The 72,089-nt window shown below is 37.0% G+C and overlaps 3 protein-coding genes across 5 annotated transcripts; 2 read left to right on the top strand and 1 right to left on the bottom strand.

The window, feature by feature from the left end:
* Positions 1-5,638: 5,638 nt before the first annotated feature.
* nyap2b (neuronal tyrosine-phosphorylated phosphoinositide-3-kinase adaptor 2b) lies at positions 5,639-21,745 on the top strand. Of its 2 annotated transcripts, XM_051095890.1 has the most exons (7): positions 5,639-6,297; positions 7,743-7,948; positions 11,445-11,740; positions 13,641-14,732; positions 18,023-18,883; positions 19,356-19,468; positions 19,552-21,745. In XM_051095890.1, the coding sequence occupies exons 2-7, from the start codon at positions 7,770-7,772 to the stop codon at positions 19,780-19,782; spliced, it is 2,772 nt and encodes a 923-aa protein (XP_050951847.1). In that variant the 5' UTR covers positions 5,639-6,297; positions 7,743-7,769; the 3' UTR covers positions 19,783-21,745. The 2 variants fall into 2 exon arrangements, with proteins under 2 accessions (XP_050951847.1, XP_050951854.1); XM_051095897.1 differs by lacking the exons at positions 19,356-19,468; positions 19,552-21,745 and adding an exon at positions 19,181-19,349.
* Positions 21,746-55,046: 33,301 nt separating this feature from the next.
* Positions 55,047-55,845, top strand: sst2 (somatostatin 2). The gene is made up of 2 exons (XM_051092665.1): positions 55,047-55,276; positions 55,421-55,845. Exons 1-2 carry the CDS (start codon positions 55,139-55,141, stop codon positions 55,613-55,615), a joined length of 333 nt encoding a protein of 110 aa, XP_050948622.1. The 5' UTR covers positions 55,047-55,138; the 3' UTR covers positions 55,616-55,845.
* A 1,219-nt stretch (positions 55,846-57,064) lies between these two features.
* Positions 57,065-70,042, bottom strand: cwc25 (CWC25 spliceosome associated protein homolog). 2 transcript variants are annotated; one of them, XM_051125654.1, is made up of 9 exons: positions 69,713-70,032; positions 69,072-69,244; positions 65,405-65,641; positions 62,020-62,089; positions 61,425-61,552; positions 61,175-61,241; positions 58,940-59,145; positions 58,577-58,741; positions 57,065-58,332 (listed from the first exon to the last, which is right to left on the bottom strand). In XM_051125654.1, the coding sequence occupies exons 1-9, from the start codon at positions 69,728-69,730 to the stop codon at positions 58,218-58,220; spliced, it is 1,179 nt and encodes a 392-aa protein (XP_050981611.1). In that variant the 5' UTR covers positions 69,731-70,032; the 3' UTR covers positions 57,065-58,217. The 2 variants fall into 2 exon arrangements, with proteins under 2 accessions (XP_050981611.1, XP_050981619.1); XM_051125662.1 differs by lacking the exon at positions 69,072-69,244 and having other exon boundaries at positions 69,713-70,042.
* Positions 70,043-72,089: the final 2,047 nt, after the last annotated feature.

The raw sequence follows: 72,089 nt of genomic DNA, 5'->3' as shown, positions 1-72,089 counted from the left end.
TTTTCTACAAGATGATGTGAAAATCATCTCATTCACTCGTTTACAGAAAACAATATATTGATTTAAATTTTCTAAGACATGTTTTGTGATTGAAAGGGAATATGCGAGGGAGTGACAACGGCCATGAATATTAAGTGATTCACATCTGAGAGACAAAAGGCCCTCCTCTAATGGCCCATCAATGTGACTGTCAGGTAGAAACAATGGGAGATCAAAGTATGGAGTTTTAGATTATTTGTATTTTATTTACAACACAGTATCATCAAAACATACATAATGAAGGTCAAAAGCACATTATTGACTACATTGATGTTACACGTACAGAGACGTGAACAGACTTTGTGTCATTCCTGAAAACTGTTTTCTAGATTCTGTTCAACAAGTGAAACAAGTAAATTATACCTGATATTTAAGTGATTGCTGCTTCTTTCCATGGATTTAAGAAACAAAACTCATCATCAGTAGTCCAGGTGGCAGTCTTCATGTGGCATTAACATAGCATTCATCTGTGGTGCAGGTATCAGATCACTAGAAAAAAACAACAACAACAAAAAAAAAACATCTGTGAGCATGTTAATATCAGGAGCATCTGTAATATATACATATAGTATGATTTTGTAGTCATAGACTCACACATGCTTTATACTATCATAAAAAAATTACAATTTATATCTGAGAAACTAATTATTATTGTTTAGCATGTTAAACACCTACTCACAAACAGAGTATTAAAAATAAACTAATACTACTTTTATATCCTGTTGTTATACAATAAATAAATACGATTTTGTAGTCATAAACACAAGCATGCTTTGTATGTATTATACAATACAAAGCCATTTTATGTCTGGGAAACTAATTTAATATTGTTAAGCACGTCATAAACATCTATTCATGAACAGAGTATATAACAGTAGTTTTGTCTAAACAATCTTAGACTCTATCATTCAGTGTTACAGCATAAACACTATTACTTTTATATTGTGTCATTTTTATTTTATAGAACATTAAAAACATCCTGACGTCGTGAAACATTTCGATGCAATGAAATGAAACATACTTCATAAAGTTTCACTTGACTGCACATATAGTCAGGAATTATAATTTGGAAAAAAAATCTAACTACTATAATGTCGACAAATTATGTCACAGTAACACAACAACTAAGTAGGCTAATAAAAGAAAGACTTACTCCTTCGGTGGATCTCGCCGTGCGTCGCATCGCATTCTTCCTCTGAGGGAAATACTGTATAAATCTTACTCCTCACAGCGCGTCTTCTTCCAGTAACAAGATGCAAGTAGCCGAGATAAACAATGGAGCCAAGTCTCGCTGCTTTGTTTACGTTGATGTGGGCGGTACGCCGCTTGCACCTCCACTTATTTTATTCGATAAGACTTACTTCAATTAAAAGTAGACATATCAGGCTTTCTATAGATATATCTCTCATGTCTCTGTGTGGAGTATTCTGAGTTTTAGTTCATTTTAGTGATGCATTTCTTAATGACGATCACAGAGAACAACGCAGCAGACTACATACCCTGTTTGTTTGTTTTATTTCACAAAACCACAGAGTGTTGTTGTTGTTATGAGTGTACACAAATAAAAGTAGATTCCTTACAGATTCGATTGATGTATTGCTTTTATCTGTACGATCAAAAATGACGGAGTAATTAAAGTTCTTTTTGGCGTTATCAGAAAAACGGCCACAAACCTTGCCGGCGCGTTTTTCGACCCCAGAGGGTTAATGTGATGTCCCATGACGATCTAATGAAGAGGCAACAGGAAGACATTGTTTTGAGCAGAGTGATTTGCTTTGTCGAGAGAGGACGGAGACCTAACAGGAGGGAAGAGACGAATGAACCAGCCACTGTCTTGAAACTTCTGAAACACTGGGGAAAGCTACTAATGAAGAATGGTGTGTTATACAGAGTTTCGAAGAATAGTGTCACTAAAAGGAAGACCTACCTGAATGTCATACCTGATGCAGTGAAAAACATGGTTTTGAAAGGTGTTCATGACCAAGCAGGACATCAAGGTCAGCAGTGGACTCTGTATCTCGCTCGGCAAAGGTTTTTTGGCATGGCCTGGAGAAGGATGTGAGGGAGTATGTGAAGTGCTGTCGTCGATGCGTGATCAGACACCAGAACCAGAGGGTAGTGCTCCGTTGATGAACATCATTACGACGGAGCCCCTTGAACTTGTCTGCATAGACTTTCTGGTCAATCCCGATGTTGTGAACTATGACAGTTATGTCCAAGCTCTTAGGAGAGATATGAAGGAGGCAATGCACGTTGCACAGGCATCTGCTTTGAAACAGCTGAAGAGACATGCTGACTTGTACAATAGGAAGGTCAGGGGTGGACCTATTGATGTCGGTGATCGAGTTTTACTTGCCAACAAGGGAGCACGCGGAAAACGGAAGCTTGCTGACCTTTGGGAGGATACAACGTACACTGTTGTTGGACTTAACAAAGACAGTCATACCTACAGAATTCAGCACAGTCGTACTGGTGTTGTGAAAACTGTACATCGTAACCTTATAATGCCAGTCAACTTTCTTCCACTTACTGATGATGATTTGGAAGGTGATGCAACCGAAAATCACCTGAGTGACTCAGAGAGTGTTGATTCTGTGGTTGCTGATGTGTCTGAGGATGCTACTAACTACAGAACACAAGAGTGGGTATCACAGCTACCTTCTGATGGCATGAATGACCCAGACACAGATGATGTGGAAGAACCTACAGATGTTCTTGAGCCTATACAGGCTGTGGATATGGCTCAGTCTAATGAATTGGAGCATGATGTGATTAACAGCTCTGAAACAACCCAGCTGGGACCTGAGGGTCTTGATGATGTTGCGTGTATGGACAAAAGTGTACCTGAATCGGCTACAGAGCAGGTTGAAATATCTGTACCTGTCCCCTTGAATGCTGTGATGCCTAATGGTGGTCACTTTGCTGAAGCCAATTCAGTGTCTAATATTAGTGTTCACAACTTTCCTGCTGAAAGTTCACTAAGCCGTGTAAGATCCAGAGCTGGTAGACTGTTCAAACCAGTTACAAGGTTTATTGAGATAATGAACCAGCAAAAAGTTCTGGGGTAAACATGAATATGTTGCTTAAGTGTTACGTGAAAAAACTCATTTTTCTGTATTCTTGCTATAACACACCTTGCTGTGTGTTACTGTAATGTTTCTATTGTTATGTTTTGGATGATTTAAGTGTAAGTGTAAGAAGTGTACTGTAATGCACTGACTTGAGACAGGAGTTAAGTCTTTTTCTGGAGAACTTGTGTGTCCAAATGTATGAATTGTCATTTGTTTAGCTAACATGTAATGGGCATGTTTGTCTATGAGTGTCTAGGGGATTGGCCACCCTCTTCTCACTTTTTCCTGTGGGGAATAGTGTCTACACTGAACTGAACTGACAATTTCATGAAGTTTTGAACACACTTTTTTTTTTTTGCTTCCTCATCTATTTTTTCATTACTGTATATGGTTGTTGAGTTTATGTACCTGATGTTATGTTGTGGTCAGTGATATTCTTATGATAGTTTTGGCATTCATGTTTTGTGTGAAAGCAAGTGGAATTCAGTAGGGGGGAGTGTAACAGGTTTAAAAAGGTGTTTCCATTTGCTTTGGTTATTATATGTGCATGGCCCTTTAATTATAATAGAACCGCACTCCCTGTTCATTTGCTGGCGGCATGTTGGAAACTGTTTCCGGTTAAATCAGTAATATTCACGCCAGCAAAGAGAGTGGTTGTGGACGTTGTGTAAAAACGCTGTGAAACTGATCACTTCATTTAAATGTGTTTTTACTTGACTGGAGTGCTTAAATGCAGAGCTTGTACAATCATCCACATATGATCAGATTCTTAAGTGCTGTTTTATCACAAACCCCAATTTTCACCTCTATATCATTCCTCTTACAAGTGCTCACACTTTTGTCAGATGTGTGATCTCATCTTAGGGGGATGGGTGCGAGTTCAAATCTACATGTGCTAAATGTTACTGGAGTGTTTTGTTGGCATTTCAACTGTGTAGGCCACCAAATGGTTTGAGCAGTTCTTACTTAAGGAACCCAATCTTTAGATGTCTTAGGGGCTGTTTACACAACTATTTCAGCCAAAAACTGAAAACTTTTTATGGGTTTTGCCTGTTTATACTACAATGGCGTTTTGGGGGGAATGAAAACGCATAATTTTGAAAACCGGTTTTCAAAGTTTTTGAGAAAGCCACCATTATCGGTTTCATGTAAACAGAGTGACGTCATGCATGTGCGTAGTACGTGTTAGGTATGTAGACTTGCGCAGTACATTTTATAGGCAAGTGCGAATAAACAGCACGATAACTATTGGCCTGGCATAAGTAATACAGTGTTTTTGGCAGTTTTTGTGGATATGTGTAAACACAAATCGTTTTGAAAACGTTGTGCATCCGTGAAACTTATTTATAACTCAAGGGAAAAACTTTTCAGTTTTTTTTTACTACATCATTGTCGTGCAAATGCAGCCTTTGAGGGACAAAGAGGTGTGGTTATCACTGACCTCCACTGTATGGATATTTCTCAAATATTCTATGTGTGTGTACAAATTAGATTCTCAGTTCCAATTGAAGTGAAAACACAGCACACTGATGGCCCACTTTGGTTGGTCAGGCATAGATGTGGAAATAAGGTGGCGTAAAACATTAATGAAAGCCTGTCATCTATAAAATGCCATTTTCTCATCCACTGACTTGCTGTATCCTCAACTGTTACACCCCAATAATAATAAACCCATCACTCGGTGACCTTATTCTTCTCCAAAAAACAGCTCAAAAGCCTCAAATCTGGTTAATAGCAACTATCATGCATTAACTGGCAAAAATTTATATATATATATATATATATATATATATATATATATATATATATATATACATTACTGGAATCAGAACTGTCTTCTAGCACTGTCTAACTGCTTTGACACAAAGTGAATGTTGAGAGATCAAGCTGGTTAATTACAAACTTTGATTTACGGGCAGCCACCACCTCTTAAAAAAAAAACTAAGTAAGTAAGTATACAGGTACTTTTACAGGCCTTTGACATAGCTGGGCGCTAGATCAGTCACAGACACACAGAGTGCGGAAGGTAGGGAGGTGGAAAGTGAGGGGCGCGGGGGGGTCTTAAGCGAAACAACAGATCACTGTTTTTCATCCCTTTGTGTCGATGGTAATAATCTATTTGAATAAGCCCCAGCATTAATCGCTGCAATAATCATATAAATAAATCTCAAACATACCAACTCTGTTCTCTCCCTCTCTCTGTGTATGTGTGTTTATAGTGATATTTTCCCCCCAGTTTTGACTGAAAGATTCAGAGAAAGCTGAATTGATAGTTATTTTTATTTAACAAATAAATTATACATATGAATGCATAAACAAACCATGTAGATTACTTCAAAGCTTTTAAGGCTTGGCTTTTTCACTGTGTTGTTTACTGGTTGAGGTCACTGGGAGTGGTGCTTACAGTTGTAAATCCAAGGGGCTGAGTCTAATGAGGTCACACCCTGGACACCCACCCCGCCCACTGTGCCATGACTGACGCATGTTTTCCTGCCCCTTTTACTACAGCCCGCCAACAATAGCAGGGTTGCAGAGGAGCTGTCCTTGGTACTAAGACCTGGAAACAGTGTGAGCAAGTGCATGTGAGGGGGAGAAAGGAGGAGGGTGGAGGCGTGTTCTTTGTGTTGTGCAGCGACTTAATCTGCTGTGGCATCCACTCAGAGAGGAGCCGTACATCCGAGAACCAGCACTGCTGTAGGGTACCCAGCACAGCCCCCTGCTTAAGTGTGTACTTCAAAAAAACAAGGATTCACTTCAAAAGGTCTTATCCTGATCCTGCGTGATTCATCTTGGAAGACTTAAGGAGCTTTTTGTTTTGTGCTGTAGTAAGACTTTTAAAAGTACATGTGGATGTTTTTCTCAGGTTGTTTCCAAAATGTTGTTGTGCTCTAGCAGGTGTAGTATTTACAGATGAATAGGCGAGCATCTTTTAGATTAGAGTTACGTGTGTATCCAGGGGGCTGAAGGTTCTTTAGCTACTGTCACGGCTACATTCTCGCTGCCTCCTCCTTTTATGCACCTGAAGCCTGGAAATTTGAGTGAACCAGAGCTTGACTTTGAAATGGCTTGAATCTTTCCTGTTGGACCGGAGTTGGAAAATCAGGATTTTAGTCCGAGGTGCCTTTGGGAGTCTAATGGAGCTACCTGAACTGGGTGACATCGTAGCCTGCAGGGACCTAGTTCCTCTGTAAGTACAAAACTCATCTGAGCTCTTGCCCCTTTCTTGAAACTTGACATTTATCCTTATTTTACAGACCTATCATTTCAAATGTAACTTTCTGGATAAATTCTCACTTTAATTTGAAACTACAGCTGTATTCTCTTGCACTCGTGCAGACTTAAAATTTCTCATTGAAGATGTTTTCTCGATCAGTCTAGCTATTACCTAGAAACATGTATTGTGTTCAGTTTGTAAAATAGGGTCGTCTCTCCTCATGAAAACAGGGAGAAAGCAAAGATGATAAAATGAGATGCTGGCAGAACATGCTAGAGAATTTACTAAAAATAAAGCTTAAAGAGGAGAACAGAGTGAAATTACAGGAATGATGAGCATCATGCACAGGTGCACAAAAAGTGTAAATATCCTTAAATATCCTTAAAACAAGATTACATTACTTGTGAAGCATAGATATTACATCTTTTGTCAAAGAATATATTAAGTTTTATTATCGCATTGTCCTTTTTTTTATTTCCAGTGTAAGCATAAATCTCAATGAATTGTGTTAAACAAGACAAAAATGAGGAAACTTTTTTTTTTTTTTTTTTTTTTTTGCAGTGTGCAAAGTCAAACTTGCAACTTTTGCAAAAGTCCTACTGACTAACTCAGCAAGGTCATATGACATTGAACAGGTTCAAATGCAATAAGAAGAAAGTGAACTGAACATGACTGAACATTAGCTCTGGAAACAAGTTTCTCGAAGGGACAGCTGTAGATGATGCAGAGGATGCTGGACAATAGTGGTGGCTCTCGGAGCTGGCAGTGCATTACCCATTTGGATGCTTTAAACCCCCCATCCCCCCACCAACCTTCATCCTCACACACAGATACTGCCCCTTACACATAAACAAGCATGCACATATTCTTGGATCACTCTGAAAATACTGACCTACATAACACAGAGTGTTGTCTCCTCCTCCTCCTAGACCTCTGCAGATGTACATTGCAACAGACTCAACATTTTCTGCATTATTATGATTGTATGTGCACTTCACACCCCACACACATACACATTCTGTAGAAAATATGGCTACTCAAGGGTTACTCAAGCTCAAAAAATAGTCGCACAACATGTTGTGTCTCACTAAATGCATCCCAATATATGCTTCATAATCCTGGCTGATAAATGTTTTCACAAGAACCCCACAGATTACTCGATAATAAACAGTTTCTTTGTATATGTGCTCCTGAGGCTTAACACTCAGCTATCGCTCGTGTTTGCTGACGGTGGGAGAATCTCATTGACCCAGAATCCTTGTTTACACAATAACCCATTAATATAGCACTGTCGTATAAATTGAGCAGTTCTCAGCATTTCTTTCTATCATCTATCAAAAAGCAATTACAATAATTTAAAGAATTCAAATGATCACAGTTATGACTTGAACTGTTTTTTTTATTATTATTATTTGCAGAATGCCCTGTTGGAATATCTGTAAGCAATGATTCGCTCAAAAGAGGAGGATTCACTAACAATTCTGCAGTATGTTGAAGATTGTGGACTAAGAGCATATAACAGATTGGTCTCACAGAACATCAGCCACATGTGGAATGAGAAAAACTGGATTAACTTTCAGGAAAACATCGACAAGAAGCAACAACTGGAAGAAGCCATTAAAAGGTAAGAAGGAAAATATGTCAGCAATGCATACATAGGAATGCTCAATCAACTCACTCAAGCTGACATAAAACATTGTGAGCATTCACTCATTGGCACACACTCTAACTACATATATGTAAATGATAGCCACAAAATGAAACAAACAATATTGTTCCTCGTGGTGCTCCCTCACACCGAATCCCTCTGTCAATGACAAAAAAGACCATGTCCCCTTCTACATGTGTATATTGACTAATTTTTTTACACTTTTGTACCTTGGGGCTTGAACATGTTCATAATGTCTTTCATCCTTGAAATGTTATGTGCAAGACAAGCTAAAGGATAATTCTGGATAATGTTTCACAACATTCATATCCGTTTCATACTAGTTATTAAATATAGTCTAGTTTTTCATCTTAATGTATTTCAGTCATACAAAAGTGATTGTAGTCATGAGCAAAGGCTGCAGATGGATTTTGACACACTTCAAATCAGTGGGCTTGCTAACATAAATGTAGCTGTAATTGTGTCAGTGGGCAATTTACTGTTGAGTGCTGCCCCAGACCCATTGGCATAGACTGTATTGATCACATTTGGCACAGTCTAAGTACAATAAAAGCTAAATGCTCTCAGAGACCTCCTTCATGCATATGGCTCAGGCTTCAACTACTTAAAAAACATTTATTTCAGACATTTGATATGATGTAAGTTTGTTCTTACGAGGAATGCTGCATACACCAGTTACTGGGAGGCACAACAAACATGGTAAAACATGCACAGCAGTCAGTTTTGTTTAGCTTTGCTCATTTAGGAATACATCTTTTAATGATTTAAAATCGATTTGCCTAAATGTGTCTATGTCTGCACTAATCATTTGTGATCCAGTTTCACCTACAGAAGAAGTGAATATACAAGGTTTTGTATTAATCTTTGCAAATTGCCTTTCTTAATAATGTGCTAGTTTAGTAAATTTTGTGGCTAAAGTTTACAGCCTCAGAGATCGGAGGAGCAGAGCACATTAGCATTTAAAGAGAAATGCACCTAAACAGCTTGTTGTGAACAGAGCTGATTTTAACAAGGGAAAAAGGGTGTTGTTTTTGTACTACCACTGAGAAATTTTAACCAAAGTATGTTATAGACTTTTCATTAACCCCCTAAAGAATCATTTCAACTTGTGGACTTCAAATGGGCAACCGATGACCTCTTTAAAAGATCTTAGGCACCCCAAATTACCTAATGTCCTAGATTATCATTAACTTTTTAGGTAATCTCAACGTCTTTTGACAAAATCATCACTGAATCTTAATTTTGCTAACCATGTGTGCTGATGTCTGCTCCCAGTCAAAATCTTCTATGAGATTTCCCATCAGCACTATACACCAGATAGCAGACAATAGTGTTTGAGTAAACAGCCTTCATTGAAAGTCTGATTTACATAAGACACTTCATAGTTGCAGCTTCTTGAAGCTGAAGAGCTTTCACCAAAATATTACAAGTTATATTTTTGACTGTAAATGGTATAGAAGAGTATTTACCCTCTGATATTGGTCTACTTCTGGTCTGCTTATCAGCTGATGCTGATATAAAATATTCATACTCAGTGGCTGAAGGATGAGGGTTAGAAAAAAAGAATAGCTGGATTTTACATGAGGCATATAAGTGGGTCAATGAGACGACCCATTTTTACAGGAACTGATGGGAAGAGAGAGAGAAAAAAATCTGGTAGAAAGAGATTAAGTGTAAAGAGTGTGCTAGCAGGAGTTGTGTTCTGCCTGGTGACAGCTGGAGCAGTCACTGACCAATCAGATTGCTTGCACATGTACATTGCTCTGAGTGAGGCGGGTCTTGTTTTATTCTCTGCCATTCTGGAGCATCCACTATCTCTGGGAGTGCACAGAAACTTGTCCATGCACAGCCTTACATGCTCATCTGCTTAAAGCAACTGTGAGAATAAACACTGAAGATCATGGACAGAAATAAAAGGAAATAATGAAGTATATATGATACTGAAAAATAATTGAATGTTTTAGATTATTTTGAATTTTAATATAAAGAATTACTTTTCTTTGTTTTGCTTTATTTTGAAAAGGTTATAAGAATGCTGTCCAGCAGCTTTAATACATTAATGACATTAGCACTTTTACTGGGAAGGGGCAATGTAATAAATAATAGACCTGTTTTGAGATACAGTCTGTTTAATTGGCCATATTTAAATGTGATGTCATTTCTATCACCAAACAGAATTGACAAAATAATAACTATAATGTTTTTTTAATCATGTTTTCTGAATATGTCATTTTAAAATGGGAAGTGGGGGGAACTGAATACTCTGTTAAGGAGAAGTGTGGAATCAGTTACTTTTAACAGTTGGAAACTCGTCTGTGCTGAGCAGGAACAGGCACATGCAGTGCAGACAGCTGCTTCAACATCACCGTTCCTCTTCCTAATGACAGCTTAATGCCTGATCCGTCACGTGTGTGTGTGTGTGTGTGTGTGTGTGTGTGTGTGTTTTGAACAGTGTTGTGTATGTGCAAGTGTGTGCGGAAACGGGAGAGCAGCAGCAGCAGATTTTGTGTTTGATTTCTGTGGGTACCCTGTTGCTAGGCAAAGTTAAGCCCCTGACCAATGAACCCTTCTCTCAGGATTCCTGCTGTTTAGCAGCTGTGTGTGCAGGAGTTACCAAGTTACACAAACACATGCACATGCTCAGGTAATAAATGAACACACCTTGGATCTTTAACTCAAACAACTGATGGCTAGTGCAGTCATTCTTTTTTGAGACAGAAATCTAGTACATAGATCTGGTGCATCAGAGAGAAAAAAAAAAAGTCAATTATGACTACAGTGAGCAATATTTAAATTTCATTTAAGTAAATTTATTTGGTTTAGTTAATATTTCTTTACAGTAAGTTTCATTAGTTAACATTAGTTAACTATGATAGTTAACATTAAGAATGAACAATACTTAAGCAGCATTTATTAATGTTAATTCATGTTACTTTAAAAATTTACTAATGCATTATTAAAATCAAAAGTTGTGCTTGTTAACATTAGTTAATGCATTGTGAACTAACAATAATCGACTGTATTTTTATTAATTAACATTAACAAATAAATAAGTTAATAAATACTGTAATAAATTTTAGTTTTTATTTATATTCAAAATATTAATTTGATCTAAAACATTTATTTTCTTTCATTTCAAATGTTCCTCTGTGTTGTCATGTGGTGCACAGAAATTTGTACAGAGTACGCACTAAATTTAGCATTCAATATTTCAGTATAGAAATTGGTTCACTATAAAACAGGGATGAAATGTAATTTCATACTGTTATTGTTACATACTAATTTCTCCAGACATATCTTCAAGTATGTCAGGGTCATCTAAAAGTAAAAATATACTAACCACACATGAAATAAATTGTGAAATATTGCTTTAATGTATCACACAATGATGCTCTTTACTTGAAAATCCATTCATGAAATGTTTTATTTCTGATTGTGGCATTTTTATCAGGGGGGAAGAGGTGATCACCAAGGGTAAGCACCTGCGAATGGGTTCCATGAGCATGCCGGCTCCTGCGGAACACATGTCCCCTAACAAGCACCAGCCCCCCTGTAACCCAGGTTTCGCTGTTCGCTCTCAGTCCCTGCACTCTGTGGAAGGAGGGGAAGAGGAGGGCAGCCCTACATCCCGTAAGCAGCCCCCACCCAAACCCCGGCGGGACCCCAGCACCAAGCTTAGCATCTCTTCTGAAGCTGTGGACCTCAGTCCCATCGGGTGTAAAGGCGAAGACTCAGAGAAGTGTGACGGTAAGATTCTGTGGTTGTTTAATCCAAGTTTTGTTTTCACAATTCCATTTGCCCAAAATGTTGAAATCGCCTTGTTTCTGTAGTTATATAATAGCTGATGCTAAAAATTGGGTTAAATTGAACCATATATATATTTATATATATATATATATATATATATATAAACTCAGGACACCTGGATTGCAACAGCACTATATGTCGGCACACTGCCCGCAATGCTATCGGCGCTAACTACAATGCCATAATTTTGAATAGCCAAGTCATGTGAATCCTTATCTGGACTGAGCACAAACAAGACTACAGCATGTGATGTCTTCTAGGTTCAGGACAAAATTTGGGGCACATTTTTACATATTCCAAGGCTTTTATAAAGTTGACCTTAAATTTATCTCCCACCATTTTCTTCCCATCATTTGGGAAGATATGGTGTAGTGGTTAAAGCTGGTTGCTTATAATTTGTATCATAATATTATGATACTATAAAAATTTGTCATAATAATTTTGCAGTTTTTTTTTATCCCTGAAAAAAAGGAAAACCGTGAGTGTCAACAGTGTTTCAGGGGCATCCTCAAGCATATTTCAACAAGCCTATCAGTTTATGTCTATGCAGTGATGGCCCTGTTTTATCTCTTATTTAGCTGTAGGCTGTGAAAGCATTAAGTCAATTTATATTTCTCAAGTTCTGAAATGTGCCGTGAGAGTTGCTTTTAGTCAGAATTTGAAGGGATCGCAGTGTGCATGCAGATCTTCCTCAATGCCACGGCAACCAGCCCACAGAAATAGAGACCTCCTGCTGCTCCACCAATCCAGACATCAGACATCAGCCTCAACCAATCATCAGCAAGGTGACAGGAAGACAGAGTGTGGCAACAACCAATAAGGAATGGGCTAGCAGCCTGCTCAACTGTGCTTTAGCCAATGAGCACCAAAAAGTGGGGAATGTCCCTCATTCAGAGCAGAGTTGCGTGTTGAACGGGGGTTGAAGTTGAGGGGGTGTGGGGGGAGGAACCAGACAGTGCAGAATTCATTCAGGAGGAGTGACTGACCTAGATTTAGTTCCCCTGGAGGAGAGAGGGTGAGGGTAAACAGATCCACTCGTAGGGAGGGGAAAGGCAGAGAGAGCAGGAGGAGGGGCACATTCAGAGGCGTTGTAATAGATTTCAAGATCGACCAGTCTACACGTTCACAGAATTAACAAATATATATATATATATATATATATATATATATATATATATATATATATATATATATATATATATATATATATATATATTTATTTATTTATTTATTTTTTCAGACATGCACAAAGGGATTTTCTGACTCACTGAGAGAACATAAAAAATTACTTTAATCTGGCTGCAAAGCAGTTTTACTATTTTTACTCACTTTACAAACCCCCAAAGCATTTAAGATAAAATGTACTTTGATATATTAAAAGATTTCTCAGATTTATCTTTTCTCAGCACAGAAACCAGGACATCTTATTAGTTTTATTCTTACAGTGAAGTTGGAACATTAGAGTTAGAGTGTGTGTATGCAAAATTATTATCTATGCCATGTGTCACTTTTAAAGCAGTCCACAGATTGTGTTTCCCAATGTGTGTATTTTGGTAAACTGAAACTGTTTTTTTATTGTATGTTGTACTCAGACTTGTATGTTATATTCAGGCTTAGATTAACCTGTCTACATGAGATGTTTGGGAATGTGGGACAAGAACCAAGAAAAATATATTGGAGTTGGTAATAAAGATTGTGATAGAGTTGGAGCATCAGGACCATATGATATCTGAATAACTGAAAGTTATTAAATTGTCCTGTGTACAGTGACCCAAACTCTCTGCGACTATGGTAGTATGCTAAATCATGTATCTTTCTTCATGCTTTTCTGCTTACTCAGGAACACAAGGCTGCAGTGAGGACTGCAGGAAAGTTCCCCCACCAAAGCCTAAGAGGAATCCCAGCACACAGCTGAGCACTTCCTTTGACGAGTCTTACATCCGCAGTCATGGTTCAAAAGGTTCTTCCACCATGCTCTTCTCAAGTGATGGCCAGGCTCCTTCTCCTCCTCAGCCACAGGGCTCGCAGGATTCAGACTTAGATGAACCTGTTTACATTGAGATGTCTGGGAATGTGGGACGAGAACCGACCCTTCATCCTGAAGAAGATGAGCCAGGTGAGGCTGTCTATGAAGAGATGAAGTACCCTGCACTTGATGAGTTTGACTTGCGTTGGGATCTTTCTATCTGTCGCTCACAGTGTGCCACACCCTGCACACCTGAGCTTGATATCCAAGTCCCCCTAAACCGTTGTACCACCCCTCGAGGCACACCAGTTTGTGACATCCCTGCCCCATTCCCCAACCTGTTGACCCATAGGCCACCTTTACTGGTCTTCCCTCCAGCCCCTGCTCAGTGCTCACCCAACTCAGATGAGTCCCCACTCACCCCTCTCGATGTAGCAAAGCTTCCTATGTTAGAGAATGGTTCTTATGGCAAGTCACCGACCTCATCTTCTCTGGAACCCTCTGGCTCTGCATCTACGCCACACCTAAGACGTACTGAAAGGGAGCTAACGGCCACTCCTACAATAACAGTATCTGGGCGATCGTCGGCACCACCACTGCCCTGTGCCCTCTATAAAAGTTCCTCCTCTTCACACAGTTATCAGCGCAGCCATTCAGCCTGCCCCTCACCTGTGAGTATGGGCCGCTGCCTGACGCCCCTCAGCCTCATGCGATCACCACCTTTTGATGGGCCATTTTCTACAGCAGGCCTTCCTCGCAGTGCCTCTGCCACACCTCATGGAAAGGGATCACCACCACAGGATGCATGCTCAGGGGGACGGCATCATGGCTCAATGCAGAACGTCTCAGTGGCACGCTCACGGACGCCCACTAGCCCTCTGGATGAGCTCACAAACCTCTTCAACACTGGCAGGAACATGCTGAAAAAGAATACCAGTGGCAGAAAGAGCAAGGAGCCAGGAGAAAGTGAGTGACGACTGCTCATAATCATATTCAGTCACTAATTTAGTAATTGTTCACCAGTTTTAAAAACTTTAAAATGTTTATTAGTAACTAGTGTATTGCAACAGAGCAAAAGAGTTTAGTGTGCAAAATCATAGTAAGATTAAATATTTGCTGATTTCATTCATATTTTCACAATTATTTTATTTTGTTTACATTTTCATTATATGTGAAAACATTTATTTTGGAATTTTTGCACCTGGGGAAAATTTGACTTATTTTACACGTTCTCTCTCGTGCACAGCCTTGTTCACGCAGCTTTCAAAGAATAGTGCAGATGGATGAGTTAAACACATGGACAGTATCTTCTAGTGCAGTGGTTTTCAAACCAGTCCTACAAGCACCCCGAACACTGCATGTTTTCTGTGTCTCCCTCAGCTAATCACACCTGTTTCAACTCATCAGCTCATTAGTAGAGACAGCAAGACCTAAAATGGGTGTGTCAAATATGAGAGACCTACAAAATGTGCAGTGTTGGGGGTGCTCGTAGGACCGGTTTGAAAACCACTGTTCTAGTGGACTCTTCTGTCTCAACATTCACTTCACTGCATGTGCGCTGTTATACGGTGACCATCAGGGAATGCAGATTGCGGAAGTGTACTTTGGGTTTACAGTGATGTACCTGTCCCAATACTTACATTTGTGGCATTTGCACTTGACCACTTGTATACTTATATGAAGTATTTCCTGTAATTTGGCCCAAGACTGCAAGTGTGTGTACAACTTTTGATTACCTGATGGCACACACCTCAAAAACATAGTGTTGTAAAAAAGTTTTTATAGAGATCCATTTACACATTTTGATTTTCAGTGTACTACACTATGTAACAGATGACACAATATTATAATTGTGTTGCTTTTAATTAATTGATGAAAAACAAGTGCATACATTTCACAAAATACATATCCTTGACTCACCAATAAAATGAGCAACACTTTATGTTTTAATACTAAATATATGTAATATCTAATTAAACTCACTCTATACAATTTTCCTTGATGTCTCGCTATTTGGGGGCATATGAGTTCCTGATCATGATGAATGATGAGATACTCTTGTGTGTTAACAGCTTTGGAATTTTTCCAACCTATGACATTGTATGGGGTCTCAAGTGCCCAAGACCATTAGTGTGTGGGTATTGGGGTAGGCCCAGTCAGTGTTCACTCACCAGACCTGCTGATGCGGTAAACCAAAACAGCATTTTCTTTAAATATGTAAACAGTTCTTAACTGGTCAGAATGCTCTGAAAGCAGTTCTAGGCAAAAAAAAAAAAAAAAAAAAAAAAAAAAGTGAGATAGACAGACATAGGAATATGGACTGTTTTTGGTACATGAGTGTTTGTTAGCATGTGCAGACAGATAAAGTAGCATCTATTATGCACTGTCAGTATTTTCCATTCTGCACCTGCTAACTGATAGTAGGATTTCTGAGTTTTTTTTTTTTTTTTGCTTACTTACATTTTCAATCATGCTAAATAAGTAAATAAATAAATAAATAAACAGCATAGATTCTAAAAGAGCACTTAGCCATGGTAACATCGATACACACAGCCTGTCTTATTGCTTTATTTTGCCTGTTTTTGGATCATCAATGTACTGAATGTAGCTTCAGAGTAGATTGATAGAAAAATTATTATTCTCTATTAATTTGTATGTCAACTCTCATTTCTTAATGTCAGTTATGAGATGTGAGCTGTCATTTGTGCACACTGAATGCTGAGGCACAATACTGTTTGTCTAAAAAAGGACAACAGATAAAGCACACATGCAGAGTGGACAGTTCGATCATGGAGGACAGAAAGGGGGTGGAGCTGGGGGGAGGAGCTGAAAGCCAGTCAAGTCAAGTCAAGTCAAGTCATCTTTATTTATATAGTGCTTTTTACAATACAGATTGTGTCAAAGCAGCTTTACAGTATTAAACAGGAAAAATTGTGTGTCGATAATCCAAAAGAACAATAGTTCAGTTAAAGTCAGTTCATAATTTATTCAGTGATGTCATCGTCCAGCTCAGCTCAGTTCAGTTCAAATATTATCTGTGCAATCAAGTCGATGATATTTCTAGAAAATAAGTGTCCCCATATAAACAAGCCAAAGGCGACAGTGGCAAAGAACAAACACTTTATTAGTGACAGAAATGGAGAAAAAAACCTTGGAAGAAACCAGGTTCGGTCTGGGGACCGGTTCTCAGAATGCAGCTTATGGTAGGCCCACTGTGAACTTGCGGTGAACATGTGAAGCTCCCTGCACTCAGTGGAATAAAAAAAAAGCCCGTAAGCAGTGCTGCCTGCACAGACAAGTACTGTACTTTCACACACATACACACACACACTCACTTAAGCCTTTAATTAGAAGCACTCTCTGCTGCTGTTAATAAGTGTCTTAGACTTTAAGAAAATTAAGTAGATGCAGTTCCTTATTTTACTTAATCATTTCTAGAATCTGATTTTGTTTCATTGTAGTTTGTTGATGTTGCCTGGTTGCCATCTGGCTTCTAGGTTTTATCTGGTCCTTATGAAGTGTATATCTGTTGTTGTGGGGATAGCTGTTGTTGTGTGCACATTTCCATACAGCTTATTAAAGGTTTGCACCTGTGCTGCACCCTGTGTGTTGTTTAATGCAGAGACTGGGTTTAGCACAGTTTATGGTTGTACTGTACAATAAAAAGGTGTATACTTAACTAAATATTTTAGTAATTTCACAAGTTTGCCTGCTCATCCAGTCCTGAAACTGGATGAAAACGAATTTGACTTCTTGTGCTTAATGGAGGCTGAAACCCAAGTCTCGACTTGAGCGCCTAGTTCTGGTTTGAGTGCTGCTTATATAGACCCGTAACGATTGACAGGACTGAATGATTAGGCACCGACTTTCATTGCATGGACACAAAACACTGAGATAGTTTTGAAAATATCTCCTCTTGTGTTCCACAGGGAGAAATATATATATATATATATATATATATATATATATATATATATATAATTTTTTTAAAAGAAACAATGCACTTTATTCAGATTAATGTAATACATATTTTCTGGGTGTAAGCCACACCTCTCACAAGTGCCTAAATGCACTGATACCACTGACAGTCCAAGGAACACAAAACTGCTTAATAAATCCTTGAGTATTATGGGGACACCTAGTGACCAAATTCCAGTACTGCAATAATAAAAACATTTTGAACCAGTTTGAATTGCCGCCTATAATTCTTCAACATGAGTTGTCACTGAAATATCTGTAATGTCTCCCTCTTCTAGTTGAAACCAAAGGAAAAGGGCACAGTTCTGAGTCCAGACGGGAGCACAAGGAGAGGAGCCATCACAGCAAAGAATCCAAGCGGGAAAAAGACCGCAGCAGCAATGGAAAGTCCTCGCATCGGCGTGACAGCAAAGACAGAGAACCAAATAGCATTGAATACTTATCTCAACATGACAGCAAGGACTGTGGACATAATAATGTTGAGCCATTAGCCAGAAGGGACAGCAAGGACAGGGTTTACAACTGCCCAGACCTGCCTTCCCGACAAGAGAGCAAAGATCGAGGCAGTAGCACTGAGGCACTGCCTCAACGAGATAGCAAAGACAGGGGCTGCAACAGTGTAGAACCTTTTGCCAGACATGAGAGTAAAGACCGAGGTTGTATTAGTTCAGATTTGCCCAGACAAGACAGTAAAGATCTGCTAAGAAATGGTCTAGACAGCAGACGTGACAGCCGAGAGAAAGTTTGTTATGGGATAGACCTTCTTCCTAGACATGAAAATAAAGATCTGGGTAGAACAGGCCTGGAAAGTCAAAGGGATAAAGATAGCGGCAAACATGGCATAGAATCTGGTCAGGACAAGGAGAAAAGCAACCACAGTGCAGAGAGCAGGCGGGGGAGCAAGGAAAGGATAACCAATGGCAATGATGTCATGAGCAAATGGGACTGCAAAGATAAAGGAGTACATACAAATGAGACTTTTCCCTGGTATGATGAGAAAGATAGAAGCAATTATAGCACAGAATCACCCAAAGCACAGGACAAGGATACAAGGCCTGGATCTTCAACCATAGCATCATCCACTCGGTCTGGACGATCTTCCATGAGTCCAAATATAATTTTGGGGAACTCAAATTCTGGTAAGAACAGAACTTGTTTTACAGCCCAGCTAAAAAGATGAGCACAACTAGTTAGTAATATGTTTTGAATGCTGGCCCAAGGAAGGGATGCTAATTTGATGAAGTTGATGACCAACTTTTCTACCTACTACGTCTTTGAGCCTAGTCTTCAGCTGTTATCTCAGCCTAACTAGCTAAAAAAAAAAAAAAGCTTCTCTAAAACCAGGAAATAGACCAGCCCTATCAGGCTGGGAAGCTACCTTTGATTGGTTTAAGATTTTTATTTTGTTTCTTTTTCTTTTTTGTTTCTTTTTTCAGCAGAGTAAAAAGAAAATGCTGGTTGATCAGCTTCACCATGAATTTTCTAGACCAGCAATAACCACCATAAATAAGTGTGTTCTATTCTGGAAGAGCACAAAAATTCATGCCAGTCAAGACTGGCTTTTTAGGTGGAAAGATAGTGTCATAACTGATGTTTCATGTTCATTTGCAGAAACTTTCCTTGCAGATCTAAAGACAGTTCCAAAGGCAGGACGGTCTTCTTTTACAACAGTAGCACCATCTCCAAAAGGCACACCTCAGAGACAGCCAGCTGATGTCCACCAGGTAATGTCTTTCTCACAGAACTTTTTTGCACAGCTGTAAATTTACATATAGTTGACAACCTATGTTCTCTATGTGTCCAATAGATGCCCCCTGTGCCAGGGTTGTATAGTGACAGCACCATGCTGGAGATGATTGAGAGGAAACAACGGCTCTGCTGGGAGATACGGGCTCGACAACGCCTTCCTGACCATAGCCCATGCAAGAAAGAAAGCCTGCCTACCATGCCCAGCTGGAAAAAAACTAACGTGGCAAAGAAGCACAGCCCACCTCCCTATCCTACTCAGACTACAGTCTTCTGGGACACAGCCATTTGACTTTGTGGTCTTGTGAGCATATTAAGATTATACTCTGTCCTTTATTATCAGGCAGGGTTGAAGCCAATCATAGTGTGCTCCCACCAGTGGATGAGTGGGGTTACCATAGCAATATTTCAGAGGCTGCAGTTTATGAGGTTTTCATATTATTGTTGATATCTAATATTTTTATACACAATGTGATTCCTTAATGACTTAGCATCAATAGATATTTTCTAAATTAAAAACATTATCTTTGCAAATATTATGTAGAGTTTTTCTATCATTCTTTTCTTTTTTCTTACTTTTTTTTCCTTTTTTTAATTAATTAATTAATTCATTTATTTATTTATTTTTACTTCGCAATACACAATCAATACCTTTTCATCAAGCTTTGACTTGCCTTTCTCTTTTAAGACCTCTGGAAATAAAGTTTTTGTGGTATTTTACCACGCTTAATGGAGTAATTTTTTTTAACACTGGATGTTATGGTGATTGGCTTAGGGCTAGCTTCTTTCTCGCTGCCTTTTCACAAATTAGTAGATCATTTACTTGAATGTCTAATATTAAGAAATAAACAGATCAAGCATTTCTCAAAAATCCTTCAAAAAGGGGTTTTACTGTTTTTAACCACATTTTCATTTTTTCTGCCTTTACCTTTCGCTAGTCATTGTGGTGGGTGGGTTTAGAGAATATGATGAGTCTGATTTAAGGTCAGGTCATTGCACATAGAAAAAGGGTAACAGTTTTTCTGTGTAATACAGAAAGCATCTCTTTTATGAGATGTTGTAACAGCTCTGTGTGTACATGACATGTACAGGTGTACAAGCCAAGGGATGGCCCTCTCCTCTTTGGGTCTGTGGCAATAGCTGGCGGGTGTCACTGAGAATCGTCCAAAGTGCAAAGAAGGTCACACAGAGATTAATGACAATCTGAAATATCAAAGTATTTTTTCATCTCAGCATTATTTAAAATTGTGTACAAGGACTGATAATTGTAAAATTAGATGATTTTTGTGTAATTATCTTGTATAGAATGACTGTGCCATTAAATTATCATAAATCAATGGAGTAGATTTGGAATTGGAAATTTCAAACAGACGCAACTATCTGTTTTAGCAAAACAAACCAATGACCAATAGCTCTCAGCTATTGTAAGTATATAGTACCCCAGTAACAGGGATTATAGCTGCATAAACAAAGAGGCTGTACACAAGAGAGCTGCAATTCCACAGTCCTCTACCACATATTCCCTGACTGGATACCCACCATTGTCCCTCTACCTCAACCTCTCAAATCAGTTCAAGCGGTCATTTGTTTGCACAACCAGTGCACCATCTGCATTGTAAAAGTACTTGGATGTTATAGTAAAAATCCCTCCCTGATTTCTTCCTTTGACCTCCATGTTTGAAACTGATGCCTGTACAAAAATGTGTTGCCTTGGAGACTGGTACTCACTGTAACTGGGTCACACTGGGTGAACACAGTCGCAAAGACTGTAGACTAACCCCCTGAGGTATAGAGCATTGGTTGCTAGTTTACATGTATTTTGGAGAAATACAACTATTAAATATTTGAAATAGTGTTTTAGATACAGTATGAAACAGATGGTCCATTTTATTTAACTTACAGTTGCAAGTTGTGTGAGCTGATCATAGGTGGTAAGGGGAACAAATAACCAAGGTAGCACTTGGTATACAGTCTCAAAACCATGGAGATTACAAGATGTTGTAGCCTGTTTTTATGTATGTTTGCCAAGCTATCACTAAATGCAGATCATCAATAAACTTTGGAATTCACTCTCTTGTGGCCAGAGGGTGCAGTTTGGAAATGTAACAATGAACAATCTCTTTGTATGTAAAATGTGCACTGTGACAGGCAAAAAGCCTATCTTTTGTCTTATTGCACTGAGTGTTTGCTTCTCTGTACAGTGCCATTGGAAAAAGTATGCTGATTGTCTTAACAGACTTTTCAAGATGAATAAACGAATATAAACTTTAAACTTTTGTGATGTGCTTTGTCTCTTTTTCTCTTTTCTTGCATTAGCAAATCTTAAATTATGCCATTCAACTCTACAAACAGCTTTCATGTTTGAGGCTGTAGTTGCAATACACTGGTGTTCAGCTAATATTATTTGTAAACACACTTTATTGTCTCAATAAGATATGATCACTTCCGAATTACAATATATTTAGTATTTGTTTATATCGCAAAATTTCCTTTTATTGTTTTAATTTCTGCTGACTTAAGGTAAAGTCACATTAGCAAAACTTCAGCTCGGTGAATTTATGTGACCTACAGTATGAACGGTAATTCTGCATATACTGGATGTGGTGTGACGCAAGCGTCAATTCTTAACTAATGCCTCGTTTTGTTATGGTCAAATGATTTTCATTTATCGCTTTGTCAACTCCAACGTAGACAGTCTCTAGCTGTTGTGGAGAGATGCAAAGTAAAAATAAATAAAAAATAAGCAAATTTACTAGTGAGTGTGGGATGTATATTACAGCATTTAAACATACAAACACTTACTTATTTTTTAAAGACGTTTTTCAGCATTTAAATGTACAATACTAACGTATTGATGACACCAAAAAACGAATCCTTATGAATATTGTCATTGCGGCATTAATTTCATTATTGTTGTTTTTATTTGTCATACCAATGACCTTATGTTTTCAATTGCATTATTAAATTGTTAATAATTTAGTTAATGTGAAATTATAACATTTCATTATGTTCTGTGTTCTGCTGTCCACTCGTTTCCAAGAATAGGCCTACATAATGTTAAACAAGACTACACTTTAAGCCCTTATAAAATAGATAACATTTCTACAATAGTTTCACCATTCATGCTATATTAACGTGATGGGACACAAAAAGCGTTTCCCTTATCCAGTCGTCTCTAGCTATACCTATGGGGAAATCCCTTTCCTAGAAAAGGCTGAAGCCTGATTGAATCACTCTATTGCTTTGCAGTAGCTAATGGCGTTCGAGCATTCGCCTGTTTGTCGCACTCAGCCGCTATATAGGCGAATTCGGGCGCCAATTTACCTCAGAATCTTTCGACTGCACGAACGACGTTGAGGCTCTTATGGAGTTTTCCTCCACACGGCAGTTTACTTAATGTCTCGTTCCCTTCTCTCAGGGAACCACGGTTAAGTTAAGTAACCGGAGACGTTTCTCCGACATGCTGTGACTAACAATAGAACCATAAAATACACCGAACACGCATCATAATTACAAAGTGAAACAATTTTATTTGTGTGCTGTAATCCAAATCAACAGAATACATACGATTGTGAAGAATGGACCCAAATTCAAGCCTTTATCAGCATCAAGAAACGAAAGGTTTTACGGCAGGAAAATCGAACGTTCATTGGCTCTCGCCCTGCATTCGTCACAAATTACGACATGCCGTGTTTCTAAAGAGGTGTGTTTTGAATGATGCGCGTGCCTTCACGGAGTGAATAGGGAAAATAATCTGAATAATATTTTCAGCGATTCTGCTCTGCCCCTTACACAAACCTTCCGTATTCCGCCAGAGAGGACTGCGGCTGCAACGCAACGTCATTTGGACAGCTTTTTGGTACTGCGTTTGACATTTTTGCAATAAAGAAATGATTGCGATTGCACTTATTTGTCTGTTATGTTTTTATTTATTATTGTACAGAGAGAGTTATGGTTAGGTTTATTGGTAGGAGTGGGATTAGCGACTATAAAAAATATTTTTATTCTGTATTGTTACTAAAATGGCAATTTCCCTGCATATTTTGGTCAGCTACGTTTTATATCATTTTATATTTAGGTTTGGGGGTGGGTTAAGGGGTCTAAAAATCTAAATTGCTTGTTGATAAAATGTTAAAAAGGCATTGATACGAAATAAAATGTTAAAAAGGCATTGATACGAATATCTTAATGATATAAAAGATACATAAATATTTTACGTTTTTTAGCCAAAAATACGTAGCGATTTGTATGTTTTAAACAATGAAATATGTCTAAACTGTACGTTTTAGCATCAATAAAAAATGTACGTTTTGTGCCTCTAAACGTTACGTATAAGTACCTACATATAAACAATAAGACCAGGCTGGTTAAAGGAGAAGTCCACTTCCAGAAGAACAATTCACAAATAATTTATTCACCCCCTTGTCATCCAAGATGTTCATGTCTTTCTGTCTTCAGTCATAAAGAAATTATGGTTTTTGAGGAAAGCATTTCAGGATTTTTCTTCATATAATGGACTTGTGCCCCCGATTCTGATCTTCAAAAAAGTAGTTTAAATGCAGCTTTGAAGGGCTCTAAACGATCCCAGCCTAGGAAAAAGGGTCTTATCTAGCGAAACGATCGTCATTTTTTTTGAAAAATAAACATTTGTATACTTTTCAGGGCTCGCAAAATTTTTAAATCCCTGGTAGCCCTTCGGGCAGGCACTCTTCAGTTTTTGGTAGCCCGAAATAAATGTAGGTAGCCCGAATAAAATAAAGAGATTTTTTAATGTAGAATATTGTAAAGGAAACAAAACATTAATCAAAAACATTTTCAAAACAAATTACAACAACCGTATAAAACAGTCAAATTACAATCATCAACTCAAATATTTGGTTCTAACTGAACAGAAATTTCTATGAACTTGTAAGAAAAATGTATAACATGAATCAGTCAGATTCTGAATATGAAATTTCAACTGAGGTCACGGATGAGACAATGCCACTCGACGTTGAGGGCATAGCATCTCCTTCATCACCTTTCTCCTCCTGTGCATCGGTCTCCACTTCTCTGCTCTTTGTTCTTGTCGGGGTTTTATGTTCCAGGTGTCTTGAGCCTTTTCCAGAAAACATCTAGAACCGAACTACCTTGTCAGGGCAAAAAGATTCAACTGATTCTCCATTTATGGAGAGTTGCATGCAGTCATTCAGTGTTTCTGGCTGTAGAGAGGTACGATGTTTTGTCTTTACTCGGTTCATGCAGGAAAATCCTCTCTCACAGATGGCTGTCGATGGACTAAGTGTCAGCATTAATTTCACCAGCAGCAAGATTAGCGAGAGGTGTTCTGGTTTCTCAGAGAGGAGATCCCTGTACAAGCAATCTAGCTTGCTGCCCCGGTGTTCTGCAAGCCACATTTTTAGATCCATCCATTCTTGTGGAATTTTCTTCTTCTCTTCCTCATCTAGCAAGCTGGCAAAATGCGTGACAAGATAATTCACCTCTTCATCCCCATAATTTGCCAGCTCTTCTCTGAGGCAGGGAAGAGTGGAAGGGTCAAAAACCTTAAAACAAGAGAGAGGCTTTTCACACAGATTTTTACTTTTTTACTTGACTATGTTGTCAATAATCTTCTGAATCTCTGCACCAAGGGTGTCTTTGTCTGTGCCCTCACCTCTTCTAGCAGGTCGCTGGCTTTTTGTGAGCTGAGTTCCACAGTAGCAAATGCTGCCATCCTCGTTCACTGTGAACTTTGTGTCCAAAGTTTTTTGGTATTCTCCTGGTTTTGTTTTCAGGCCAATTAAGCGTTATGTGGTGCTCTCAACTAACTGATTTGTTCGCGTGATGTTCAAGTTGTCATGCTGAAAATCAGTACTGCACTTGGATAAGATGGTACTGTAGTCCAACATGAAATGCAGGAAGCGAACAAATTTCTCACTCTTCATCTCCTGCACCACCCCCTTTGCTTTGCCTGCATCCTCTGACTTGATATCACTTCCTTCTGCCATGTTCTCCATATGAACAACAGTGGGAGTGTAATTTTTTTCCACAGCCTTTAGACATCTCAGCCGGCTTGGAAGCCATCGTGTGCTCTTCAGGCCACTGAAATGTGCCATTTTCTCATTTAACAGTTCACTTATTTCTGTCAGTTCTCTTCGCTTCTTTGGGGAATAGTAGTACATCTTAAAGATGGTTTTCAGCGTATCTTCAAATTTCACCAGGTACTCACAGCCTTTCACACTATCCAGCACGGCTAGCTCTAATTTGTGTGCCACACAGTGGATTGTTATGATGTGGGGTATTCTCTGTTTCAGTCTCCCAGCTACTCCTGTTTTCACACCCATCATCACTGCAGCACCATCAAAATTCGCACACACTACTTTCTTTTTCCATGTGTCTTCTCTGATACTCATGGTGTTCACTGCCTCATCAATAGCCTCTAAAATACCTGCAGCATTTGCACTCTTGATTGGCTGACATTTGATCATGTATGTGGATATGTCACCATTATCTCTCACATACCTGACATGAACCAACTCCTGTTCTATTATACCAGTGTCTGTACTGCCATCTGCAAGAATAGATAAGAACCTGCTTTCTTGAATTTCCTTTTCAATCTGGTCTCTTGAATTTTGTGCTATTGCTCCAATAAACTCTCTGCAAGCATGGTCACTGAGGTAAGTGGAACCAAGGTCTAGGCCATTAGCTTTTTGAAGTTTGCAAAGACTGCTAAATTTTGCCAATGGCAATTCACTTTTTGCAATGTAGTATGCTGTTCTGAAAAGTTTTTTCAGGACTTCCTGTTGTGCTTGGTTTATTTTTAGTATGTTTTTTGCAATTGGTGTTTGTTCTGGGAAAGATGCTGCAGACTGAGCACCAATGCATTTCTTGTGATGCAGGGATTTCTCATGGGTTCTGATGGGGTCTTTCCTAAAATTACTGGTCCCAGTAACAAACGCACTTGTCGAGTCAGAAATCGAGGGAAACTCACGACACACCCGGCAGAACATTAAGTTATTTAGTTTATCGTGTTCCAGCCACAGAAAATCTTTTGTCCATGAAACCAAAAGCTGCGCTTTCTTTTTGCCTCATAGTCTGATTTTTCTGAACTTTTCCGCTTTGTGGCAGTCTGCGTTTCTTTGGCTGTCCCTTCTTCACCCTGATCTGTCTTATTTGGCCCAGCAGAACTAAAATACCTCCGTAAATCCATGCGCTTATTTTCACACACGCACACACATAAACGTACGTGATATTCGAAATTCTCTCCACTGCGCAAACAATTTCTATCTCGTTTAAGCTTACTGCGAGAGATTTCACGTGTCAAGTGAGGATAGTAATGACTGACAGGACGATCTCGTAGGCATTGGTGCGCAACAAATACGTCCCTGACCAATCAGTACTGCCGCTCCTTATACGCCGTTCGCGCAATGGCGAATCAAAAGTGAAAGTAACGCCGTATTTCCACTACAGCGTAGCGAACAGGGCGAAGCGAGCGTTTTCCATTCATCCCTATGGAAGTTGAGCGTAAACGCACTGCGCAAGCGTTTAAGCTCAGCTTCCATAGGAATTAATTGAAAACGCCCATACCGCTCTGCTCGCTACGTGCCAGTGGAAATACACGGTTAGATTAAAAAAAGCGAGCGCGAATTCAAACGCAATTTCAATATTCCACATATTTGTAATGGCTCCTCGTTGCCCGAAAACTACATAGAACATAATTACCCAACTATATTTGTAAGAGAATGTAAAAGCATTAAAATATATTGTTCCACCCTGTTAAGATAGCCCGACGGGCAGGACGGAGATACATTTTGGTAGCCCGACTGGAAGACACAATATCCCCGGGACGTCGGGCTAGCGATTTTGCGAGCCCTGCTTTTTAAGCACAAAAGCTCGCGTAGCACAGGCTCTCGGATGCACGTCCACAGGTCGTTCTTGAACAATTTGTTTATTTTGAACGAATCTTTAATGTGACTCGTGAAGAACGAGTCGTCTCGGGGAGTGATTCGTTCAGTCGCGCATCCGCAACATCCTATTAGGTTCTGTACTAGAATTAGTTTACCTGTTTCGAGTCTCCAGGTTTTTCGAGTCGTTCGTTCATCTTATGGGCCTGTCACGTAATGGTGATTTTGCGAAAATTAACTAAATGACTTGAAAAAAAGATTAGTCCATTTTGCTGAACGAGACTCAAGGGTCCGAGTCGGTAAAATGATCCAAACTCCCCATCACTACTACGAATTACGTCTAAGTTCATCGTCTGTGTACTCCGGCTAAAAAAGTAGAGTATAGTGAAAAACTCCATCTTATTTTCTCCTACAACTTTAGAATCGTCCGTAAAATAGCAAATCTTAAATTATGCCATTCAACTCTACAAACAGAGCGATTCTGCTCTGCCCCTTACACAAACCTTCCGTATTCCGCCAGAGAGGATTGCGGCTGCAACGCAACGTCATTTGGACTGCTTTTTGGTACTGCGTTTGAAATTTTTGCAATAAAGAAATGATTGCGATTGCACTTATTTGTCTGTTATGTTTTTATTTATTATTGTACAGAGAGAGTTATGGTTAGGTTTATTGGTAGGAGTGGGATTAGCCACTATAAAAATATTTTTATTCTGTATTGTTACTAAAATGGTAATTTCCCTGCATATTTTGGTCAGCTACGTTTTATATCATTTTATATTCACTATAAAAAGAAGAAGGTTTAAGGTTTGGGGGTGGGTTAATCGTCCGACACGTTGTACCTTCTTGTTTGCAAACAGTGTTTGACTTACTTGCACTTTCTTGTCTTTGTGCGTTCGCTTTGTAAACACTGGGTCTGTAGTTCCGCCTACCTTCGGCGTGATCTTTCAACATGATTCAATAGTACGTAACATCGTGAACGCGCATGCCAGAACCTGTGCTACACGAGCTTTTGTGCTTGAAAAGTATGCAATTAGAGCCCTTTGAAGCTGCATTTAAACTTTTTTGAAGTTCAAAATCGGGGGCACAATTGAAGTACATTATATGAAGAAAAATCCTAAAATGCTTTCCTGAAAAAACATGATTTCTTTACGACTGAAGACAGAAAAACATGAACAAGGGGGTGAGTAAATTATTTGTGAATTGTTGTTCTGGAAGTGAATTTCTCCTTTAAAGGGATAGTTCACCCAAAAATGAAAATTATGTCATTAATAATTATTCTGTCACTACCCTCATGTCATTCAAACCTTCAAACCCGTAAACGTTCATTCATGTTCAGAACACCAATTAAGATATTTTTGATGAAATCCGAGAGCTTTCTGACCCTCTATAGACAGCAAGGGTACTACCACGATCAAGGCACAGAAATAAAGTAAGGACATTGGTAAAACAATCCATGTGACATCAGTGGTTCAACCGTAATTTTACGAAGCTACGAGAATTCTTTTTGTGCACAAAGAAAACAAACAAACAAACAAAAAAAACTACTTTATTTAACAATTCTTCTCCTCCACGTTAGCACTATTATGAAGATTAACATAGTGCATACGTGTGCTTTCCTCTGCATGTAAACATGCGCAGCACATGCATGTTCTGCGTCAGCAGTACCACACGCATACGTCATGATACACTCCATTATGGCACCCTTTTTTGGGTGAACTATAACTTTAATATGCCTAAAATATATGTATTTTTCATGTGGTATTATATATTTTATTTTATTTTTTGTTTGGTATGGGCAGGCTCATATCTGTCTTATTGTACTTCTACTGCCATGCCATTTGCAATAACAAGTTCTACTGGCTGTCCATGCCGATGTCCAGTATTGTGATCATCAACAAGTGATCAACATGTGAATGTCACACCCATGTGGACTGTTTTCTTTGGTTTTCCCCATGTATGCCCTTATTTGGTCTTTCCTGTTCGTCTTCAATTATTACGTCATTGTTTAATCGTTCACACCTGTCTCCCTCTGATTAGTCTGTGTATATAAGTTTGGTTCTATTCCCTGTGTCTTTCTTGGTTCTTAAAGTCTTGTGCATTATGTTTATGTGTGGATTCTCTGCTGTTCCTGTTCTTTGTGTGGATTATATAAATAAAAGTGCATGTTCCAGATCTCCTCGTCCCTACTCCTCATTCCCCGCACACGACGCCGTGACAGAAGAACCGACCACCAAACAATATGTTGTTGGCTGAGGATTACCTTATGAACATCCAACAGGCGGAGAGGCCGTTGGAACAATATGTGGAGGAATTCCTGAGTAACACACATCTGGTGAGTTGGAGCGATGCTATGATCAACGCATGTTTTCAGATGGGGTTAAATGATGACAAGTTGTTATGTTCGATAACTCCTGACGATTGCCGCAGACCCGTAGCGGATTTTATCAACTATGTCCTTGGTCTTTGTAATTCCAATTTCAATTCTAATCTTCCCCCCCATCTGTAAACATGCGGCTGCTCCAGCTCACCACCAGCCAGGGTCCTCCACGTGCTGCTCCAACGGGCTCACTCCCTCCGGTCCTCCCTCGCTCACCCCAGTTCTTCAGAGCTCCTCCCTCATCCTCAGCCCAGAAGCCGCGGTCTGCTCCCGGACTCGGGCCGCAGCCTGCTCACAGACTCCAGCCCCCTTTAGCCCTCCAGAGCCTGAGCTTCCTCCAGAGCGCCCTCCTGAACCTGCGCCTCCTATGCCCACGCCTCCCGAGCGCCCTCCTGTGCCTGCGCCTCCCGAGCGCCCTCCTGTGCCTGCGTAGTTTAAGGCACTCTCTTAAGCTGTGGTACTGCAGAGCCAGAACACTGCTATGTCCTTCTGGATAGTGTAGTCTATAGGCTGTCTGGTCCTTGAAATGGGATGTTCTTGCTGTGTGTGTGTGTGTGTGTGTGTGTTTTGTTTTTTTATTATTATTATTATTATTATTATTATTATTATTATTGAAGTTTGGGAAAAGCTTTTTTTATCTAAACCTATCAATCTTGTTTCAGTGGTATACAGTTATATCACACAAGCTATCTCAACTGAGGAAGACCCAATGAATAAATAGTCCCAGGGCCCCAGGTTTCAGGAAACCCTGCTATGCCCCAGCTACTGTGGAGGCAACTTCTATGTAATGCACAATAGGAGGTCTGCAGTACCTAGAGAAAGCTATCATTTAGCAATTCCACAGATTTTTCCATGACTCATCAGAAACATGTGATTAAAATCTTCCATCTTTGCTATCAGGAACACCATTTTTTGGTGTAATTTGATGTGTCAATAAGATAGACTGACACTACAATAATTATTTGTCAAATAAATAAAACATAAAAGTTGTTATAGCTTATTTCTAGAGATTGCAGTGATACATGACATGGTGAAAAATGACTGAATGAATAATAAAGTAGGTTACGATGAATTTTAAAAGTATGCCCCCTAAAAGCACAAATGGCCCCTGCCTGCCCCCCAGGTCTACTGAGGTCTAGAACCGCCACTGCTTTCTCCTACCAAAAAGAAGTATACTTTAGTTTACTCAAGTTTATTTCATTAAGTATACTTAAGTAAAATTCAAGTATATGTATACTTTATGTAGTAAGTATACAAATGTCAGTTTACTAGCATACTTGTAAGTACTATTTCAATACTCCTTGGGACTAAATTGGCCCACTTTCTAGTATATAAAAGTATACAACTAGTATACTTTATGTATAACAGTAGTAAACCTTGAGTACGCAACTAGTCTTTATCTACAGTGGGTACGGAAAGTATTCAGACCCCCTTAAATTTTTCACTCTTTGTTATATTGCAGCCATTTGCTAAAATCATTTAAGTTCATTTTTTTCCTCATTAATGTACACACAGCACCCCATATTGACAGAAAAACACAGAATTGTTGACATTTTTGCAGATTTATTAAAAAAGAAAAACTGAAATATCACATGGTCCTAAGTATTCAGACCCTTTGCTGTGACACTCATATATTTAACTCAGGTGCTGTCCATTTCTTCTGATCATCCTTGAGATAGTTCTACACCCTTATTTGAGTCCAGCTGTGTTTGATTGTACTAATTGGACTTGATTAGGAAAGCCACACACCTGTCTATATAAGACCTTACAGCTCACAGTACATGTCAGAGCAAATGAGAATCATGAGGTCAAAGGAACTGCCTGAAGAGCTCAGAGACAGAATTGTGACAAGGCACAGATCTGGCCAAGGTTACAAAAAAAAATTCTGCTGCACTTAAGGTTCCTAAGAGCACAGTGGCCTCCATAATCCTTAAATGGAAGACGTTTGGGATGACCAGAACCCTTCCTAGAGCTTGCCGTCCGGCCAAACTGAGCTATCGGGGGAGAAGAGCATTGGTGAGAGAGGTAAAGAAAAACCCAAAGATCACTGTGGCTGAGCTCCAGAGATGCAGTCGGGAGATGGGAAAAAGTTGTAGAAAGTCAACCATCACTGCAGCCCTCCACCAGTCGGGGCTTTATGGCAGAGTGGCCCGACGGAAGCCTCTCCTCAGTGTGGTACTGCAGGTCCTCAAGGACTCCAAGATGGTGAGAAATAAGATTCTCTGGTCTGATGTGACCAAGATAGAACTTTTTGGCCTTAATTTTAAGCGGTATGTGTGGAGAAAACCAGGCACCTGTCCAATACAGTCCCAACAGTGAAGCATGGTGGTGGCAGCATCATGCTGTGGGGGTGTTTTTCAGCTGCAGGGACAGGACGACTGGTTGCAATCGAGGGAAAGATGAATGCGGCCAAGTACAGGGATATCCTGGACGAAAACCTTCTCCAGAGTGCTCAGGACCTCAGACTGGTTTACCTTCCAACAAGACAATGACCCTAAGCACACAGTTAAAATAACGAAGGAGTGACTTCACAACAACTCCATGACTGTTCTTGAATGGCCCAGCCAGAGCCCTGACTTAAACCCAACTGAGCATCTCTGGAGAGACCTAAAAATGGCTGTCCACCAACGTTTACCATCCAACCTGACAGAACTGGAAAGGATCTGCAAAGAGGAATGGCAGAGGATCCCCAAATCCAGGTGTGAAAAACTTGTTGCATCTTTCCCAGAAAGACTCATGGCTGTATTAGATCAAAAGGGTGCTTCTACTAAATACTGAGCAAAGGGTCTGAATACTTAGGACCATGTGATATTTCAGTTTTTCTTTTTTAATAAATCTGCAAAAATGTCAAAAATTCTGTGTTTTTCTGTCAATACGGGGTGCTGTGTGTACATTGAGGAAAAAAAAAAAAGAACTTAAATGATTTTAGCACTTAGCTGCAATATAACAAAGAGTGAAAAATTTAAGGGGGTCTGAATACTTTCCGTACCCACTGTATGTTTTAGTTTGTACTGCATCTATACTAAAAGTAAACTTATACTGATAGTTTACTGATTAAATACTGATTAAATCAGTGCATTTTTAGTACACTTTGAAGTATAGTCTCCGTAAACTACCAGTTCAGTAGTTTCATACTGCAAGTATACTCATAAATTTTCTTTAAGTGAACTTTACTTCATACTTTAAGTATACTACTATGTCCCTATTAGGTAATAATTTGTATATATTTTGTTATATGAATATCTGAACATTAGGGTTGCGCGATAATGCCCATTGTCATATCGTCCTATCCTCAGCCTGTAAGATCGCCGATACACGATAGTATCGGGGGGAGGGGCAATTTTTTGATTATTTATGTATTTGTTTGCTTATTTATAAGATCATTTATTTACTTATTAGTCTACTTTTTTTTTAATTTACACTTTTATTTAAATATTAACGTAATTATTAATTATCACGCGGAATGACACATGGGAAATGAGGACCGTCTATCATTCTGACAAGGAGGATGGAGTTGGTGGGAAAGAAAAATGCCACATCGCCTATTTGGCAATATCTCGGGTTTACACCAGATGAAAAAGGTGAGCCCGCTGGTGTCACGCAGGCAGTTTGCAGACTTTGCTCGAAGGTTGTGCCGGTAAAAGAATCACAAACCACAAAACATGTATGTACATTTGCGTGGCCACCACCCTGCTGAGGTTGCTAAACTAGCGCCAAGAGAAGGCACGAAGTCAGCCATCAATCATCGGAGCTTTTCCTTTAATGGCAAACCTGGCAAAAAAAATACCTGTGTGTTACCGCAACTAGCACCCCTTCAGAGCGCGTGTTTAGCGCAGCCGGCAACATAATCACTCCACTTCGCAGCCTACTCAAACCAGAAAAAGTTAACCAGCTTGTTTTTTTTGGCAAAAAAACTGTAGACGGAAGCATTACTCTTGCATCGTAAACAGTCATATTGTTTTAAATCTGTAAGCAATGTAACTAAGATTGCATTATAAGTTCTTGGTTATTTTATTTTTTTTTTTTTTGTTTTGTTTTTTTTGTTTTTTGCTTTTTGTTTATTGAAACGTGTTTGGCTATTAGCGACAAGATAAACACTCTTTTATGTTAAATATGTTAAACAAGTTAGAGTTTGAAATAAACCTTCTTTTCATTTTCATAGCCGACTGATTATTGTGCATTTATTCTGAATACGCATCATACATTTGCGGCTTGCAAGGAATGCATATGACGATTTTTAAAAGAGAATCACTCCTCTTTGAAAAAAACGTATTACAAGCGACTTTAAAACTAAATTTCCTTCTTTCACAAATTATGTCAAGAGACACTGTACAGCTGTTATTTTAACCATGTTAAAAAAAAAAACGGCAAAACTGCATTATTTTCGTTTTGTTTTAGTTGCATAAAGTGTAAACAACAACAAAAATAACACAACTATACAATAACAAAAATTATATATTATTACATAATTTTGTATATTAGCCTAACACTGATAAATTTATGTATGATTTTTTTTTAATATATTCCTCTGGTGTCTGGTGGGTGAAGGTTACGCGACAATGACAGTGTGAAACTATGCAAGGGCCAATGAATTGTACTTTGATAATAATAATTGCCTAATAATAATTAAAAAAACAAAAAAACAAAACTAGAAAATAAGCCGTATTATCGTCATTTTTATTAGCTATCGTCCATATGGCTGACTATCCTCGATAGACGATAGTATCGTCTATCGGCACAACCCTACTGAACATACAAAATATCAAAAGAAAGAACAGGGTCTGCTTGTAAACAAAAACATTTTATACTGGCAGCATTTTAAATTTGGCAAACATTTTAATAACATTTTAGCTTTATGCATTCTTTTTTATAAACACTTGAATGTGGGTAAGTTTCATTAATAATAATAAATAAATAAACAACATTTTCAACATAAAGGTGAAAGCTTGACAGTCATTATTACCTCTTCATGGGTCACATTTTATTACATAACATTACAGTTTTGATGCTGTTTTATGACTGATGATCATTTAAAAAGCGTGTGGAAGTAACTGTTGGTTCAGTTTCTTCTTCGCTTATGCTTTGGAAATTCTGTACAGAAGATGTGTGATAGCACCCCCCTTATAAATATATTACAGTTACAATAGTTGTACAGTTTGTAACACTATGTAACTGTGCAACAAATCTTTGAACTCTAACTGATGCAGTGTGTAGCTTTGCATTTCTTAAGCAACCATTTTGGAACACATACCTATGTACATGTAATGAACCTTGCTGAAGTCCAATCATTAGGTCTGTCAAAACAAACCACCACAATCTTTTTAACCAAGGAGGAACATCTTTTTTTCAAACAAAAATAATAAAAATCAGAAGGGGAAAGAGGCACAGGTCAATGCACAATGCACCACGTCAATTAATCTGCACACAGTGAGTTTTTATATCCATAGTGCTTAATTTTCAAAACAGCAAGTCAACCCACACAGCACACAAAGCATATTACCCCATTCACCTCCCCCAACTTCCCTCCCACACCAATGTCCTGACAAACATTTCAAACAGTTCACTCATATAGACACAAAAATTAATTAAAATCACTCCCCTCTTGCCAGCCCAACAGGACCTGTCCGAGGGGGCAAAGAGCATGAGCCTCAAACACACTAACCAACAGAAGTGAAGCACCATCCACAGAAGAGAGGCAGGACTTGAATTAGGAGTCTATTCACAAAAAGTCACTCAATACAAGATCATGATGTTGCATGACGTTATTAAAGCGTTGCCATAATGAAAAATTTTTTTTTTATTGATTTATTTTGGCCAGACAGTGTATAAACCTTAATCAAACTACTTAATATTCAATTCAAAATAAATGTATGCCTGTATCATATTACGTTGTACCCACATTGTATAGAGGGTATGCATTGACGTCACTTTGCTGCCGGGACATGCCCCCTTAGCCGGACTGAGTGGCAAAATAGCCTTCAGCGTGAATGGATTTAAAAGGGAAGATGCGAAAACGTGAGTAAAACAAACGATAACCAGTTTAAACTAAAGGTTACTGAACTTGATATAATGTTCCTAATATCCAGTGGTCAGTGGATATTGATGCAGCCAGGAATTGGGTTTTCTAACAGTTATATGTGTCTGATTTTGACACTGGGGAAAATAAATAAAGCAAATATGCCTGTGAACTCATTTTGTAAATACAAAATAGGTTGGTCTAAACCCCAGTACGGTGTACATTTTAGGACATCCTCAGACATCAGTCATAAAATGAAAAGGCGTCATGCCTTAGACTAAAAGGCTTCAGTCACTGGACAAAACGGCTTCGTGCCTCAGACTAAAAGGCTTCAGGTCTCAGGAAAAACAACATCAGGTGTCAGGTTTCATACAATTAGGCGTCAGACGAAACGGACTCTGATTAAAAGTATGGAAGGCCGGATTATTAAAAATTTCTTTACACGTCACGTGTACAGACGTTATAACGCGTGTACACGTAATTGCGTCTACACGCGTTATTTTATGGAACGCCATTGGGGACAATACCTATTATATGAAACGCGTGAAATCTGGACGCATTAACACGCAAAGTTTGTACGTGTCTTTTTGGTACGTGTAAACGCGAAGTTTTGTACGTCTATAGACGAAATTTTTTGTCGTGTTATTTAAAGACACGATCGTTTGTATCGCCTTAACGTAACATTTTTGGCCGTGTATTTTTGTTACGTGTTTCTAGACGAACATTTTCGTCGTGTGAACATGACATTTTTTATGGAAGGCCATTAGGGCCAAAACGTGTTGTACAAACGCGTTAACGCGTAACTACGTGTTAACACGAAATTACGTGTTAACACGAAATGTACGCGTTAACACGCAATTACGTGTTAACGCGTAATTTACGCGTTACACTTTGGAGCTTTAGCACCACCTATTGGTGTGGCGTTCTGTTCTGTTCAAGCACACCAACACACATTTATTTATTGATTGATTTATTTATTTACATGTTAAATTTATTTGTCTTTATTTAAAAATGTACATAAAAAATACAATTATTATATTATTATTATTAAATTAAGAATTTATTTTTTTTATTTCATTCATTCATTTTCTTCATAATATTTATTAATAAAATAATTAAAATCTTCATCACTTATTATCATCACAGATCATTATTCAGATAAACTTTATTCAGATTACCTTTATCTGTGTACACTTTTTAAATACATTCATTTTGCTATAAATGTTTGCTATAAAGGGCTAAATGTTTATATATAGAAGTTATTACTCGTTTAAAGTTGTTGTGTTTGTACTTTTAGTATTTTTTAGTATTTTTCACAGTCATGCCAAGGGGGCACAAACCCATGCAGCCAAGCAATGGAATGCAAACAGTGCAGCATATTACCTTTTTTAATCTTCTGTATAACGATGTCATGTAATTTGTGTACTTTGTGTACATTTTTGATATGGTATAATTAATATAAATGTGTAAAAAAGCATTCAGTTTACTTCATCACTGGCACAAAAGATTGCATATATGGTCCAGAGTGAGCTTCATTGCATCCCTGATAGCACACGTACATCTCTGAGACGTCTATTTGACGTCGGCATTTACATCTGCAAGACATCTGCAAGACGTAGTTTGCTCATCTGCAATACGTCTATTAGATGTTTCCTATCAGATGTCAAATAGACGTCTATTAGATGTCTTTAAGATGTATATGAATTAGAATGTATGTAAAACTGACATCTTACAGATGTCTGCCAGACGTTTCCACAGAGCAGATGCTTTCCAGATCAAGAGATCTTTAAAATACATCTTGCAGACGTATGTGTGCTATCTGGGATGCATAATTACGCTGTTCACTGTTTATAATCTGTGACAGAATTGAAAGATCAATCAGTACGTAAGTTCTGCTTCGATAGGTTTGAGCCAGACGAGTGCACTCCCAAAATGCCCTTTCGCAATCTAAAAGAAATTGTCTCAGTGCCATTAACGTACTGCTGCTATGTAAACCGCCTTCTTCTTCTTCTTCTTCTTCTTCTCCTTCTTCTTCTTTCTTCTTCTTCTTCTTCTTCTTCTTCTTCTTCCAATAATACTTTTTCCCTTCCCGCCAAAAGTTTTTAAAGATAGGCGCGTCAGATGAGGTAAGTGCTCAGTCACAATCTAATGAATAATAACAATAATACGAAGGTGCGCATCAGCATATTAATAGTAATAAGAAGGATTACAAGCTGTTACGACAGGCAATGTCAACGTGACATCACCCCTTCGTTTTACTTGAATTATTCATGATGTTGTGACCTAAGTACTACGCTGAGCATGCAAGTTTACTTAAGCAGCCATCATGTGCCAGGGACATTGACGGAAAGGTAAAGCACACGGAACAGCAAAAAACAATTTAAGGAAAAGCAGCAGAAGACACTTTTTGCTGGGATAATGGCTTAAGGAATAATCCTGCGACCGCACTTCTAGACGAAACAACCAGGCATGCCCAGATGAAGAGGATAACAAGGTAATATTTCATGAAAAAGCTGTGTTTTAGATCAAATTAATTAATTTAATAAGAATAACGCTAATGGCATAGTATCGTGTTCTGTATTTTAATATTACAATTTATTTAAATTCCTTGTTGATCCGACCTTTATCTATGATTTTACATTTTTAAAAATGTCATTATTAGGCCTATATTTAAAACTATATTTCATTCTGATTTCAGTTATTACTAAAACAAGCCACTTTTGATTAATTTCTTTGCCCTTAAATGATTTTTCACATGTCTATGCACCATATAATGTAAGGACACTCCTTGTCACATGTGGATCAAAGTAGGGGTTTGATGACTTGTTCAATTATTAAATGAATATACTTAATGGTTGTTAAAAATCTCACTTATTTGGTAACAAAAACATAATCAATCCTGGGGCATTGATTATTGCACTAAATGTTTAATAGTTATTGCTTTATTGCATAAAATTAGTGTATCTAATGTAATTTGAAGGTATTAGATAAATAATTCTAATGTATTCCAAATTCTACCCAGTGGTGTGTCAGGTACTTTAACTCTTCTAAGAAGGGGTGACAAAATGTAGGACATGGTAGCAACATAAAGACCTTATTTATATCAGCTGCTCATTCACACAAGCTAATGGTATACATCTCTTCTGTTTTCATTAAAAGATTGAAGACTACGAGGTCTTGAAGTCTACAGCACTGCCTGCTCCATCTTCAGCAATGGTGAAAACAGCCAAAGCCCAAGGACAGCTTCTCGCAGCACCCCTAATTTCACCACCTTGATACATTTCACACAGACATGTACCTGGAGGGAGCCTTAGGCCCTCACACATAACAGTACACAGGGAGTCTGTTGTATTCTGCCCCTTTTACTTAAAACATCAAAGAACTTGTATTGAGTCTACTTCAAACTAGAATGGAACTAAACTTGTGTTATACACATTTTAGCAACTGAGAACAGTTACAGTCTCTGTAATAATGTTATTTATTGTGATTAAATGTGAAAAAGGTGTCTTGAGTGTGAATGTACTGAACTTTGAAAAGCTCTGCGAAACAATGCACAAAGTTATTTCATCATAAAAAAATTGTAAAGGTGTTATGAAAAGGCTCTTTTTATCCCTTTAACTTATATCTCTACTGTGCGGTTGAGCTAACTTTGATAGGGAATAAATCTATAAAAAGGAAGGGATGAGAGAGCAATCTTTCCACAGCTATACTGCCCCATCTCTGTGTCTGTAGTTACTGGTCAATCATCAGATAATAGGGTCAAACAAGCAATCAAAGAAGTAGGGATAAAACCATAAAGTTGTTGCAAATAGGTAGAGGGTAAAGAACAGGAATATAGCAAAATATAAGAGAAATGCAGAAATGTTTATTTATAATAATTATCCATCATGCATGACCGTACGGTTGATATGTCAGTAAAAGACATTGTATAGCATATATATTGCCATTCAACTATATATATATATATATATATATATATATATATATTATACAGAATATATATATATATATATAAAAAATATATATATATATATTTAACTTTGTGGACACTGAAGGTTATGAGATGTATCCAAGATACTAATAAAGTTAAAGGAATGTTTATTATTGCAAAATAACTGAAATAGTAAAAAAAAAAAAAAAAAACAGCTTGAGGCAATTTATTAGATGTCTACTAATAAGAATTTTAAGTTAACTAATTTTTTCATTACCTCCATTTAGGGATGAAAGTTAAAGGGTTAACAAATATTTATGGATAGCGGTTGAATTATGAGAACAGGATATATTTTTTTTAATGTGTCAGTAAAGCAATATGGCTTAAAAATGACAGTATAAGCATGCATAAAAAATACTGTTTTGAAAAATGTGTAATTAACCTTTTGTGTAATTGTGTAATTAAAAACGAAATATAAAAAATACAATTAAAAATAAGATAATTAAAAAATGCTTATGTGCTGTAATGTAATTAGATAAAGATATTAAAGAGCGCTACCCCTAACCTTACCCTAAATGTAACTTTTATGAATTAAAATGAATTTTAAGTCAAATCATTTTTATTGAAAACAAATGCGTTTATTAACTGTAAAGTAATAAAAAAGCGCTGTCAGTGGGAATAGAACCCCGGTCTCCCTTTACACGTTATGCCACAGAAACCGCTGACTAAAGAGGTGACTTTTTCCACATATAGGGTAACGTTAGACTGGCCTAGTGTATTTAGTTCTGCCAACAAGTAGGCTATTTGCAGTGGACACCTCGAATGTATTAATCAGAGGGGAAATGTTGTCGTTGGATCACCGAGACCACTCACTTTACCTACAGGACAAATTCCTTTAACGTTACAAAAGAATATAATGTTAATTCATGCAGTCATTGAGTGTATTTAATCATTGACCCTAAATTATCACCAGTTCAACTAAAACAGAAAAATTAGTATGTCGTACATCAAATAAGACTTAGAAATATTACACGTTCAAAAATGTCATGTTTACACGGCGAAAACGTTCGTCTAGAAACACGTAACAAAAATACACGGCCAAAAATGTTACGTTAAGGCGATACAAACGATCGTGTCTTTAAATAACACAACAAAAAAATTCGTGTATAGACGTACAAAACGTTCGCGTTTACACGTACCAAAAAGACACGTACAAACTTTGCGTGTTAATGCGTCCAGATTTCACGCGTTTCATATAATAGGTATTGTCCCCAATGGCGTTCCATAGACACCCGACACCTGGCGTCGTTTTAACTGAGACCTGAAGCCTTTCAGTCTGAGGCACGATGCCGTTCTGTCTAGTGACTGAAGCCTTTTAGTCTGAGGCATGACACCTATTTATTTTATGACTGACGTCTGAGGATGTCCTAAAATGTACACCGTACCCCAGTGATCACTTATATCAATGTTATGTATATCGTCCAGTTGAAAAACCTATATAGTTTTTGTTTTGGATGTTTTTAGTATTTAAAAACATCCAGTTATGCAGAATGTAAGATGGTAAATATTTAGCTGATTTGTTGTCAATACGATATACTATAATACAATCTATCAAATCAATGTCAAATCTCATTGTACGGTCAGTCGCAACGCTCATTCTGGTTTTAGAGGTGTTTTGTGTGTTCTGTCGCAGCATTCACGTTGAAACCAATGCTGCCACTCAGTGGGCTGCTCACTCCAGCTGACGGTGACGTCACATGTATTCAAAGTAAACAAGCGGGACGTGATACTCATTCATTCGACAGTTGACAGGAGTGACGGCAATTGAAGCCTCGTGAAGCACCGAGACTTTTCTCTGACTGTTTCGGGAAAAGATTCTAAGCTTCGAGAGTGTCGAAAACAGCGTGATCTGATGGTTAGTAAAAAATAAAGCAGCCAAAAGACTAAAGCTCCGTCGGAAGACGCATTCACCACAATTTCCATAGATCGGTCCATGTTATATGCACAAATAAAAGCCTAACAGTGTGTGTTTGTTTGTTGAATTTCTGACTCTGATAAATTAATTTACCCATTGAATAGTGCCATTAAATGCCAGTACGAATATCAATATGATGTAATATAAGAATAATGTACACATATATTAATTGCATATGGCATGTATTTAATTTTCCTGAAATAATTTGTATTCTTCATACCCACTGAGCACTGTACGTCCAAACGACGTCATTTCAACGTCTTTGTCGGAATATAAACATGATCTGCACGTCGGGTGGACGTCTCATGTTTGTTGGGTAGTTGTATGACTGGGTATTTAAAAATGTAATTATTAAATAGGTCCCAATGAAAATGTACTCGCAAAGTAAGATCTGGGGGTCGAACATTAGGACACACAAAGTGAATCGCGCACATGACTGGACAGAAAGTGAGGCTTCTACGAAAGTGATTTCTACGTTAACAAGCCTCGAATCCAGGCTTCATCTGGCATGCCCTTTAACACAAGCTCTGAAGTCTCGGTTCAAATGTCATTTCACTAGTTGACAGTCATTTAAGATTTAGCGATCCAAACTTGCTAATAACACAAATTCGAAAAGCCTATGTTGTCCATAAGAACGTAATGACATCTCTCATAAAGGTGTGCATCTTTACAAAGTAAACAATGTTCTAAAAAACACTTAGCCTCTTCGCTAATTAGCACACAGACTTCCATTGGTATACTAGGTCTGCCACCTCACCGGAAGTTGTACCCACGTTCATTTTTACAGTAGCGCCCCTGGAAACTTGTGGATAGGAAAATGGATGATTCAGTTGGCAGATGCCATCTTCTGGTGAGACACGGAAATTCATTCAGCACAACCCTTACTCGCATTATAGGTATTCTCTAGTCCAGTGGTTCTTAAACCTCTCCATGAAGTACCCCAGTACTTCTATACCAGTGTCACTGAAATGCCACTACATTGGTTTTTCTTTTCAATTGCTATTGCAACATCCCTTTGTCTAATCTGTAGTCACATTTTCAAAACTCTAAACACAATAAGCACAACATCTGTCTGTTGTGACCATACCGTTAACACAATTCATGCTGTTTTCACATAATATTCAGTGAATTTATACATTTCTGAAATGCTTACATTTTTTTTCACACAAGCTTACTCCGTACTAAAATTATCGATCTTTCTTATTTTTATTTATTTATTTATTTATTTATTTATTATTATTATTATTTTTTTTTTTACAAATGCTTAAATACAATAATGACAGAAATGAAGACCTAATGTTCCAAACTTTAAATATAGTGTAAAGCCTCTACTTCTGCAGCAACAGCAGCTTAAAAGAGCTGATAAGAATTATTTTAATTTCTAATAATTGAGAAATAGCTGATTTAAATCCTAATGAATAATTTCAAGTATTTCCATTACATGCCCATGCACAATAAAAAATGCACTATGGATAATACAATACAGAGAAGCAAAAAAAAAAAAAAAAAAAAAAAAAAAAAAAAAAAAATGTCTGGATGAGGGGGAGAGTTGGACGAGGGAGAGGAGTAGTTGGACCAGGACTGTCTGGTTTGGTTCAGCTACCTAATCAGATATCAAGAGACTACAAATCCGAAAACTGTACATTTGTAAACTGCACACTTGTAAATAATATCTGTACTGTAACGTGGTGAGGGAGACGTGAAACGGGTGGATCCAAGTGCGAGCTTTTATTAGAAGGGCAAGACAAAAACATGGTCAAAGACAGGCTGGGTCGAAACAGTGGCAAACAGGTATGTTGGAGCGAGACACAAGAGTAGTCCGTGAGGCAGGCTAGGGTCAGAGAACGGCGAACGTAATCCAGGGGGGCTAGGAAAAAGGGTTATCCGAAATGACAGGCTAGAATTCCAAAGGCAGGCAGCGAGACAGACTAAACGATTTAACTTGGCTAAAAAACAAGACTAAGAAAACATGGCAGAACAAGAATCAACTAAACACAGGATAACTAGGCAAAGAGGCTCCGTAAAGATGCTAACACAATACAATCCACAATACTCGGTGAGTAACAGGGAAAGTCTGAGGCTTATATAGCGCGCCTGATTGGCTACAGGTGTTAGCGCAATCAGCGCGATGGGTGATGGGAAATGTAGTCCGGGGTGTGGTGCAACAGTCAGTGCAATGTGAACGTGCAAGGGCGACATCTGGCGGTGAGCGGACCGAAGGTCACCGGCCAGATTCATGACATGTACATTCATTAAACAGTTTTTTTCTCTATTTCTACTTCTGTACATAGTGCATTATTTAATTTTCTGTTTTTATTAGTGTTATATTACAGTAGCGTTATAATTCATATGCATGTCTGCACCATCATGTATGTTTGCACGATGTCGGTGTACTTTCTGCACTGGAAGCTTCTGTCACCATATCAAATTTCTTGTGTGTGTAAAATTGAGAATAAAGCTCGTTCTGACTTTCTGACATTCTGACTAGTGAGAAGAAGAGGTAGGGGGCAAAAGGCAAGGGGCTGGAAGGTTTTTTTTTTTTATTGGCAATTTAATTTTTCAATAAATAAATAAATAAACCCTGCAGCAATTCTGTCACTTTTCTTTTACATTCCATAAAGTACTGATGACTCCTTCACTATGCTGTACTCATACTATCTAAAATGAAGACACACATTCACACACACACAAAAAATGAAAAATTCAGCTGACTGAATTATTCATTCATTCATTAATTCATTCATTCAATAACTCACTCATATTGTATGTTCTATACACAATGTAGTTTTTGTAATGTCATTAATTGTTAGCATTTTGACAGTCTGTTTTGACCGAATTACTCTATTTTGAATCGGGCTTGCTGTGTTTTGATAGAGTTAGTATATTTAGAAAAAGGTATTCAGTATTTTAAAATGTATAGTTATACTTATTTAACTAGAGTTGTACTTATTTAACAAAATGTGGTTTTAGCCAGAAAATTAACTGTTTGGCTAATCGGTCTTTGTCAGTCACGTGCGTTTATTGTGTGTGACGTCACCGAGGCGCCATTTTGAAGGTATCGTCGCGTTGAGCAGTGAACTGGAAGTATACAGAGCCGTAAAGTAAAGACCGTTTAAATCATCATACTGGAGAAACAGAAGCAAACCAAGTAGATATGGGACCGAGGTAATCTCAATAGAAGTTTTAGGAACCATAACTTATATAATTTGTCATTAACAATTAACACTGATCCATATTAAGGTTACCTGACCGCAAAAAGTTGAGTGCTGCCGTGTTCAACCTCTTTGGAAATATGACGTGCTCTTGTTTACGGTATAAAAACGTATATTATTTACTTACAAATACACTTATGTTCTGTTTTTGTCTACCATTAATTTGCACATTACCTTATACCATTAATACCATTAAACTTTACACTGCTTGTTCAACATTTTCCGTACTTCATTTGGCTGATAACAAGTGCTGATAAGGAGTCAATCAAAAACACATTTATGAAAATATCATTATACATACTTTATTATAAATGCAACACTGTGTTATAAAATCAGCTTAAAAATGCATAACAGAAGATGTGACAAGCATGATGAACATCAACATACTGCTAAGTGGACACAGTGCAAGTACTACAAAGAAAGTTGAATAATAATAAAATTAAAATAAATAATAAAAATAATATTAATAATAATAATAATGTGATGATGAATTAATGCTTCTGCCAAACATTTCTGATGACCCTTTCTACATGGATTCTTATAAGTGCTAGATGATCTGTCAAATAATTAATAGTTTATAGGTAGAACACTTTCTGGCACACACTTTTACACTGAATGGTTTCTCTGTGAAAATCTCAAAGCAGTCAATCATTGCTATACTGTGTCCAAAGGACACCACAAACTAATGAGGGATAATTTTGTGCCTGTAACAGTATAAAACAGTGTTTGTGCATGCAGATTCAATCTGAGGTGCATGAAGTTAACAGAAGTATTTAAAATGAAGTGAGAATTTCCCTTACGTCTGACATGAAAAGCAGTCAGTTTTCTTCTGGGTACACACAAGTTACATTCAGTTTGTGGCATCGAGTGGTGTCTTGTGAAGTCGACCATCTCCTCCAGCCTTCAGTGTGTAGCTGACCATCTCCTCCAGCCTGGTGGGTCATCATCTCAGCTGGCTGCAAGGGTTTTTTTTCTTTTTTTTTTTTTCTTACAGTCACACCAACCTATATGAAATACAGATATACATAAAAAATAAAAATATTAAAAATGTATTTTAGTTTGGTATTCAGTTAAGTATTTAGTTAGGAATTTCAGTAGTGAAATAAAATAAATCTCTACAGCCATGCATAAAACGATTGCGTGACATTGCATGGTACATGACGCGTTTCTGCTCACTGGCTGTCTGTTTAGTGGTGCCCTGGCAACCCCTGGAAACCTGCTTTTCATTCTTAAGGTATTGTTTTCGTTATAATGTACTGATTCAAATTAGTTATCAATAATAATTATTTTACCACTAAGCTGACATGCTCTCGTGTATAAAGAGGCAGCATCTGTGGTGGGGGGACGGCGCCGGCGCAACAATCAAACATATTTTTTAAAAGGAATCCGGCACCACGTTCCTGACCACATCACTGTCTTTACTGCTTTTAGGGAACATTTGCATTTATCCACACTTGTCATTACGCCGTATACCTGCACTACACCACTGAATAGCCTTGATAACCCAAAACAACATGTGGATATAACGTTAGGTACTAAAGAAAATAGAAAATAAGCACATACTTAAAAAAAAAAAAAAAAATCCGACGCTTCTTGGTTATTTCCGCTGCATGTTGTCTTTCAAGTGGGAGACCTAAAATATCTTTCCTTGTGGTCAGTTTTTAACCTTTTCTATCGTGTAATTTACCATCGCTGACTTTAACACAACAAGAACGTACAATTTGGAAGCAAATCAAAAGAACAATTCTGCAATTAGAGAACACCTCGGCTTTGATACCTTACAAATGGCGGCGACACCCAAAATGCAATTCAATTCTCGTGAGTGTGACGTCACCTGACAAAGACCGATTGTGTGATGTAGGTGTGTTGCTGTGTTAAGGGTTTAGAAATAGCAAAGAGTATAGAAGTACCAAGAGGCGAAACTCTGTACTGATATGGGCAACAGTCTATAGATGGCGCTGCGGAGGCGTTGCCGCCATTTTGGACTGACACCTGCAAAAAGTGTGTAGAAGATGCGAGCGAGCAAGTGGCTGAAACGTAAGCAGTGTGCTGCAATAAATTGCAGCAATTATCAATCCACCAGGCATGATTTTGCGTTTCACCGGTTTCCAAGTGATCCACAAAGGTAATAATAATAAGGGGAAATATTTTAACTATGAATCGATTTTACAGTACATATTAAATTGTTAGCAGGACTGCTTGACATTAACATCCGCCAAGTCGCCAAATGCAGGTTGATTTCAGCTGTAGCGGGTAACACAATTGCCGGTGGTGGTTTTGATCTCTGTTGCTTATTTGATTTTGATCTATTACTATTTTCAGTTCAGTGTTCACTTAATACATGACAAATTACAGAGACCTCACAATAGTTGGAGTCCGTGAGACAATGGTTGCTAGGTGTTCATATTTTGTGATAAATTTGAACAGTTTTTTATGAATGTGTATCATTTTTTTATAAATGTATTTATTAATAAAAAAAAAAAATTACATTGTGAATAAATAAATTTGAGTGTGTCTGACTCTATCACTACCAAACATCGAATCTGGTTATTTCACTACATTAAGTTTTTAACTTAACAAGGAAAAAAATACAATAGAACATAGATATGGGTAAGTAAAGGGTTTGCAGTAATTGTATCGGTTTACTTGGTAAACAGTAAGCAGTATGAAACAGTCTAGTCAATTGGTGAAGGGGACCTGTCTATAATATTTAATTTAGATATAAATACATATATATACAAACTTTACATAAGTCATTGTAAGTTGGTCAAGCGCGACTGGCTCGTATTATTCTACGGCGTTTTGTGTAGGTGTCAGTCCAAAATGGCGGCAGCACAGTTGTGTCATGGGCGGAACTGTTGCTATGGAGCGTTCTTTTGAGTTTCGCCTCTTGGTACTTCTATACTCTTTGGAAATAGTACTTTAAGTATTGGGAAATGCTTGTAAGCAATTGAAAAAAAAAAAAAAAAAAAAAAAAAAACTGTAACAAATGACATATCATGGAAAAATGACATGATGGGGAAAAAAAAAACATCAGTAAAAACTTTCTGCTGATGCAAGTTTGTAGATCAGAAATCATATCATTAGGCTACACAATACTGATGTTAGATACATGCTAATAATTTTCTCAAAACACTGTGGCCAAAATTCTCAACTGTTTTCCTAATAGAGTTTTTTTTTTTTTTTTTTTTTTTTTTTTTTTTTATTGCTCACATCCCTTTGTCCAGTCTGTAGTTACATTTTCAAAACCCTAAACACAATTAGCACAACATCTGTCTGTTGTGACCATACCGTTACAAATGCTTAAACACAGCATGACAGACCAACATGACCTAATGTTTCAAACTTTAAATATAGTGTAAAGCCTCTACTTCTGCAATGACAGCAGCATAAAAGAGCTGATAAGAATTATTTTAATTACTGATAATTGAGAAATAGTTGATTCCAATTTTAATGATTACAGTTTTTTTTTTTTTTTTTTTTCAGTTGCTAACAAGCATTGTTCAATACTGAAGCCACATTTTCAAAACTCTTCGTACAGTTTGCATTACCAACATGTATCTTGGCCAAAAAGTTGATCTCACCTCCAAAACTCACTCAGACCAACAAAACACTTCATGTAGGTCTCAAAATAAGCTTGTTTCATATGGGATTATTTTTGTGCCAATAAGAATGAACGTAACTTTATAAAACTGAACGTAACTTTCCAAGAAACGATCAAAAATATGCCACTGCAAAAGAAGAAAAACACAATGAAAATGAAAAAATGAACTCAGTCGCACGAATTTAACATGCTCTTCAAATATGCTTCATTCTTTGTTAATGATTTTCAAAGAATCGTTTTCGCGAATCATGGATTCTGAATGCGTTGCCACAGCTTTCGCTTACGTTACGTTTCGCTTACCGTGCTTCCAGGTCAGAGAGCAACTGTCCATCAAAAGCTCATTAGCCAGTCAGAGTAGATCGCTGTTAAGCCCGCCCCCACGAGAGGTTTGTGCCAAAACAGCAAACGAAAATTTGCGAAGCGTAAGCGAAATCTGTGGCAACGCATTCAGAATCCATGATTCGCGAAAACGATTCTTTGAAAATCATTAACAAAGAATGAAGCATATTTGAAGAGCATGTTAAATTCGTGCGACTGAGTTCATTTTTTTCATTTTCATTGTGTTTTTCTTCTTTTGCAGTGGCATATTTTTGATCGTTTCTTGGAAAGTTACGTTCAGTTTTATAAAGTTACGTTCATTCTTATTGGCACAAAAATAATCCCATAGTTTCACCATAACATTTACATTTAGACATTTAGCAGACGCTTTTATCCAAAGTGACTTACAAAAGAGGACAATGGAAGCAATCAAAATCAACAAGAGAGCAATAACATGTAAGTGCTATGACAAATCTCATAGCCTAACAAAGTACACATAGCAAAGGTTTTTTAAAATTGTATAATAAAAAGAAAACAGATAGAATAGACAAACAATAAAGCAAGCTAGTGTTAGAGGCATTTTTTAAAGAAAACAAGCAGTAAGTAAATGAACAGAGTATAAGTCTAAAAGGGCAAGATTTTTTTTAAAGAAAAGAATTAGAATAGAGAGTGCTAGAGTCAAATAAAGATTTGATAAAATCTAAAAGATTAGATAACACTGACAACAATTCTCATTCAGAAAACATACATTTCATTCATAACACACTGATCTAAAAATACTAACAACAGGGAACATTACATAAACTATTACAGTTTTTTTTTTTTTTTTCCTGAAATGCTAAAGCACATTTTTTGAAACCATCACTCATTTTCTCAAAACTGTAAACACAAATCCAGATGTTCAAACTAAATTCATTGAAGCCCTGACTCTTCTGGCAAAATCAAACAATCGATTCAAAACCATTTCACCTGTACTCAAATTCAAACAAAGCTTTCAAATCATACACACATTAGGTAATACAATACGCACTACAGATAATTTATTAGACACTACATCAAAAAATGCAGAACCCAGTGCATGTACTTACCAAAAAACAAAACAAAACAAAAAGAATGTTTACTGTATATAGTAATTATTTTGCAATAAAAAAGATACATAAACGTACACACACTCAAAAACACACACACACACACACACGTTTGTTTTTGTGAATTGTGGGGACTTTCCATAGACTTCTATAGTTTTTATACTGACTAAACGATATTGTCTATCCCCTAACCCAACACTAACCCTAAACCTACCCCTTACAGAAAACATGTTTGCATCGTTAGATTTGCAGATAAACATAATTTACTATTTTTGATAATTTTTTAACATTGTTTAACAATTCTAGACCAGTGTTACACTCCACAATGTCAAAAATATAGATAGATAGATAGATAAATAAATAGATGTGTGTGTGTATTTTTCCCTTTTTTTCGGTATATCCACCAAACTTAGGTGTGATTTCTTTTGAGTGTGTGTATGTTTATTTATTTATTTTTTTTTTTTTAAAAAAAACATAAAAATCTCCCCTACCTCTTCTCCCATTTTTCTGAACCAACTACTCCCTCTGCCAGGCATTATTTTTTTCTCTCTCTGATTCTTTGTGTTGCTCTGCATCCACAAAACCAAATCAAAGGGGTCTTTTTTACTCTATGTTGTTGATGTAATGGAAAGAGCTTCAACACCTGACTATTCCTCAAACTGAGAATGGAATCAGCTCTTCTAAATATTTCAGTGATCTTGTTACTTAAAGGTGCTTATCAGTTGTTACAGTATTTTATATAGAGATAATTTTTTCAATACTTTTGAGCTGTTGTTGTTGCAGAAGTAGAAGCTCTATTTAAAGTAGAATACTCTATTTAAGGTTTAGAACATTAGGTCTTCATTTCTGGCATGCTGGTTAAGCTTGTATGAAAAGAAAAAGAAAGCGTTTTATTTTACTGACTGCATTACAGCACAGCAGTGAATCAAGCAGCATTTCTCCCTATTTCAAACAAATAAACAAGCAAAAATACATCAACATCTACAAAATTTACTCCTGATAAATAAAAATAAAAAGTTGGAAAAAAATAAAATAAAACATAAATAAATTCCTAAAGTAATAATTTGAAATAATAATAATAATTGTAATAATAATAATAATAATAATAATAATAATAAAGTACAGTTTGTTCAATACTGAAGACACATTTTCAAAACTGTTCACACATTCAGTGATACAAAAGTTCTAAAATGTGGACCCAACTGTGAATAATTTTTCATTGCTTTCAGACAAAATGCATGCAATGACCACATTTTTTTCAAAATCCACAAACACTTTTGTCATTCATACTCTACAATCTGCAAAACACTGTACATTTTCAGCACATTTTTTTAAATGTTAACAAACTGCTTTCAAAACTGATAAAAGCACATTCAAGAAAATACATACTTTGTCATTTATTTATTATGAAAAATTATCCAGCGTTAAATATTTGTGAGTTGCAAAAGTATGTGAATCTCTAGGATTAGCAGTTAATTTGAAGGTGAAATTAGAGTCTATCTGTTCAGAAGTGCTTTCAGTCAATAGGATGACAATTCGTTTATGCCCTGTTTTATTTAAAGAACAGGGATCTATTAAAGTATGATCATGTTTGTGAAAGTGAATCATGGCACAAACAAAGGAGATCTCTGAGGACCTCAGAAAAAAAGTTGTTGTTGCTCATCAGGCTGGAAAAGGTTACAAAACCATCTCTAAAGAGTTTGGACTTCACAAATCCACAGTCAGACAGATTGTGTACAAATGGAGGAAATTCTAGACCAGTGTTACACTCCCCAGAAGTGGTCGACCAACAAAGATTACTCCAAAGCAAGATGTATAATAGTTTAGGTTTAGGCAAAGAACCCCAGGATAACTTCTAAGCAACTAAAGGTCTTTCTTACATTGTTTAATCTTGAAGTTTATGAGTCCATCATCGGGAGAACAATGAACAACCATGGTGTGTATGGTAGGGTTGCAAGGAGAAAGCCACAACTCTCCAAAAAACACTGCTGCCTGTCTGCAGTTTAATAAAGATTATGTGGACAAGTCAGAAGTCTACTGGATATTTTTTTTTTGTGGATGAATGAGACCAAAATGTAATTTTTGGTTTAAATAAAAAGTGTTATGTTTGGAGAAAGAAAAACACTGCATTCCAGCATAAGAAGAAACATATCCCATCTGTGAAACATGGTGGTGGTAGTATCATAGTTTTGCTGCATCTGGGCCAGGATGACTTAATAAATAAATTCTGAATTATACCAGCAAATTCTAAAGGAAAATATCAGGACATCTGTCCATGAACTAAAATCTGAAGAGAAAGTGGGTCATGCAGCAAGACAACAACCCCAAGCGCACAAGTCATTCTACCAAAAATAGTTAAACAAGTGTGTTTGTGGTGGTTACAGCCATGCATTAATATGTATAATATTTAATTACAGAATGTTCCTGGGGACCTAATGTCCTGCAGAGTTAATCTACAACCCTAATGAAACAAACCTGAAGCAGCTAATTAAGCTCTTCAAGACTGCTTAAAAAAACACAGGCAGGTGTGCTGAGGCAAGGTTGGAAATAAACCTGCCCAGGAGCAGGATTGAAGACCTCTGTTATAGCCTATTGTATTTAGCTACTGAAAGCATATTACCTAGTCTCCTAGTCTGTTATTGTGGCGACATTTCTCTGCCTCTAAACATGCTGTGGCACAAAATGAAACATGATTAGATGCTGTTCCTTTCACTCATATGGCCTCTTGGGCAGGCCTTGGCCGCGTTCAAAGTGGCCAAAATTCTCAGACTTTCTGCTGTCAGTCTGAAGGTCTGGCTACACAAGTCTACATATGACCTATCTTTGCCATGATATGCATCTGCATCTTTTTCAAGCCCTGCATTAAAATATTCCGTGAGCTTGGGAATTTTTTTTTTTTCAACATATTTGACTGAATTTTCACTTTATTTTTGGCAATTTTTCTCTTTCATATTTGGGATCTCTTGACTAACAAATTCTAAGCAAGCTGATAATTTTAAGGAAACAGTCTCATTATACTCATTATAAAATGTTTACAATATTTTCCAGAGTCACCGGGAACCCCCCTCAGCCCAGGGCAGAGTCCACTCTGGTCGTGAATCACCCCGAGTATTCTCACAGACTTCCAAACTTTTTTTTTTTTTTTTTAAACTGCAGGGACTGCAATGCAATCTCAAAAGACATACATAACCTTAACTTGTGCAGCGATTGGTGGGAACAAACACATAAGAAATATAAAGTTAGGACTAGTCTGTATAGGCTGAATAAAGCAAACCAGTATCTTACCAGTGAAGTTTTGATAGATGACAATTGTATGGAGGTATGATGGAGGTAAAGACAATTACAGTGACATGCAGGAGTCGTACATTATTAGACACAAGTGAGTCCATTATTATTAGTTTGCAAATAAACAAACCGTGTATGTGCACTCTTTGATAGCTTTTTGCACAAGCATGTTTCCCAGTATGGTTGCATGTCTGGCATGCTTTATTATAGACACTCACTGAAGAAGTGTGTTTTTATAGGAGTTTGCAATAGTCAGTGGTTTATATGCATATCATATGGGCTTCAACACACTCTGATGCCTTCAGATCACCACATTTAACAATTTCAGAATGTTTTTATTTGCTTTTTTTGTGTTTTGCTCTGTTTAATAATTCTGAATGGGTCAACATATATTTACATACAGTAAGATTATGGTGACTGCTTTAGTGGTCTTTTGGCATCTTTGCATAGTCCTGTTTTTTAGTCCTGTATTGCAGCTTGACTTGCAGTTACAGAAAATGCTCTCAACAAATTTGACATTTATTTTTTCCCTCAGTTTTTGCTTTTGCACCATATGAAAATTAAAAAACAAACACATTTTTTTTGCAGAAAATATAGTTTTGTGAGAATCATCCTCAAACTTAATCATAAACTTGGTAAAACAATCAAATCTTATTTCAAATCTTAATGTTTTCCCTTTTGTTATACTGAGATAAATCACACTGGGATGTATACTACTAATTGTTGGAGATAGCACCCTACCTAGAAACGTTTCCACCTGCTATTCACAATTTGAATAAATGTTTCAGCCTTCTTTGAATTTAGGCCTTTTAGACCTCTTTGTGTCTGTATAGCATAATTCATTAAAAATTGTACACATGATGTACGCAATAGTTTTATATTGTTTACACAATGGATGTCATGTGTGCTCTTGCTCTTGTTCTCTCTCTCAGTTCTTTTGTTGTTGTTGTTTGTTAACATGTTGGGCTTGCATGTCTGTTAATTTTTCTTAAATGCTTTAACTCAGAATGCACAATGGTTTATTGCTTGTGTTACATGAGAAAAATAAGTTTTGTCTACCACATGTAGGAGATTAATGCAGGTGCAATTCAGGTCGCGGTTTTCATGTCAAATGGGCCGGGTCAGGTACGGAATTAAATTAGTGTTGCTGTCAGATAACGGTTCTGTTCTGTTAATTACTGTGGGTGCAGGTTTATCAAAGAGGACCTGTGCAGGACTCTACAGGTTTTTGCCTGGACAGATGATCATGATCAAAGATGATCATATTTGTTAAATACCAATGAAGTGGCTAAAGTGAAATTTCTGAAAGTAAGTCGTTTCAATAACTGAACAATAATCTTTTTTTATTGCTATTAAAGTGAAGATTACTAAACCTAAACATAGGAGCTTGATAAAAAAAGGTAATTCAAAAGAAATAAAGTCAGATGGACTTAGAGGTTTTTGCATCCAAAATGGTCTATATATTTAGTTTCCTAGATTTATAGTCGATGCAGAAAGATGTAGGTAATAAACTGTTCAAAGAAAGGTTGACATGTTTCCTGGTAACATCCTTTTGCCAGTGATGGCCATCAAGAATTTATGACCAAGAAACATTGGTAGCAAAGTTACTTTAGCAACAGATCAATTTATTGGGGGCTAATTAGCAGTTTATTGGGGGGGGGTCCTGCTTCATGTGGATGCATTCTGTGTTTGGACAGCAGGAAACACCAGTTACTTTGCTGAAGATGGAACTGTATTTGAAGTTACATCTGACCAGTAGATGCCAGCTGCAACCAGTTGAACTTGTTAATTTTTAATTTGTAAAACTTCTCAGTGCGTAACTAATTTTTACTCTGTGTAAGAGAAGGTACCAGTATAAAACACAGTATGGATAAGCTAAAAGACACACTTAGGGAGCACAGTGCAGACGCAGAGGCTTGAACCAAGGTTGAACAAGCCACATCCTTCAAAACGTCTGCGATGGCTTCATCCCAACTTCACTTCACCATCTCCCTGTTCTGTTTGGCCGTGACAGCAAGCATCATATCATGTGGTCGATCTCATATGGTTTTGAACTCTGCGCTACAGGCATCTCATGGCACTCCTACTGATGAAGAGGTAAGACTTTAAAGTAGAACTCTAAACCTCATTGCACTTGAATAGCAGCAATACACCATCTTTGAAGCATATATTGTTTTTAAGGCATAATAAAATCTTATTTTTTCTGTCTAACCTGAAAAACTGATTTAATTGAATTAACAGATGCCAGAGAGATATGCCCTTCCAGAGCTTCAGTGGCTGTTCAGTAACTCAGACCCAGCAGCCATCCAGTCTGACAGCCCATCTCTGGGAATTCTACAGAGTGGACTGGACCTAATGAGGAGAAACAGTGGAGACAATGAGCCAAAAAAACCAGGCTGCAAGAACTACTTCTGGAAATCCAGAACTGCTTGCTAACCACAGGCAACCAACGAGTCCAAAACAGAGGCCTTTGCGACAATCAACATGATGCCAATCATATGCTTGTTCCCTTTTCTGAATTCACTCATCATATGACAGTGTCCGTCTTTCAAGTGAGCCTGAGTAATTGTAGCCCTTATCTGTTAAGGGTGTTCCTCGATCGCTTATCTCTTCTCTGTCTTGCTCTGAAGCATTGACTGTTTGCAATAAACTGAATACAGCATAAACATGTTGGCCAGTGTTATTTTGTGTGCTGCTGGGCTTTTGCTATTGGATGTTACAAAAAAGTTTCGAAATCCGTTGAACTTTACTGCGGAACATTCATTCACATATTTGCGCTACGCCTGCAGTGAAACTTACTATAAAAGTTTCCGGTCAACTGTACTGTGCCGTAATAGGAGTGTCCTTTGCTCGTTTTCGCTACATAATCCATTCACAATTTGAGGAAAAGTTTTGCGAGTCATTTGATATGATTGACAGTAATAACTGACATCTGACAAGCTGATGTAAAAAAATAGAGCTTAGTCTTAAATGATTCAGACTGAATTCAGAGTAACAAAACTACAGCAGTAACAAGTTTGCGTTGGTTGAATATAGGCTATTTAATAGCTTTTACAGTTCAATATAAAACTGTTATTAAATGCATGCAAAATGATTTAGTTATTAAATTAAGTCTAAAATGATTCATTTTTAATGCATTATTCAATTCGTAGACCATTAATATTTAATTCATTTAATTTGTAGTAAACTATATATATATATATATATATATATATAAGTATTTAAATCCTAAACTTTTCTCAAGGACATTTTTTCCACTCACGATACGGAACAGACTAACAAGCATAAACCTTAAATGATGAAATGTGAAGTCAATAAAGCATTGCGACAATATATGGTTTATGTGTGTTTTCAAGTCTTTTCCAGGTAATAATTAAAGTATATAAATGATACAGTGGTAATTGGCATAGCATTAATTACAGTACAGAAGCTATAAACTATATTTTCTGCCTTATTCTGTAATAGAGATCGAAAAAGTGTTTTAGTATAAATTATTACACTGATAATACAATCATAACAATAACATTGTCATTAATAAAATATATAACAAAAACACTAAAATGATTGCTACTCCCCTGCCCTGTAACATAACTGAATATAAAACTTTAGCTATATGCTGTATTATCTTTATGTGGGGATCAAATATTTTGTCTCCACATGAATCTTATTCGGTGGGAAAGGGGCCGAAATGGCTCGAGTTTAAGTTTGCAAACTCCTGCCTTAGAGGAATCCCCACTGACATTTTGAAGTGTGTTCCACTTTGTTAAAAGGAGAAGTAAAGTATAAATGGTCAGACCCTCACATTTCAGGCTGCTCCACAGACCTCAATGCAACACGATTATGACATCATTGCAGATCTCATTTAATTTATCCCCACCCCAAACAACTTTATAATATATAAAATAAAATAAATAAATAAATAAACATTTAAAATACCCCAAGCATACATGTGACACTGTCACACAAAGGGACGTGTTTTATTGCTCTACTTATTGCAATGATTTTATATATACTACTGTTTTAACTGGTTTACATGTTTTCTTAAGTTCATTTTATTACCTTTATTACCCATTTTAAACTTTGTAACCTGTTAGGCTGATCGTTATATACCTATATATCAGGGATAGGCAACGTTGGTCTTGAAGTGCCCATGTCCTGCAGAGTTCCAACCTTGAAAAAAATCCTGACGTCCTTAATTAGCTTGTTCAGGTGTGTTTGATTAGAGTTGGAACTGAACTCTGCGGGTCATCAGCACTCCAGAATCAACGTTGCTTATCCCTGCTATATACATATAGAATGTTGCATCAAACTAATTCGTAAGGGGAAAAAAAATGTAAATAAACTCCATTGCGGATTCCAACTGATCAAGGGCTTAGGACATTCCAATTCATCCCATTGCAAGAGTTCCGCCAGTAGTGGGCACTCATGCAACATAATCAATGATGCAAAGCAGAGTAATTGAGACAGGAAAGTTAGCGAATGACGGGCGCATATATGTATATATGTTTTTGATTGCTGTAGTGTCCCCCTATTGGCCGACTGGTGTGAGTCTTTTGCTGCGTCTGATATCTGAAAAATCCTGCTTTCGGGTGATGCATTCCAAGGTAGGAAGGCATCAAGGCATGTCCGAATTGAGTGTTAGCTTCACTTCCTGTCTCCTGAGATACTTTGGATTTTTAAAGGCAGCATAGATATATCCTCTGCTGTCTCTGATATCTCACAATCTGTGCATTCCATTCCATGACAGCTAAGCTAAAAATAAATCAAATCAAATAAAGGTGGCATCTGAAAGGTGCAGTTGGTGAGCAGTTTGTGTGTAAAGGTATGTTTTTGACCAACTTTTCGTCTTTCCAAAATAAAATGTTAACAAGTTTACAAAATAAAATGTTAATGTTAACAACATGTGAACAAGTTTCAGACAATTTGCTGAAGTATCATTTGGACATTTTATTTACAATCATGATCTGGCATCAAAATGTTAATTAAAAATTACAAATCTTACAAAAGACAGGTAAAAGTTTCAATGTTCTTTAAGGTCTCATCTTCTCATGAAGTTCTTCTCCAGAGCAGCAGGGGTCCTCTGAATAGAGTGAATGTTTCTCTTCACACGGTCTTCCAGAGAGGAGGTGGCAGCACTCTCTAGTTTCATGTCACTGTCAAACAGATTTATAAATTAATTAGTGAGCAATTCATTATCACCCAAATCATTGTATGGCTAACCAAATACAAGGACATAATTTCCAGTAGGACTTAGTGCCAAGTGCTTTACCCATTTCCACATTGGTGGCAGAGCAGAATTAATAGAACAGATTTAGACTGCCACTGCCATAAATAAAACTACCGGGTATATCAGAAGCATTTTCTGTTTAATTACATTTCAGTAATTTAAATACTGACTGTATGAATCCAGCATGATGGTCCTGTTTGGCATTGTCTCTGGCTTTCTCCTGTTCCTCTTGTTGCTTGTACCTCTGCACATTATTTTGTCTTTCCACTTCTCTTTCATTGGCAAAATCCATCATTTCCCTTCTCCTCTTTTCCAACTCTTCAGCTGAGAGGTGCCTGAGAGAGGGAGAAAAGGTTGCATTCTTTGTAGCTGACAAAACTGAATGTCTTTACAGTAAAACAAACTAATAAAATGTATTCATGCCAAAGTTTTTTGATAAACTCGTGTTCTGAATAATTTATATAGACAAGAATAAAACATTCATGCTTGCTATATGTGCGAGATTAAATTATCAAGTCATTAACATATCATACTTGCTGTAGTTACTGTATTGTCTTTGATAGCGGTCTCTGTGTCTTGATGTGCTGGGGGATTTGGTTTTAGGTCTCTGCTCTGACACTCTTGTGGAGTAGTGATTGTCCCTGTCTGTTTTATGAGACAATGGGGATCGACTCCTGGCTCTTGAACTGTGATCTGTGTGGTTAGACACTGACGAATGATGAGATCTGTTTGCTGGTATCTGAAACAGTTAAGAAAGGAAATAATCAGGCACAATCATTTTTTCACAAATTTAAGATGACAAAAATCATATTTGATAAATACTACCAGATCAGTGTTAAGCAGTGGTGTGGATGTCAAAAAGTAAATAAAGGTAAATCAATGTGGTTAAGCAGATCCAGTACTTTTTCTACTTTAAAGGGGTCATGAGCTGAGAAATCAAATTTCCCTTGATTTTTTGATGTACAACAGGTCAATGTACTATAAAACATCCTGCAAGTTTCAAAACTCAAAACGTTCTAGTTAGTTTAACCCTTGTGCATCAAAAAAAAAAAAAAAAAGTTGCACATAGGTCCTTAGTGGATAAAAATGTCCATGTCAAAAAAACTGTCATAAAAATTTGAAGCTTGGGAGCACAGACTTATGTTTGGTCTCATTTTACAGAAGACCCATGGCAGATTATTGTTGAGATAAAAAAAAAAATAATAATAATAATTTTTTAGCCGTGACAAACAGAATGCAGGTCTATTAACAAAAAACGCATCATTTTACAGTTAAATGAGACTGCGATTAAAAATTGCAGTTTTAATGGGTTTCAATGTGGACATTTTTGTCCTTAAGGTCCTGAGAGGAACAATTTTGTGTACCTAGTGCATAAAAATTTGAAGCTTGGGAGTACAGAGTCAAGTTTGGTCTCATTTTAAAGAAGACCCATTGCATATTATTGCTGAAGTGAAAAAAAATAAAATAAAAAGTGAAACCAAAAAAAAAAAAAAAAAAAAAAAGAAGTTATAAAGGTTTAAGTTTATGAAAATGCTTTATGAACAATATTTTATATAAAATATTTATTTTATGATAAATGTTGACTTCTAAACCTGCTAGAAAATCAAAGGCATAAATCTAAACAAGTTGTGTTCCAAATTTGTGGTTGATATCTCAAAAAATGAGCTTTCAGGAAGATTTTGTTTGGGCTTAGTACTGAATCTTCTCCATTAGATGCCAGCAAAACTCCGCTGGTGCACACAGTGGTTGGATTTGTGATTTGCAGTTTCTCTCTCTCAAATATTACGAGCACACACACACACAATTTTTTTTAATGACATGCATACGAACCACACTCTGACATCCATACCAACACACCCACATAATTATAACATCATTATTTATCCAATTGGCTCTATAATATACAGAAGTAGAAAACAGGAATAAAGCAAGTATTTGCTTTATTGGCCAGATCTGGAAAAAAAAGGTACCATCTGGTAATTTTTTTTTAATTTGAAGCCTTGCCAACAGAATGAAAGTCTATTTACAAAAACTGCATAATTTTACAGTAGTTAAATAGCACTGTAATTAAAAATAGCAGTTTTAATGGGTTTCAATGGGGACATTTTTGTCTTTAAGATCCTGAGAGGAACTTTTTTTTGTACCTAGTGCAAAATAGATTTATTAAAGGAAATGGGGGTGAAATAGTAAAATTTCAATTAAAACAAAACAAAACAAAACAAAACAAAAAAACAACTGTGCCAAAATGTATGCAGCTGGCAATAACAGGCAAAATGGAAAGGAAAAAAAAAATGTTTGCCGTGGGATATTGTACTTATCAAAACTGTACCATGGTAAAAAAAAAGTTGGGAACTATGGGTAATGGGTATGTTTAGGGTTAGGAGTTGGTTAGGACAATAGTTAAGTGTTTACAACTGCATAATTCCTCTAAAAATAATAATATACAGAATTGAAGAGCAAGTGCTTAAAAAAAAAAAAAAAAAAAAAAAACAATAGAGAGAGACTGAATGAAAAACGATGATGCAATGCTAAGTCTGACTATTTTGGATCCAACATTAATGTCGCAAGACATTACAAGTTTAAGTAAAGGTGTTTTTACCACTATTGACTTTTTAATATACACTGTACTGAGTATTTATGTTTTTAGCCCAAATGACCCATGTTTTTTTTTTTCAAAGTATGTCACAGCAGCATCTTTTAATTTTAATAAGTAAACCTGTTAGCCCATCATAGAAGTGGGTGTTTACTTGCAAGTCTTGAATGCTTACTTGTAGTCCATAGCCTGATTTGTGATGTCTGTAAGAGGTTGCGACATCTGATCGCTTCTCTTTTGACCTGGTTGGCAAAACAGATACACATATTGTTAATGAACTTATTTAAATTAGGTACACTGTGTGTAACTATAAAGTGAAATTTATGCCAGTAAATTATAAGTAAGTAATTTAAATTTAAATAAATAAATAAACAATAATAATAATAATAATAATAATAATAATAATAATAATAATACAACTGTACCTATGCTTTGTGTCGTCCTCATCAGAGCTTGAACTCCTCTTTCTGTGCTTTTTCTCCTTCTTCCTCTCTTTCTCCTCTCTTTTCTTTTTTTGTTTCTTCTTTTTTTCCTTCTCAAGATTGTGACGCAACTATGTTGGGAAAAACAAAAAATAAAAAAAGACCAGTGTTGACAGAGCTGAAATTTTCTTTTTTTCCAATTCAATTTCTAAATTCTAACTGAGGTAACATGCATTATTCCAAGTAGAATTAGATTTTAAGCAGAATTTATTCATTTTAAAAAAAACCTTATTATTATTTTTGTAATCTAATAAAAAGTCTTAAAAAAAATAATTGAGACATAGAACGTTTAAGAAGTCTAACATCATATTTAATAAATTAACCATTTTTTTGGACCAGAGTGAAATACAGTACGTTGTTTCCCAGTATGCCATTAACTGTAGAATTTCTTGAACTGTTGTTAGGTAAATTTATATTTCAGTCAATTACATTTCCAATGCAGCTTCTTGTCATTCATTTAGAAAGGAAAGTAAATTAACTCTACAATATTGAAAGCACTTAAAATATCACAAAATATCATGCAAACTACACTACTCACCATCTTTTGGATTTCTTTCATTTTAACAGGATTTGTGAGAACCCCTCTCTTCTTCTCCTCCTCACGTTTGCTGAAAACGAAATCAGTTACATATTTTTCACACAGTTAACATTTGAACAGGGTATATAGAGGAATCACTGAGTTACATTTAATACCTATTTAAGACTCTTTCCATACATTTAAGACCTCATCGCCACTTCAAGTTTTAAATGGTTACATAGGCAACACTTTAACTTATATTATATATTGATTGTAAGATAGCAGAACTAAACAGTCCTAGTTTGTGATAACTCCTTATCAATGCAACATAATTTAGAAGGGTGGGAACGAAGCACAAGAAAAATAATCAAGCGACTAACCCAATGTAAGGTTAATTAGAAAGAGAAACCAGAGACAAAAAATTAGATTTAAAAAAAACAAAAAAAAAAACAAAAAAAAAAAAACAATGGATAAAACTTATTGAAGAACTTACTGTAAAGTAAAGCTCTCCAAGCTGACAGAACAATGAGTTCACACAGTATATTCAAAAGATGTATTTGTAACATCAATTCTTATAACTGTCTGCAAACCAGCTCTTTTGTGGAACACTTCTCATAACAAACAACTGCCTGGTCAGACAGTTTACCTGTCATTACAGAGTGCTTGATTTGATGCACCAGAGCATATCCTTCAAACACAGTGTTAGTACTGCACTTGATCAAGAATTGCTGCTGAAAAGATTTAAAGAAAGGTGGATACTGGAATTTAGCAATCTAAACATTCAATTGCAATATTCTGTTCAAATGAAAGTGGAATACAAAAAGTCAGCCTTCACGGGGCTGCTCGTGCTATTTGCTGCTATTAAATCTGTGAACTTTCTCAGAGACAAACTGTAATAAATCCAAACTCGAATCTTGACCATAATATTTGTGATATACTGCCTGTGTATTTATAAAAAAAAAAAAAAAGGACATTAAATATCCATCCATTAGGGCTGCACGATTTGGGAAAATTTTCATATTGTGATTATTGACGTCAATATTGCGATACACGATTGTGATTATAATAAATGGTATTGTGAATCAACTTGATGGGTTTTTAAGGAAAATGCACACACAGATTAGTGATAATGCTGAAATGTGTATTTGTAAAACTAGATGTGGTTTCAAATAAATTATTTTTACAAAATGAAATAGCATTTGCATTAATGTAAACTTATTTTCTCAAAAGTAAAGCTTAATTAAATAAAAAAATAAATAAAAACATACACATTTTTACAAAAATAAGATATTTTAAACACTTTGTCCAAACAAACGGATATTTATGAAGAATATAACATATACTCTGTGTAAACTGAAAGGAAACTGGATATGTTTTTGGTCGATCGGATCACAAGTGGACAATGGAGACACAGTCGTTTACACCTGGCGTTTTAATCCGTCTCTTCTGTCCACTTTCGACCACTTCTGACCACATTCCTGCATTTACATACATTACAAACTCAACTGACTGGCATCTCTCCTGTATGATTTCATGTCAGACATTAGTATGTCTGTATGATTCTCTTCTGACATTAGAACTGTACATGAATTATGAGCTTCTAGAACGTTTGACCTCCTTTTTTACAAATATAAATAAAAACAGTATAAATAAAAATAGTCTAAACAAAAAATAGCTGTATTAAGTGCAAACAACAGTGCAGCCATAATCAAAGTAGGCTAGGCTACTCTCTCAATATTCAAAGTGCAGATAGAGAGCAATTTTTTCAAGCATGACACAGAGCTACAGACAACTACACAACCTATTATAGGATACATACAATTAACAACATATATGTTATGTAGCCTAATTTGCGCACACTGTGGAACTGCTCTCTAAAAGCGCGTATTAAAATTGCTTATGCTTTTTTTGTTTTACTTTCGGTTTCGGTTTAAGGATCGTGCGAATTTTCAGCGGTGCTGAGCGTGCTTTCTACAATACAAGACTTTAATTTAACAAACAAATTTGAAAGTGAGGGGGACACAAACGGGATTTTGAAAAGTGGATGTGGTCAAAAGTGGACAAGCTGAAAACGTTTTACACCCCTATTTACACCTGTACTTAGCATTGTCCACTTGTGATCAGATCGACGCATCAGAAAACGCATGTTAATACCAGGTGTAACAGGGCCTCTAATTCTTGCACAGTACCTCTCTCTGGTCAATGGCAGTAATCTCAAATCCAAAATATCGCCATAAAACAGGTCGTTTTTTTTTTTTTTTTTTTTTTTGGCTACCAGATCAGTGTCGATCTCCTCGCCATCCATCCACGCTGCGCACACAATTAAGTGAACACGCACGCACACGCGCACGCCACACGTGCACTGCCTATACTGAGAGACTGTCAGATTTTTTGTTTTAATCTTTTTTGTTTGTTTGTTTGTGTTGTTAGCGGTACGGAAAATCAGCAAACTGTCTCAGAAAGTATGTGTTCTCAAGTCCACACTTATTTTATATAATCACAACATTTTGCCGTCATATAATCGCACAGGCTGACATCGCGATTGCGATTGCGATACGATTAATCGTGCAGCACTACCATCCATCTGTATGAATTTGCATTTGTGGAGCAATCTGGATCTGTGGATTGTCTCATTTGCAACTAAATTGAGTTACTTAAATCTAATGTCAACACCGATTACAAAGCAGCTACCAAAACCATGGGTTACCAGAAGTTATACAGGTAAGCAGTGTTCAGTTTACTTATGTAGGCCTACTGCATTTTGTATTGATTTACCATTTTATAAAGCTCTTATAGTAGGTTAAATGAAGAGCATGTGTCACCTATAGGCGTATTAGGTGAAGTGTAGACCATTAGGTAAAGGACACACGAAAGGTTAAATGGTCGTCTTCTGATAATTACGCAAAAATAGTTTAATATTAAATTATAATATTATATTTCACACACACAAACACACGCACACATATTTTTTATATATGCAGTACTGTGCAAAAGTCTTTTTTTTTTAAAATCAGATATTTCTATTTTTGCTATAGTGTGTCAGCAGGAAATATCAATAGTTTACATTTCTAAACATTCATTTTGCCGTTAATTGTTAAAATAACCGATCGTTTCGCTAGATAAGACCCTTCTTCCTCCGCTGAGATCGTTTACAACCGCATTTGGGATCGTTTGAAGCCGCATTTAAACTGCATTTTGAAAGTTCAAACTCGGGGCACCATACCAGTCCATTATATGAAGAAAAATTATGAAATGTTTTCCTCAAAAAACAGAATTTCTTTACGACTGAAGAAAGAAAGACATGAACATCTTGGATGACAAGGGGGAGAGTACACTATCTGTAAACTGTTGTTCTGGAAGTTGACTTCTCCTTTAAGTTAAAAATAAAAATACCATTCCAACTTACCGGATCTCAAAAAGAGGGTCTTCTCTGATCTTGGCAGCTATATCATTAGTAGAGACAGAAGTTGTAGGGTTAAATATGGAACCAGGCAGGAGGCCTGTCTCAGCTGATGGACCACTGTCAGTTTCCTCATACTGCTGTGTGATCTGCTTGTCAATGGGGCGACCAAGAAGGTATTCCTCCCGAGAAATCTGTCCTGCTGGGCCCTGGTACATCCAGTCCAAACGGTCATCTTTCTTCCTGCAACATAGAGAAATTTGATATAAATGTGATATTACTACATATATTATTACATGACTGTAAGTCAGTTATTATTACAAAGTCCAATCACACATTATGTGTTATAATCAGTGTTGTGCAAGTTACTCTGAAAATGTAATTAAATTACTGATTACTCCTCTAAAAAGTAATCAAATTACTGTTCTGATTACTTTATTTCAAAAGTAATTAGTTACATTACTCGTTACGTTACTTTTTTCAGTACATCCAATTTACGTAAAAACTTGTAACTGCCTACCATCCCAGCATAAACGCTCCGATAAAATATTTGTTATTAAAGCATGAACATTCACAAACCGCTGTTATTTTAACTAAAAGCAATAGGCTGCTGTGTGCGTGGTTGCAGAATGCACGGCATTTCAAGCGGTGAGTGGATTCTCTGATTGTCCATTGCATTTCAGAAATTGTTCAACATTATTCAACACTGCAAACACGTTATAAACAGAAACTCCACCTATGCTTCAGAGCCTGTTAATCGTGTTTTTTTTTTATATAGTTGGTCTTGTTGCTTTTGTGCAATACATGAATAGCAGTTCATTTGTTTTAGATATTTTATTTTAGACAGTTCTATTTTGCGGGAGTCCCGCAAATCATTTTATTCTATCGCATCCCGCACACACGAGTCTCTACCCGACCGCGCCCGCACCCGCACTCGCCCATCAAGTCTTGTACCGCGCAGGTTTTGTACTCTCTGTTGTGTCAAGTCCAGTACCAGTGGATTAGAGACCACTCTCATTGGACTCGACGCAACAGAGAGCAGCGCGGTACGACAACAGAAGCTGATGCGTTGCTCTCCGCACCCGGTACATTCTCAGTAAGTTTTAATGTGCCGTTCTGCCCTTTCAGAGGTTTTAAATTGGATATGGAGTTTTTCACGGTTGAAAAGGCTTTCTTCCCCTCTAATTGACAACGCACAATAATGTTCTTGCTTTTGACAGAAATAAACTCAAAAATATAGCTGCAAGCAGCAATTGCGGGGCCAAGCACAAAAGAGGCAGAATGAGGAGTTAAGCACAGCAGCAGACCGACTACAACAGTGAGTAACTTAAGTCATTTTAGGATAATATCAGTTGAAATGGCTGAAAAATCATAAATACAACCAATCGTAATAAAATTTAATGGCTTATCACTTTTGACCAACAGGTGGTGCTGTTTTCAAATTCATGTGACGTGTTCTGTGTGAAATGACAATGACACACACAAAGTTTGCCGTCATTATGTCAAAGCTTTGCAGAGATACAGCCTCAGATGTAGTTTGGCATCTTTCCAGCAAATTTGTTGATGCGCTAAACGAAAACGGTTTCGTATATCGACACGAAATCCATAACTTTTTGCCAGCATAGTCTGAAGATGATCTGAGTCAAATTTGGTGAAGATCGGACTAACAGTCTGGGAGGAGTTCGAAAAAGTAGGTTTTGTACATTAATCAAAATGGCGGGCAGGAAGTTTGGCCAATTTCGGTAAAATGGGCATCAATGTTCTCGACTTGACCCAAGGAATCTATTGGCATCAGTTTCATTCCAATAGGCTAATGTAAACAGAAGTTATTAGCATTTTTGTAAATTTCATTTTTAATGTTTAGTGAATGGCGTATTACTTCTGATCCATGGGTGGCACTGTTACCAAATTGATGTGGCTTGGTCAGAGTGTGCTGACAATAGCACATATAAAATTTGGTGTCAATATGTCAAAGCTTTGCAGAGATACAGACTCGGATGCAATTTGGCATCTTTCCAGTAAATTCGTTGATGCGCTAAACGAAAACGGTTTTGTGTATCGACACAAAATCCATAACTTTTTGCCAGCATGGTCTGAAGATGATCTGAGTCAAATTTGGTGAAAATTGGACAAACGGTCTAGGAGGAGTTCGAAAAAGTAGGTTTTCAACATGAATCAAAATGGCGGACAGGAAGTTCAGCCAAAATTGGCAAAATTGGTATCGGTGTTCTCAGCATGACCAAAGGAATCTATCAAAATCAGTTTTATTTCAATAGGCTAATGTACGCAAAAGTTATTAGCATTTTTTTAAATTTCGCTATAACTTTTGACCACAAGGTGGCGCTGGCCCCAAAATTTTTATGTACATTCAGGGCATGGTGCCGAACATTTTTGTAATTAATGTCGAAACGATACGCTAATCCGTTCTCAAGATACAGCATTTTAAAGCTAAATTCAAAATGGCCGACACCCAAAATGGCTGACATGGGAAAATTGGATATGGTTCGACTCGGTATGACACACCGAATCTAAAGAGACCAGTTTTGTGATTTTTGGACAAATCATTCAGACGTTATAAAGAAAAATAGCCATTTTTCGTATCTCCTGACCACTAGGGGGGCACTGCACCGAAACACTGCAGGTAGACTCAGGTCATGCTTGTTATAACACACACCAAGTTTGGTGTCAATATGCCAAACTGTTACGGAGATATAGCCTCACATTGATTTTTGCTAGCTTTTCGTAGAATTCTTTCGCGTGTTATTCGTGAACGGCTGGACGAATCGACTTGAATTCCATAACTTTTTGCCAGCGTGGTCTGAAGATGATCTGGATCAATTTTTGTGACAATCGGTGCAACGGCCTAGGACGAGTTCGAAAAAGTAGGTTTTACGAACAATTGAGAATAGCGAAAAAACTAAACCTTACGATTTTTGAATTTTGGTGTCCATTCAACTCGGCATAAGCCAAGGAATCAGAGGAAAAAATAATTTTTGTTGTGTGACTTACGGTTCAAACGTTATTAGCATAAATCTTTTGAAAGTTTGGACAAGTGGTGGCGCTAGAGAGTTTGAGTTAGAGACTCCAAACTTGCTATGGTTAATGTTGGGACTGTCCTCTATCAGTGTGCAAAATTATACAACTTTCCCGCAAGCGGTTCTATGGGCTGCCATAGACTTGCGGCGGAAGAGGAAGAAGAAGCGGAATAATAATAACGCCAACGGATACAATAGGTGCCACCGCACCTCCGGTGCTTGGCCCCTAATAATGATTGTATTTCAGCTACAGACCGCGTGCTTTCCGCTCTCCATGCTGACTATGTTTTCATTGGTAGTATCCGCCTCACAGGCGCTTTCCAGTCAAAGTAGTTCTCAGGTAGAGGACGTCGCGTGTGGTAGCCAACACCCTTTTTATAATCTACATTATAAATCACATTCTGTCAGCAATGATGTAACGCATCGGTAACCCATGCTTGTAACGATAGTCTAATTACTAGTTTAAAAATTATAACGCGTTAAATTACTCCATTACTAAACAAAAAAAAATCTAATTACAGTAACGCGTTACAAAGTAATGCGTTACTGCCCAACACTGGTTATAATCAATTGCTTTCATGAAACTGCTTTGTGGACTGACTGTGAAAAATGAGAGAATGTGGCTGAATGTCACACACTTTACAGCGCCTGTCTCTTGTGCATATCTGGTAATCTCTTCTCTGGCTCGCTCCTCTTTAAGCTCCTTCTGCAGCTCCTCGATCTTCTTCCTCTCTGCTTCATGTTTCTGCTCCGCTTTCCACACTCGCTCGATGTTTTTCAGAGTTTGCGGATGCCAACTCTTTTTTAAGTTCTGGTGGTATGTGTGGAGATAATACAGATTTGTGTTAATACCTTTTATTAAATGATAAACTGGATGATAGGATCACTCAATCAAAGAAGAATTGACTAACTGAAAAACTGGCTGTTTAATATTGCCCTCTTTTAAGAGCTGCTTTACAACAGAATTTTGTTTGCATTACTGAAACATTATTTTCCCGTTTAACACAGTAAATCTGCTTTGACACATTTGGATTATATAAAGCGTTATATAAATAAAGGTGACATGAATTGATACCTCAGAGCTCTACAGTGCTCCTAAAAAGAAAAATCGTAGAGCGTAGAGCCCTGTAACCGTTAGGTTTGTTTTATTTATGGCCAGTGAGTGAAATTGGTACGTTTTCATAAACAAGTTGAATTAGGCCAGAGTGGTTAGCATTAGCATTAGCAAACAACAACAACAGCACGTAAAAAAAAAACAAACAAAAAAAACTGTACTTACAAGGTCACCACCTCCCATGTTGTTGAGACCGTATTAATAATATTATTATGTGTTAGAAATTCTTGCTGGCGTGTATTTACACGTCTACGTTTAGGTAAGGAACGAAGCCGGAACCAGAGCCGTTCTACTTCTTCTTCTCTCGAGTTTTTTTGGCAACCAGAGCCGTTGAGAGAAAGAGAGAAAGACGGCTGCACCAACGGAAGTTCAAAAATGCTTGATCGTCACGTGATTCACGCTCCAGGAAGTTCATGGCTGGCAATTGGAATACATTAAAGGTGCGTTCACGCCGTAATTACGAGATTCCAACTTGTAAAAAGCGTTTACGTCCTAGCTGCGACTTGTACCACATGACCATCGTAGGCTCTGTTTAGGCGTTGATAGTGTTGCCATAGAAAAGCATGAACTGCTCCGAATAGAACGTCACATGTTGTCATCTCGAAATTATGGTAATTACGATATGGCGTAGTATGAACTGCGATTTCTGGTAATTTGTGGTCAATAAATACATTATTTACAATAAATACAATATGTATATGTATATGTATATGTAGGTATATCAATGATTTTCAGATATAATACGCTAATATTTGAGGATTAGTGTGTAAGTTACCTTGGATAAAGACCGTGTTTGCTGTTGTTTTGAAAAAATCACACGTGGTTAATTAAGTGAAAATTAATCTTGTTTAATGTTTTTGAATCGTGTGCACCCCTTGATTATTAATATATAAATATGTTCCTATTAAAATAACTTAAAACATTATTTTTACACATTTGATTATATATTTTATGTATATTAACTTTTGTTATGCATTTATTTACAGCAATGGATTTACACATTTATAATAAACTGAAAAACATGTTGTCCTTGTATAGTCTCTATCATGGTTTGCTGTGCTGCATGAGAATGCTTCAGTCACTCACAGAAAGCAGTATGAATGTGTGGTTTCCCTACTGATGTGGAGAGGAGAAAAAAGAATATACATTTATTTGTGTAGCACTTTTAATACAGAGCTGAGTAGATTACTTACAAATTGTAATCCATTACTGATTCCAAATTACATACACAAAAATTGTAGTTAGTAACGCAATCCATTACATTACACATTTTAGGTAATATAATTAGATTACTTTTAGATTAATTTGGATCTTGTTTATCATAAATAGGATAACTTTGTACCATATTGATATAAAATTACAGATGAGTAAGAAAATATATTACAGTAAAACAGATTTCCTTTATAAAACGGATAGTTCCGATCCTTGATTCTGATTGGTTGAGCCGCATTCAAAGTTGTGTACTCTACAAACATACACCTTTGTTTACTTTTGTGTGTTGCTTTGCAACCACTTTGTTGCAAGTTGCAACCACAACTGGTTCTGAAGTACTACATTGTTTGGTGGAAGAATACTGTTTTTATTAATATCATTACACTTTATTTGCTGTTTTATTTTGCAAAACCTTAGTACGTATATGAAATAACCACTTTATTAAAGCAATAACCCCCGTGAAACTGTGGTTTACAGTTAATTTATAACAGCTAACATCATCTATCATTGTTAGGCATGACGCGAAACAGAGTGCCTAAAATCCCCTTAATATAAATTCACTGTAAACCATGGCTTTTTGGAACTTATTTTCACAGTGTGAAAATTCAAATAAAAATGTGGCATCACTGCTCCTCCACAACAAAGTGCTTCTACAGTAGCTAAGAAATTTAAGTATAAAATACAGGTTTATTGTAATTACTTCTATAACACAGTAGTAGTATATTATACATTTTGGTAATTAGTAGGATTGACCATTTAGCCTATGCTTCTAAAATGAATTACTCTTAGAATTAAATCTTTAGGTCCACTTCCAGTTCTAATATTTTACTCCTCACCCTGCAAATATCACGTGTAAAAGCCTTAATTACACAACGATGTATAAACATTAATGAAGAGAATGAATAATATACCCTAAATCTAATAATTTATTGAGGAATAATCTACTAGCATATTTTAATGCACAGGATCATTTGATTAACGTTAGCTGTGATGATGCAACTCACTCTCTCCACGGCTCTGGCCGCAACCGTCCTTATCTTTTTTTTCTTGGCTGCAGCTGTAGCTGACTTGCTCGCTACTGCTGTGTCCCAGTGTGCCTACTTATACTACGCCCTTAAATTATGTACTCTTTTTGTAAAGAAAAAGTACACACTATCACGTCATACAACTGCGTCTTTAACGGACGCTCTGTCGCATCGATACACGCACCCTGTCACTGTAAACTGTCCTGTCAATCATCTTGTCACAGTTAACATCCTACACATTTCATTTCATTTAACTTCCTACCGTATTGGAGAGAAAAGAAGTAGCACGTTGATCTGTCAGTCGA

Source organism: Labeo rohita, chromosome 2, assembly GCF_022985175.1.
Source record: "Labeo rohita strain BAU-BD-2019 chromosome 2, IGBB_LRoh.1.0, whole genome shotgun sequence".
Taxonomy (NCBI): Eukaryota; Metazoa; Chordata; class Actinopteri; order Cypriniformes; family Cyprinidae; genus Labeo; species Labeo rohita.
Note: the sequence above shows the minus strand (reverse complement) of the source record. Positions and strands in the feature narration are given on the sequence as shown.

Bases quoted from the DNA above. Each gene is read 5' to 3' on its own strand.
- sst2 (XM_051092665.1), top strand. From the start codon at position 55,139: ATGGCTTCATCCCAACTTCACTTCACCATCTCCCTGTTCTGTTTGGCC. The intron at 55,277-55,420 runs GTAAGACTTTAA...TTGAATTAACAG, and splicing joins GCACTCCTACTGATGAAGAG to ATGCCAGAGAGATATGCCCT.
- cwc25 (XM_051125654.1), bottom strand. The intron at 65,642-69,071 runs GTGTGTGACATT...TCTATGTTGCAG, and splicing joins CAAGAGACAGGCGCTGTAAA to GAAGAAAGATGACCGTTTGG. The intron at 59,146-61,174 runs GTAAGCATTCAA...TAACTGTTTCAG, and splicing joins AATCAGGCTATGGACTACAA to ATACCAGCAAACAGATCTCA.
- nyap2b (XM_051095890.1), top strand. From the start codon at position 7,770: ATGATTCGCTCAAAAGAGGAGGATTCACTAACAATTCTGCAGTATGTT. The intron at 14,733-18,022 runs GTGAGTGACGAC...TCCCTCTTCTAG, and splicing joins GAGCAAGGAGCCAGGAGAAA to TTGAAACCAAAGGAAAAGGG. The intron at 18,884-19,355 runs GTAAGAACAGAA...GTTCATTTGCAG, and splicing joins TTTGGGGAACTCAAATTCTG to AAACTTTCCTTGCAGATCTA.